Source organism: Akebia trifoliata, chromosome 6, assembly GCF_017979445.1.
Source record: "Akebia trifoliata isolate Shusen 1 chromosome 6, ASM1797944v1, whole genome shotgun sequence".
Classification (NCBI taxonomy): domain Eukaryota; kingdom Viridiplantae; phylum Streptophyta; class Magnoliopsida; order Ranunculales; family Lardizabalaceae; genus Akebia; species Akebia trifoliata.
The window spans coordinates 25,457,722-25,529,810 of NC_141380.1; the positions used below are offsets into that span (position 1 = coordinate 25,457,722).

Sequence of the window (72,089 nt, forward strand, 5' to 3'; positions counted from 1 at the left end):
TGTGGATGAATGTGGTGATTATGAAAACAATGATAGTGATGAGATGAAGATGATGGTTGTGATAGTAATAATTATGACGATAATGATGATGGTGATAGGCCTTCATGGTCTTTTTTTAGTAGTCCGACTAGCCTAATGAAAGGGTCGTTGATCACACTTCGTAGCATCAAAAAACATGATCCGTTGCCGTAGGGTTGTAGAGGACACAATTATATGAACTTTGAAAAATAGAATTCAATTTTATTTTTTATTTTTCACCATTGAATTTTAATTTTAAATTTGAGAGTATAGTGGAAATTCGATAGCCATCCATTTTCAAAACCCTAGATCAAGCCAATTTTTCCCATGAAATCTACTGAGCCGTGGCGTTGGATTGCTAATCTGATAATCCATTGAGTTCAACTAGCCTTACTAAGTTAGTAAGGATTTCACCCTTACTAAGGGTCCTTGTGCTTAACTTGTAGCATCCAAAACCATGATCCAATGCTTCGAGTTTGTAAAGGACAAAACTCTATGAACTTTGGAATTTTTTTTCCCAAAAAAAGATATTTTTTACCATTGAATTTTAATTTTAAATTTGAGACTTAGATGGAAGTTCAGTAGCCATCCATTTTCAAAACACTAGATCAAGTCCAAAAGAATTTTTGTTTGGATATGACTTTTCCCATGAAATCTGGATGGCTTTGGTGTTGGATTGCCAATGTAATCCATTTGAGCAAAACTACACTTACTAAGGCTTAAAATCTTAATAAGTTAGTAAGCAAGGCATTGGTGTAATCCATTTGAGCTGAAGGACGGTAAGAGTTAAAATCTTACTAAGTTGTTAAGGAAAGTATTTTTCATTTTGAAAATTTTTGAAGCAATCTTCAAATTACAAATGTGTGTTAGTCAGTTTAAAATAAAGGAGGCTATCTCTAATATCAAACAAAATACGTGGGAAAATCAATATATTTTTTTTTAAATTGTTAATTTGACTTTAAAAAATGCAGACTACCTCTAACATAGATTAAAAGGTTGGGTATGCATATGGCGCTAACTCTAATATCGATCAAAATATAAGGGGTACTTGTCCCCACATAACTCTACCCCTACAAATAGGAATCTAGAAAAATATAGACAAGGAGTTTCTATTAACACCTCAACTTTTACTTATTCTTAATCATTGGCTTATTATTATTTTTTTAATTGGAGTGTAATAAGTAAAAGTTTGGGGGTGCTAACAATAGATATCAAAATAATCAAATATTTTATCCTATTGCCACACCCATTTTACTAAGTTAGAAGAATTATTGGAGGTGCTTTTAGTAAAAGTTGGTGTGGCAATAAATGCTTTCTTAGAAAATTTTGGTGAAAGGAGTATGTTAATAGTTTGAAAATTCAGGGTATTTAAAATCTATATAATAAAACATAACTGTGGGGATCACTTTTGTGGAGTCAAACTTCAATCTAATTTTCTATTATCCTATAACTTTATCATATTTCATCTTTTACTCCTTTAACCCATTATATTATTTTTCATCTTTTATTTTTTAACATAATTTTTTTTAATAATATCCTTAACTTTTTTCTTACTTTTTCCGCCTTAATTCCAAAAAGGATGCATGTGTCGTTGGCGTGAGCGAATTCTAGCGTATATAATAAGACACAATGATTGATAAGAACCGGAACGGAGACCTTATTTAGGATCCAAACTCGACCTACAAATACTTGATGCCCATTGGGTACCCAGTAAGATAAATAATATTTTCTAATGAGAAATTTTTTTTTTAAATGTAACAATTGTAATTCCTCAATTTAAAGTTAAGATTAAAAATGAATTCTTCAAGCAAATCAAAATTTTGAGAATAAATTGTGAAAATTTATGATACGGACCATTTATTTGTTGTTGAAATTGCATAAAAATGCAAAATGAATGGACATTCACATGGAAAAAGAGTAAAAAAAAATAAATTAAAAAAAAAAAATTAGATTATTAATTTTATAATCAATATTATAAATAAAATACCCATTAGATACCAGTCGGATACTTGAAGGAGACCCAAGTCTCATCGGAACCTTGAGATAGCTACCTAGAATCAAACTTGAAAAAAAATGATCGGATCCATAGTAAAAGAAAATCGACTAATCAGGTTCGAGTACATCTGGTAATCTAGTAATTGGATACCCATTGACACCCTTAATTGTGGGGAATAGACATCCCACTCTAGCTGCAAAGTAATAAAATTCGCATTATCCCACTTTATTGTCTTCCATTTTTTCACTTCCTTAATGTTTATTATCTTTCCTCTACACTGTTTTTTAAATTAGACCTTGTACTTCATGTTTTACACTTTGAACCCCTGGGAAGGTCTCCGTGCCAGCATGCCGTATGCAGGGCAAACTCTATTATTAACCAAAACCGTGAACAATATGTCTAAATTTGTAAAAAACAGAAACAAAAGAAAAAAAGAAAAAAAAGAAAAGAAAAAACATCGACTAATCCACACCTGCGGCCTTAAAACTCAGCCGCGCCGCACAGTAACGTCTCTCTCTCTCTCTCTCAAGGTAGCAGCAATGGAGGGAGGAAAGACCAACAAGAAAGTCCCTGCAATTTCTCTGCAAGAATTTGTCTCGATAATGGCTCCCTTAATTGATATGGAAAAGGTCCTTTCTCTCTCTTCCCTGATGTGGATTCCAACGATTCGTTTGCAAAAACAGTCATAAGGATTTGTATATTTTTAATGAGAAAAAAGACATTTTTTAATAAAAAAATGCATTTTGGTTGATTTGATCGTTGGAAGTCGGAAGAACACGCACAAACACACTGATTTATACTTTGTCACTGTTACTAGGAAGCTGAGATATCGACCTCCATTAATTCAGGCTCATCGAGAAACCTCGATTCTGCTCAAAAGAGAGGCTCCACCATTCTTAATCTGAAGTGTGTAGATGCTCAGGTCTGTTTATCTATTTTGAATTTTGGTTCTTTTTAGTTTTTTAATTGACATCTGATAAGCACACTGAATTGATTGTTATTCTTACGGTTGGTTTGTTGTTTCTTCACTTCGGAAAATTAGACGGGACTAATGGGGAAAACCCTTCTTGAGTTTCAATCTACTAAAGGAGATGTCCTTCCTGCTCATAAGGTATCTGACTCAATGCCCCTATCCTATGCTAACCATAGTTCCAATTATTGGAATGTATGGCCGTTATAGTATCAATTTCTTTCTTGATTGAAACATTCTTCCAAATAGACATTTTAGAAGTGGATGCTAAGAGCATCTCCAATGGTAATGCTATATTTGCCTCTCTCCATTTCAAATTTTGAGACAAGAAAGTGCGAAAATGCCATATTTGGAACATGCCTCTCTAATGCTTTATCTCAAAAAAATGTTGTTGATATGCTTTGGATGGCAATTTGGTAAGAAAATAATAATAATCCGAAAGGTACTTCTTTATTTGTTTGGATGACAATTGGTTAAAACATAATCCAAAGGACACCTTTTATAATTAAAAGACACTTTAATTTTTTTTGAGATATGCTAAAATCAATGCCAAATATAGCATCGATTTTTGTTGTTGTTGGTCCGTAACGAAATTTAAGTGGGCCAAGAAGACCAACAAAGCTATAGTAACAACTAAGGTAAGGAAATAAAACAAATCCAATACCACCGAGCGACAAAGTCCTCGAAGAACACTCCCCTAAACTCGATAAACACCTTACACCAAAAATAGGTACAAGAAAGGACCAACAAAGAAACCTTTGAAGTATCCACACCCTTGTCTTCAAAGCATCTTATGTTTAACTCCTTCCAAATCTCCTAGCAGATAGCAAACGGAATAACCCTCAGACGTGCGTTGGAGCGCATTTATGGGAGGCCGTTTCAAAATTTGGAATTACCATCTCAATTTGAGACGCCGTTGGAGATGCTCTAACTACCTAGTTCAAATTTATCTATTACCAATTTCTATTTAGATAGCCCTTTTGTTGTTTAGCTGTCTTGAGTTTGTGAAAATCAATATTTGGAATAAGGAATAGTCGATGATGATAACAATGATGTAGGTTATGGCTGTTTCTTGTATTTTGTTCAATTCACGTGCTCTTGGATGTAACGATGAACCACATAAAATACTTTGCGTACCTCTATGCATGGTTGTTTTTGGTGTTCTCATTGTTCTTTGTTGCTAGTGAACCTAGTAGAATCTAGGTTAATATGAAATAATTTCTACTTAACTTAACTATGACGAGGTGCTAAACTTTTGACCAATAATGAAATACTGTAATTAACATGTCAAAAAAGAAGAAAAAAGATATTAATTCAACACAACATAGATTATTGATCACAATAGAAGAGTTTTGTCTTAGATTCTCTGTGCAATGGAGTGAGAAGAAACTCTTATTACTGTTTTACTCTTGATTTGGTTAAAACTGTTACAACGGGTAATCATCAATTACTTTTGTACTTCAACAACCAAAAAGCTGAGATTGTTACAAATTGTTTTATTAATTGCTTTATCAGAGGACATATCATTTTTCTATTTTTTGCACGAGTTTAAATCTTTTCTTAAGAGGACTTCTGAGTTATTGGGATTTTTCTTGGTTCCAGTTTGGCACTCATGATGTGGTTGTTCTAAAACCTAACAAGGCTGATTTAGGTTCTCCTTCCATAGGACAAGGTGTAGTTTATCGTCTAAAGGTATTCTCTGTTCTAACAGACTGATGATATTAATATTAATTGTTGTATCCTTTTTTTTTTGTTTCATAGTGACGAAGAAACTCCTTATTTATCCTGGTCTTGTAATTTGTTCTCCATATGATACAGGACTCTTCAATCACTGTTGCTTTTGATGATATCCCAGAAGAGGGTTTAAACAGTCCTCTACGTCTTGAGAAAGTCGCAAATGAGGTATATCTTTTGTTAGCGTATTTTAATACCCTACTATTTCCTATCATTCTGTTGTTTTCAATTTCTAGTAATTTACTTGAAAACCATCTATCACCTTCTTAGTGCAAGTGTTTTAAACATTAGAGTGAACTTTTCACTGATGGATAAGTCATGGTAGTTTGGTATTTCATCATGTGTTGAAAGGTTCGTTCAGTTGGAGATGAGGGCTTCATTTCAAATTCAAATAACAATTCTCCATTCATTTCCCCTTGAAGTTCTGAAGGTCAAAGTGTATAATGATGTGTGTGGATGCCATACAGTATATGTTGACACACAAAACCAAACATCCTCATGGGACTCACTCACATGGTGTAGTCGGGTACTGACTTTTGGTGAAGATGATCTTCTCACCATGGAGATTTTCTTCACACACACACACAAAGAACCCTTTCTGGAACTTCTAACTACATCAATCTGGAGGAGTTGAAGTTAATGGTAAAAATGAGGGTCCAGAGTTTTTCAATTTGCAATCCTCTTTTGGCAGGCCTAGAAATGTCAGAATGAGTTCACTGTTTTTTTTTGGGTGAGGATCATCTCCATGGTGAAGTGATCATCCTTGCCAAAAATCAGCCTATTCATCACCGTGTAGACTCTATGAGCATGCTTTTTTTTTTTGCAGGTAACGTACCGGAGGTTGAAGGACACCTTGATACAACTGAGCAAAGGTGTGCAAAGGGGACCTGCTGCTGATTTAGTTCCTGTATTATATGGAGAGAAACCACCAACCATGGCAAAGAAGGATGTTCCGTTCAACCCGTTTAACTCCAACCTTGATCACTCACAGGTGTTTAAGGCTTTGCTTTCCATAATTCCTTTTATATTGGGTAAACTGTTGCAATTATACAATCTGTTACCACTTGTGCTAGTTCTACTCAATAGACCTTCAATTTAGGATCTGACTAAAACTTTTCCGTGAATTAAGTCATAATGTTTATGTTTTGCTAAGCTCTTTAAACAATTGGATCGCTTCCAAAGAAGGAAAAAAAATGATCTTCAAGAGCACGCGTTCTATATGCTTTTTATAACTTGTCATTGTTAATTTTTAGTAGGAAACTAATCCTTGTCCCGCCATGCTGACCCTTAATTCAGAAAGGTGATGTACACAATTCTTGTTTAGTGGTTCCATTCCATCCATGGATTTCGAATAGCTCACTAATACCTTGGTCCATTTGGTTTCCACAATTCCCCTCTGTTTTGAACTGCACCATTATGGTTGATACAGAATAGGCAGTTCTTTCCCACAAATAATGCTACAGAGAAATGTGCTGAAGCTTCTTAAACAGTAGATGGAGGAGACATTCATATTGACCCCAAAGTTTTTGGGTGTATATGCTTTGTTCAGGATTTTCGTCCCGAACATAGATTAGATAACAAAGCTGTCAGTTGTATTTTTATTGGATGTTCTAATTGCTCCAAGTTCTTTGATCCCACGTCACACAAGTTTTTTACATCGGTGGATGTTACTTTTTGAGGAATTACCATACTTTTCATGATTCCAACCTCACTTTTAGTGGCTCATCAATCTATTGTTCTCCCTACTCTTGTTGATCTTCCTATTTCCGTTGAGCTTTCAATGAATTTCACATTCTCACATCTTCCTCAAAAGAAATTAGTCATGTGCTTGTGACAGACAGCCAAGAATCACCACTCTCAGTTTTGTTGCCAAAAGTCCCCTTGCAGTCAGCTCCCCAAGGCAATTCCATCCTTGAGTCATCTTTACTCACTTACAAATCTGATTTACCCATTGTTCTTTACAAGGTTCCATGTTGTTGTGCCACTGCTTACCCCATCTCTAGTTTTTTTTTTCTCATTGGGCCCTTTCTACTGCTTATCATGGTCCTAGACTCATAGTCACAAAAAACTCCATTTTTATTGTTGAAAAAGTCTAGTTTAACATGTGTTTCGTAACTCTAATGATTAAAATAATAAAAAAACTCGTCTTTTATTTGGAGTGAAAAGATCCCTTAGACAAAGAATAGAAGACTTTCAAATAAATACATAATAATAATAAAGGTTAAATGACTATTCTACAACAGTCCCCCTTAGCCTCATGCCTCAAGTTTGTGCATAAATGTTCACCTTGCCCAACTTGCTCAGAAAACCATGAAGTTGAATATTTATCTCCTTTTGAGAGTATTGGAAATAATCTAGTGTTATTTTATTCCTAGTTGTTTAGTAATAACTTTTATTCTTTTATTCCTTGTAAGAGCTTTTTTGTCTTTTAACTCTTTTATTATTATAAATTCCTGCTAAGCTCTTAGATTGAGACTTGACAATTATTCTTCTCAATTCTTCTTGGTATCAGAGTCAAGGAATTTTGTCCCCTCTCCTTGCTTCCTCTCCTTGTTTTTCACCCATATTTCTTTCTTGTTTTTCTTCTCCCATTTATTCCCTAGACCTTTATACCCAACCTAGAGTAGCTTCGTTAGATCTTCTCTCCTTCGGGGGCCTTTTTTGTTTCTTTTTGTTTATTATTCCCTTTATCCCATGTTGCGATAGGGATTTGATCACATGCTGCATTTCTGCATTGTGTCTTTTACCTTACGATAGTGTTTCTGCCTTTAATAGACTTTCTTAATGTTCTTTGCCCTCCGTTAGGGTTTTTCTCAATCGTTTTTGTCTTTGGTTAGTTGCAGCAACAACTACAGGGTCTATAAGATCTTGGAACAGCACCTAGGGTGCCTTTGGGAACCTACTACAACAGCTACAAAGTCTGTGGAGGCTTGCGGCATCAGCAGCCACCTATAGCAGCCATGTTGTTCCCTTTAAAAGCCTACGACAACACTTACAAAGCTTGAGGAGGCTTGCAACAGGAGTAGTTATGTTCAACAGAACCTGTAGGTGCCTTTGGAGGCCAGCGACAGCAATAACATAGCCTAGGGAGGCCTGCGAGAGTAGCACCTATAGGTGCCTTTGAAGGCTAGCGGCAACAAGAGCACAACTTAGGGAGGCTTGCGACAACACCTAGGGTGCCCGTGAAGTTGTGTGTTTCTTGGTATTGCAAGTTTCTTCTTTTGACTTCCCTTCAAACCAAAGCAATGACTTTGGAACAAGCAATTACGACGTCCTCTACAATTCTTGGGTCTAATTCTTCAGTCCAACGTATTACTACTGCCCTTCTTGATGGTCGGAACTTTCAGTCATGATTTCGATTTGTGCGCCTTTATCTAGGTAGTAGAGGAAAATCTGGATGGCTCTCTGGCACTGTTACTAAATCACCCCTTACTGATCTCAAATTTGAATCATGGGAAATCGACAACTGCACTATTCTTGCGTGACTATTTAACTCCATGGAGCAGTGCATCTATACCATATTCATGTAACCATGAGTTTGTCTCATCCTTGTGGTTCGCATTTACTCAGACATATGCACATTCCATAACTGACTCAAGGATTTATGAGATCTATCGAGACATTGCCCAGACTAACCAAGGGACTCAGAATGTAGTGGATTACTTCAGATTTCTTCAGTCACATTGGGAAGAACTTTCTCATTATGAGTCTATGGCTAAATTGTCTTCAGATGCAGTCGATTATGTGGTTAAGATGATTGCTTGATATCATACCTACCATTTTCTTATGGGTCTACGACTTGAGTTTGAGGCCCTTTAGACACAAATCCTCAACACCATTCCTTTACCTTCTTTATTTGAGGTCTTTGCGACTATTGACAGTGATGAGTGTCGTCGTCATATTGTTCCTTCTTAGACTCAGGTCCTCAGCAGTCTTTCTACTCTTAACTACAGATTAGATGGTCTTAGCTATCAATTCGAGTTTCTCTAACTCTCGTACCCTTGGATCAGGGAGTCATGACCGTGGCAGTCGTGGTCATGGTAAAGGGAGTGACCTTACTTGCAGTCATTGTGGGAAGACTGGCCATGAGAAGGCCCGTTGCTTTTAGCTCCATCCTCATCTGATACCACGATTTCCTTCCACTCCATCTTTGGGATAGTTTGCTCCTCATGCTGTTATAGTGGAGTCATCATCCACTCATCTCACTGATCCTCCTTTTTCACTTGGCATGATTGACTTGCAACAGCTATAGACTCAGATTGCCACTATTGTTTGGGATCAGATTCATGCCCACAATCACTCTTCTTCGACTATGGCCTCAGTTACTATGCTTTTAGGTACATCATCTGCTTTTCATGTCACTCAGTCTGACTCTGCTCCTCTGACATAGGTTATTGATTCTGGTGCCTATGATTACATGATCAGTGAGTCTAGTCATTTTACCTTTTATACTTTTTCTACAACTCATAGGGAGGTTCGCCTTGCTGATGGATTTCTTACACCTATCCAGAACAAGGGCATCATCCCCTTATCTTTTAGGATTTCACTAGTCCCTCACCTATCCCTTAATCTTTTGTCTATAAGTAGTATTATTAAATCTCTAAATTGTTTAGTTACCTTTTTCCTACTTACTGTATTTTTTAGGACCTAACTTTGAGGATGATTTTTAGCAAGGGGTATGAGAGGGATGGACTGTACTTGTTTGGATCTTAGCCTATTGCTGTTCTAGCTTTTGTGCTTCCTTCCTCTGGCAGTCACATGTTTTTGTTTCAGACTCTAGATTTATGGCATGCTTGTTTAGGACATGCCAATTTTTAGCTCTTATGTTCTTTATTTCTTGCTTTAAAATTTGCTTGTAGTAGACAAATTTCATGGCTCTATGTGTGAACTTTCTAAACACACATGTACTTATATTCCTCTTATGTATCAATTTAATGCAATATTTGATTTAGTTCATTCTAATGGGGGGAGGGGGGACTTCTCCTATTACTACTTTTAATGGTCATAGATATTTTGTTACATTTACTGATGACTATTCTCGCTGTATTTGGGTTTATCTGATGCGTTATCGTTCTAAGGTGCCTAATATTTTTGTCAATTTTCTTAAAATGATTCAAACTCAGTTCAATACCATTGCTAATTTCTTCGATCTGATAATGAGGGAGAATATATATCTGATGGGATTCATTCTCATCTTCATGAGCATGGTATGCTTCACCAGTTGACTTGTCCTTATACTCCTGAACAGAATAGGGTGGCAGAATGTAAGAATCACCATCTCATGAACACTGTTCAGTGTCTTCTCTGAGGAATGTATGTTCTTAAGGCATATTGAAATATGGCAATCCTCACTGCGGCTTTTTTTATTAACCGCGTCCTGAGCCGCACCTTCAAGGGACAGGTGCCTCTTCATGTCCTTCAACTTGATAGTATATTTTTTCCCATTACACCTCGAGTCTTTGTGTGCACGTGATTTGTTCAGGACAAAACTCCTAATCACACCAAATTGGATGACAAATCTATTCGGTGTGTTTTGTTAGGTTATTCCTTTATGTCAAAAGGGTATCGGTGTTATGATCCAGTTTCTTACTGTGTAATACATTCTCTTGATATTACTTTCTTTGAAAATGTTCCCTACTTTAGTGCCACATCTACTTTGCAGGACCTGCCTCTTATAGTGTTGCCTTCTCTAATTTTTTCTCCATCTTCGTTGATGCTTAAGGTCTACACTCATCACCCTCGCCCTCCTCCTCCTATGCCATCCTCTTCCTTGGATTCAGGTATATCCTTTCCTACTTCTACACATATGCCTGTCTTTATCCCTTCTATTTCTGATTCTCACTTGCCTATTGCTATTCGCAAAGGTAAGCGGGGGTGTGTGACTGATCATCCTATTGTCCAATTTGTTTCTTATCAAGGTCTTTCTTCTTCTTATCAGGCCTACCTTGTGGCCACTGATTATATTTGGATTCCTCGGTCTGTATCAGAGGCTTTGTGAGACCCTCAGTAGAGTAGATCTATGACTATCGAGATGGATGTTTTGCAAAAAAATAATACCTGGGAACTTGTTACCCTTTCATCTGGGGAGCGTATCGTTTGGTGTAAGTGGGTCTTCATTATAAAATATCTCGTCAATGTGACTGTTGATCGGTATAAGGCACGGTTCGTTGCTAAGGGATTTACATAGACTCCTGGAAAAGATTTTGGTGTCACGTTTGCTCCGGTTGCCAAACTTTCCACTGTTCGACTTCTTATCTCTTTAGTAGCATGTCACTTCTGACCACTTCACCAACTTGATGTGAAGAACGCATTTCTGAATGGTGGTTTGATTGAGGCTATTTATGTGGACCTCCCTCCTGGGTTTCGTTTTCAGAGGGAGTATTTTGGGAAAGTATGCCACCTTCTTAAATCTCTGTATAGCCTGAAACAGTCCCCGCGAGTGTAGTTTCAGCGTTTTTCTAAGGTTATTTTATTTGTGGAGTTTTTTACATGCCACTCAGATCATACCTGCTTTGTTCGTCGAGGAGTAGATGGTCGTTGTACCATTGTCTTGATTTTTATGGATGATATTATTGTGACTAGGGATGATGCATAATGAATTGACAAAGTTAAGATGCTATTTGGTCGTGTTTTTGAGTTTAAGGACTTGGGTCTTCTTAAGTACTTCTTGGCCCGTTCTCGCTGTGGTTTTCTATCTCCGCATAAATACACATTGGATTTTCTTCAAGACATGAGGATGCTTGGTTGTCGTCCTGCTTCCTCCTTTATGGATCAGAATCACCGATTTTATGCTAACTTTGATAATCTTTTATCGGATCTTTCTTCTTATTAGAACTTGTAAGTCGTCTGATTTATCTGACTAACACTATATCGGACTTGTCCTTTGTGGTTAGTGTGGTCAGTCAATTCATGTATACTCTGCGTACTTCTCATCTTGATGCCGTTTATCGTATTCTTCACTACTTGAAGTTGCATTATAGTCTCTGACTACTCTTCCACTGCTCAGCCGCATTTGTTGTGTTTTACAGATGCTGATTATGCTGGTTCTATTACAGATAGGAGACTTACCTCTAGTTTATGTACTTTTTATGGTGATAATCTTATCTCGTGGAAAAGTAAGAAACAAAATGTGGTTTCTCGTTCTTCTACTGAAGCTGAATATCATACTATGGCCTTTGGCACATGTGAACTGATTTTTCTTTGGTCTTTTCTAACAAAATTTCCTATTTCCGGTTCTTCTACTTTGTTTTGTGACAACAAGTCTGTGATCATGCTTGCTTCTAACTCAGTTATTCAAGAAAGAACTAAGCATATTAATGTTGATGTTCACTTTCTCAGGGAGAAATCTGGTGATCTTTAGACAGTCTTTGTACCATCTTCAGATCAGCTTGTCGACATGCTTACGAAGTTTGTTGGTCCTTTTATTACTAATTCTCACATTGTCAAGCTGGGTTTAGTTGATATATGTGCCCCAGCTTAAGGGGGAGTATTGAAAATAATCTAGAGTTAATTTAGTCCTAGTTGTTTAGTAATAGTTTTATTATTTTATTTTTTGTAACGGCTTTTTTGTCTTTTAACTCTTTTATTATTATAAATTCCCGCCAAGCCCTCAGATTGAGACTTGACAATTATTCTTCTCAATACTTTTGAGAGAATCTCTGCAAGCTAATCACCCATCTTTAAAGGATTTTTGCTTTGTCCACAGCTTCCTAAAAGGATTTTCGAACCTTCCTAGCTGCTCTATCTTTGCTGTGGTCTTATGGAATTTCCACCATTATTTAAGTTGCTTATCTTGTCAACTTCCACAATACAAGCATAATTTAGGGTCTTATTAGTTCTTACGTGGCAAACAATTTTAGTGCATAAAACACTTCAAGTAGTTCTTGGGTTTCTTAGTTTCAATGTGATTTTCCTTTCCATTTAGCCTGCGTGAAGTAGTAGCCCGAGCATCATGCAACAAATGTTGATCATATAATCAAGGATTTACAAATAAAGATAATATGCTTCTTTGGTTGACACTACATTGCATGAACCTCCATCGGAATATTGTCTCAAGAGTGAAAGAGAAGAGACGTCTACCTTTGAGTTAACCTAATTTTTGATTGTTGTTTACTTGATCAACTATGGTACACTAGTTGTTTCCAAACTTAAGTTTGATGATAGACATTGTGGTGCTTTAGTCATCCTTGTCATTTGTTACCATTGGATTCCAACACCCTTTAGGGGCATTTCCCTTAGTACCAAGGGAATTAATTCTTTGTGGCCACTTACAATACTTTGGCTTAACTTGAAGAGGAAGACCAACCTTATCTTACCTGATTCATGGGTTTGCTCAGTTTGAATTCGGTTTTGTGGTTTGTCGTTCGTAGGGGTAGAGACAGACATGAATGTATTTGAATGTTGAAGTGATGAGAGGGTAAAATAGATATCGAAGATAGATTTTGGGAAGAAAAAATCAGGTTTTTTATTTACAAGTTGAAGGTGAGTTGGTCATTTTCTATTAGTCTACAATAAAGACAAAGATCCAAGGGCCATGCTACCAATTTGAAAACTCAAATATTGTCAATGTGTGGAGGGGGATGTGAAAAATTAGCATAAACAAAAACATAATAATAAACTGACTAAAAGAGATACTCAAATACACTCAGACACGTCAGTTGAGTGGATTTGAGTGTTTTCTTTTTTGAGTCAGTTTAGCATGGCTCTAACAAAATAATCAATTCGTTTTGTTACGTGGATTTGAGTATCTTATTTTTGAGTCAGTTTAGCACGGCTTTAACATAAAATAATTTACTCGTTTGGTTCGCTGTTTATCACAAATCAAGAGCGAACCATACCGCTAACTGGTTCGTGGTTCGGTAACTTAGTAATGAATTAGTTAACCCTGGACCAACCCATTCATGTGGATACACTAGCTGAGTTTCTGAAGGGACTTGAGTTACTTGTTCAATGTTTTGGGTTTAATATTTCATTCTGTTCTCGGCTGAAACCAGTATGAAACTTTAATCTATGATGGGGTAACCTGGCTGAAATTTGCAACTTTCACGAAGTATATGGGTCCCTCCCCCTCATTGCATTATTCTCAATAAAGGTGGTTTTCATGACCGAGTTTTCAATGGCATGAATACAAAACTATTTGTTACTGTGTGCTTATGTCCTTGCATGCATGCATACTGACTTTTGAACAACAATTCTTTTAAAGTTTTAATAGTGTTACAATCTCCTTTATTTTTCCAGAGGGATGCCATTTCAAAGGCTCTTTCGTCCAAGAATGTATTTTTGTTGCATGGGCCACCGGGAACTGGAAAAACAACTACTGTGGTGGAAATTATCTTACAAGAAGTGAAACGTGGATCAAAGATACTTGCTTGTGCTGCTTCTAATATTGCTGTTGACAACATTGTTGAGCGACTTGTTCCTCATAGGTACCATGGCCTCATATATAATAGCATAAACTTTTAAAAAAATCGGTGCCTTACGTGTATCCTTTAGTGCAGTTATCATAATATGTAAATATAACTCTATTGCAGTGTTTTTCATTATGTCAATTTTGTCATACATAGGATCTTATTGCAGCTAAAGAGTTCTTGTGTCAAAGAAGTGTTCGATTTTGAGTGTTAGGGAAGTTATGCTGTTTGTTTGTTTTTTTTTCTTCACATTTTTATCATGTTTTGTGGTTGTCAAATTATCGGCTCTAGAAAAAATGACTACTAGGGAACTTATGTTCTTTGTTCTTTTTCATTATTCTGTGATTCTGTCGCATCATCAGCTATAGACAAAATGAGGTGTTTTTGTGTTCTAATGTGGAGGGAATTGATTTTTCGAGAAAATGTTTTACCTACCATTCCTTTTTTGTTTTACTGGATGAAGTATAATGTGCAGTGGAGGAAGTAAAAATGGAGTGAAAAAATTATTATTCGCCAAAGTATTCTCAGACGATGATGCATCACAGATTTTGACTTATTGTTTGCTATAGAACCTGAAGCTTTAGCACTTGTTTCATTTACTTTACCTTACATGGAATTATTTCCCCAAACAGTTTATTACTTTACTTACCCCATTAACCAGTCATACACAATTTAATGTCAGACCTTACCTGATGCAATGTGAACGTCTTATTGCAAACAATTCAGTGTTAGGGTTGCTATTTGTTGGCGTAAACTCCTTTTTGAGTTTAAAGGAGTTTTTTTTTTCCTGAAGAAATTTCTTTAGGTGGGAGTCTGTATGTTTGAGTTAGTTCTTTCTCTCTTCTTTCTTCTCTTTTGGTTTGGTTACCTCGACTGCCTTCTGTACATTTTCTTCTACTTTTTTGAAATAAAATATACTTATAAAAAAGGGAATGTGCAGTATAATATTTTACAAATTTGAAACACTCGCTATTTTTTTCCTATTTTATTTTTTTCTCAAAAAGTAATCCTGGCGTTGTATTACTCAAATGCTTTACTCGTTTCATTCTTTTAGAGTGAAGTTGGTGAGATTGGGACATCCTGCACGTTTGCTACCTCAAGTATTGGAAAGTGCACTAGATGCGCAGGTATTGAATTCTTCATTTTCCTTCCAAATGAGAGCATATGAAATAACTATTTTCATCATAGCAATAATTTTGATCTACACTTCATATTCTAGTTTTTTTTTTTTTTTTTTTTTTGATAAATAAAATTTTATTAAAAAAGGACAAGGAATCCTAAGAGAAAGGAACAAGGGAACAAGAAAAAAATAAGCAAAAAAAAAAAAAAAAAAACAAAGCGACTACTCCCTGATTACATTTTCCCATTTGAACAAAAAATCTTCAAAAAACAAGCCTCTAACTTCTTTAAAGTGCTTGCATCAGTAAAACAACAAACCAGGGATACTAAAAATTATCTCTTGAGACGTGCTTTCCTTCCCATTGAACGTGTGCATATTCCTCTCTTTCCACAATCCCCAATGAATTGCAAAGGGCGTTAATTTCCACAAAATCTTTTGCTTGCCAGAGAGGGAAGAAAACTTCCAAACAAACAAAAGAGACACAACCGAACAAGGATGGCACCAAAAGACCTTAAACCAAGAGAAGAAAAAGGACCACACCCCCCAAGCCACATTGCAATGAATGAGAATATGCTCCACAAACTCGAATCAATCAATACAGTATCTCTTGCAGGTGTGTGCAAATGCACTTTTGAAGGCTATTCATGCTTGTCTTTAGTATATTAAGATGCACACATGGTGACAAAACCGGGGTTTTGGAATAATTCGGCAAGAGAAAGCTTCATAAAAAGTTGGGAAAACATCAGATAAATTAAAAAGTAAAAATAAGTGTTTTAAGTATAAAAAATTTTAAAAAAATATGTATTTTATATATTAAATGAAAAAATAATACTTAAAAATGCTAAAAACAATAATCTCGGAATTTGTAAAAAAATTGCCAATTAATCGTGGATTTTTTTTCAAAAATTTCGTGATTTTTTGAAAAAATTGTGATTTAATTTACAACTATTAAAATCGTGATTTAATCACAATTTTTTTTTTCAGATTTTTATCTCTATGGATGCACGTAGTCTGTGTTCATAGCCTCATTTTTAAATTGGATTAATTCACAGTTCCTTTTCTTGTTTCTTCACCAATATTTTTTCAGATAAGTTATCAGGTTAGAGTAATGGGGTACTTCCTGTGTCTGAGTATATGCATGTGTGGTCACTCCATAATTATGCCTCACATAGGAAAATCTGTTGTACAAGTTTTAACATGCTTTTTCTTCTTCTTCAATGAATTCTTGAGGGCTCTCTCTTCCTCTACTTTTCTTGTATTATCTACATTGATTATGCACATCTAGATATGACTATTTTCTTTGGGATTTTCAAATATAAGCTTCAGTTTTTTATGATGCTCGTCACTGGATCCTGTCATAATTAATAGATTCTCCAAATCATTCTTGTTTTATGCCTCACTTCCTTTTTTTTTTTTTTTCCTTATATGTTCAGTTGTTTCTGTTTAGGTTTTACGAGGTGATAACAGTGGTCTTGCAAATGACATTCGTAAGGAAATGAAGGTACATCTTAAAAAAAGAATTTCTTAGATGGATATACTTGAAGTGATCTGTTGACCCAACTTTTAAAAGTAATCTATCGAAATTATATTATGTTTTCAGTTTCTAATATTCGACATTGCGTTTAATATGTCAAAGCACCACCCCCCCCCCCCCCCCCCCCCCCCCGTCCCTCCCTTCTGAACAAAGAATTGCTGTTTCGAAATTTATGTGCTAAGCTGATGAGCCAATGACATGATGCCACATTTATTAGAAAAAGCAAGAGTGATTGATTAGTGGAGAGAAAATTTTGGAAGAAAATTTCAGAGCAGTTTATTAACTTTCTTTTTCAATACACAGGGCGTCATGCCATTGGTTCATCAGCTTACCACATAAATTTTAAAACAGCAAATCTCTGTTCCCGCCTTTTACTCTCTCTCTCTCTCTCTCTCAATATACATCAGTTTTGTTTTTAATTTTTGTTGTTTGAGAGATCACATATATAATCATGCGTAGTTTAGTTCCGTTAATGCAATAAGGGTAAAATCATCTTTTAGTGTTGTTTTTAAGAGGATATAAAAGTGATGGTTCCTATATTATCTCTCTAGCAATTGAAATTGGCCCCCCTCTCCTTCCTCTTTCTCTGTAGATTTTCAAATGCTAATTTCTTTGACTCCATAAGTTGGTTTTCTAGGAATATCTTGCCAAGATCTTTCCAATTGTACACATTTACTATTTTTATCTGACAATAAATTGGGTAACACTGAGATAATAACATAAATTTATCCATCACTTTTTTCAAAACTTCCTACAACACTCTTCAAATTTTGCTTTTATGACTAACAATGCGATCAAAAGAGTAATATAATTGCTTTACCATTTCAGCAAACTCTCTGTCTAATTTCTGATCAAAAAGTAGCTCTCCATTTGTTATTTGATTACTTGAGCGTCAATTGCCCCTACTCATAAAGAAAAGGAACCTTCCTGACTGTTATTTGATATGTTGAAGCTGTCCTTACCCCACTCCCCCTTTGTAAAAGAAAGTTACTATATTCCTTAAAAAAAAGTTACTCGTATCTAGCTATGTTTTCAAAGGTGTTGGAGGCATATGTCCAGAGGTGAATCTCAAGGCAAGGGGTCCAGAAATTGCTCTGAGCCACTGAAAAATGTGTTTTCTCCTCAGGGGAGTGCACCTCAGAAGGAAGCATCAATGAGGCATGTGCCTCTTTGGAAGCGTGTGCCTTTTTAACACTTCAATAATTCTCCCCCATCTTCATTTCATTTCATCTTGGTAATTCTATAGGAATTTTCTGATTTATTCTTTTTTTAATTTTTTTAATTTTTATAGTTGATATTTTTCCTCAATTGCCCCCTCTTTTTGAAAGGTTTGCTATTTATTTAATTATTTGTAAAAATGCTTGCTTGTGAGGCTTATGCCTCAATTCTTTGGCTATTGAAGCGCTTTGCCTCATGCCTAAGCGCGTTTAAAACCTTTGGCCCCTACAGATTGAATAAAATTCATTTTTGAAAATAGAAAATTCATTTTTTTCATAATCAGTGGGAAGAGTTCCTGGTGACTGGAACTCAAATGATGTTGGCAACACAAAATTCAATTTTTTGAATCATGCCATCTGAAGGCCTTTCTCAGTTTACATTTTCCATTAAAAAAATGTTTCTGCTGCATATTTTATCAGGCCTTGAATGGGAAGCTATTGAAAACCAAAGATAGAAATACAAGGAGGGATATCAAGAAGGAACTCAAAACTCTTTCAAAGGAAGAGCGGAAGAGGCAGCAGTTAGCGGTCACAGATGTAATAAAGAATGCAGATGTCGTATTGACAACTTTGACAGGTGCATCCTCTCACAAGCTTGACAGCACTTCTTTTGATTTGGTGATAATCGATGAAGCTGCTCAGGCACTTGAGGTAGCATGTTGGATAGCTTTGCTAAAGGTAAGTTGACTTTCTGTGGTATATCATACACATACCTGCTCATACATATATTGGGTTGGGATATGCCAACACAAACCTAAACTGGGATAGACGACATGATTGTTATTTTGCAATAAAAGATTGACCTTTAAACATGGACCTTAGAATATTCTTCTTCATCTTTTTTTTTCCCCAACATGAACCTTGGATTACTCTACTTTTTGGGATTCCACAATCCACTTCCCAATTATTGATTGCAATATGTAGCCTAAAAAAATAGAAAATTTAAAACGAAAAAAGAAAAATCAAGATTAATGATGTGATAAAGAGTCCTGAATCCTAAGAGCAGTCCAAATGTATCTACTCAATGCATGGTCTTCCTGATGCTATGAAAATAGGGTCTTCAGCCTTCAAATCTTGAAATCTTAAAGGTGAAACTTGGATGTCCTCATCCATATCCTAGTAATGTGGATTTCTAGATTTATTTCAGTGACAAATCAATTTTTAGAGGTGTTCTTGGTTTCTTTCTTTCCTATGCAATAATAGTATCGATGATAATTTTACAAGGGTATTTTTTGGGGTTTGTGGACCAGCAATAGAAGGGGATTGCCAAGAGGCTTAAGGATTTTGGTGGATTTGTTAAACCGTCGTATAAGACATCCCCTTGAATGACAGATTTTTTACCTAGTCCAATAACCAAGAAGATCCTATCCTGTCTAGATTGATAGATTCTTGATTTCACCAAGCTGGGAGGATCACTTCAGCTTTGTATCGCATCCCAGTTAGATTACAAGCGGGATTGGTTACCAATTGACTAATTCCGTTCAGATTAGAGAACATGTGGATTCTTAACCAAAGTTCGAAGGAAATGGATGGTGGAATTCTTATTCATTTTCAAGAAGAATGGGGATTGATTTTATATGTACATCAGATTGGAGAACATGTGGATTATTAACCAAATTTTCAAGGTAATGTTCAAATCGTGGTGGAATTCTTATTCATTTTCAAGAACGGGGATTCATTTCAGATGTAAACTCAAGATTCAAAAAAAATAAAAATAAAATAAAATCTCAATGTTTGGAGTAAGACGACTTTTGGAAAGATGGAGGAGAAGAAAAAGGGGTTCCTGATGAATATGCTAGGTGGAATAGGAAGGAATAAAGGACCGGTTTGTCCATGGAGGAAAGGAGGATGAGATACAGTCTCAAAATTGAATTCCAAATATTGTTAGCCATGGAAAAAGAGATTAGCCGGATACAAAAGTCAAGGGTGAGATAGTGAATGTGACAACACTAAATTCTTCCACAGATTTTATCCAAGTTAGTGTGAATGAGGTAGTTTTGGAAGATGAGGAGAAGATAAGGGAAGCGTTGTGGGTTTTTAAAAGAATTTGTATTTGGAGCCCCATATGATTCGTCCAACACTGAACAACCTTGCTTTTGACTGCATATCAGAGGACCAAGGAGCATGGTTGCAGAGTCCTACTGAGGAGGATGACATGTATCAGACTATTGTTGGAGTGAGTGGGGACAAGGCAATAGGGCCTGGAGGTTTTTTGTTTCTATTTTTATTTTTTATGGAGTTTCTTAAAGAATGCTGGGATATCATAGGTGGTGACATTATGATAGTAAACAAGGAATTCTAGGATGGAGGCCTTCTTGATTACAACTTGAATGCCACTTTTATTGCATTAATTCCAAAGCAGGTCAGGGCTGAAGATTTCTCTGATCTCTGGTCAAATAGTCTTGTTGGAGTTACATATAAAATCATTTAAATTTTTTTGGACTTTTACTAAGGGACGACAAATTTTGAATGGAGTGCTAATTGTCTATGAATGTATTGGTTGAAGGATATCAGAGGAGGTGGGGGGTCCCAAGGATTGTGTGACTTAGATCTGGAAAAAGCTTACGACCATATCAATTTGTTTTTTTTTTTTTTTTTTGTGGAGATACAGGATGATGATAATGAAGTTTGGGCAAAAGTGGCTAGGATGAATTATGAAACATGTGACACATCTCTCTAATTGAGAATCCAATTGGATTTTTCAGAATATCAAGAGGCCCTTGATAGGGTGACGCACTCTCACCATTCCTTTTAAACATAGTCGTTCTATTGTTTGGGATACTTACGGTGAAGGAGTATTGAATGGGGACTTAACATGTTTCAGGATATGGGTGGAGGGTCCAATGACATTTCTCTTCTAGTTTTTGAATGATACACTGGCTTCCTTGATGTGTTCATAGACACATCAGATAGTTTATAGGTCTGTTATGTTGCTTTGAACTAGTTTCAAATCTTCCTAATTCTGATATCTTGGCAAGGATATTGGATTTCAATTGGATTCTTTATCTACTTCCTATTTGGGTCCTTCCTTTGGGGGCACCATATATGAGTAAAAGTATATTCGGGATCTCGTCTTTGAAAGTATGACTCAACAACTACGCTCTTGGAAAGGAAGGTACCTTTCCAAAGGGGGAAAACTGACCTTGATAAGTACCCTTGCTAGTATTCTGATCTACTTTCAGTCTAAATTAGCAATTCTTAGGTGTGTGGAGATGAGATTGAATAAGTTGATCCGAGACTTTCTTTGGTACAATAAGTCTAGTAAGGCGTAAGTTCTACTTGGTTAAGGAGAAAGCCATATGTAAACCCAAAGAACAAGGGTGTTTGGATGTTCGTAAGTTAAAAGAAATGAATAGTTTTTTTTGTTGGGTAAATGGTTATGAATGTTTGGAATAAAACGCCTGTGTTTGAGAAGATTAATCAAGGGAAAATTTTGGGTGAGAAATTGGATAAGTGGGGTAGCAAGATGATCATTTGGACATGGAGTATAGAAAGACATTATTGCAATCTTTCCCAAATTTTAAATGAGGATATCTTTCAGGGTTGGAAAGGGGAATAAAATTTGCTTTTGGGATGATTGATGAATGCGGAATGTCACCTCTCTAGGAGTACTGGAGTAGTTTCCCAGGTTGTATTTCATTTTAGAAACAGTGACATATTGAAAGATTTATGAGGCAAATCGAGGATGAACTATCATGAGATGTTGACTTTATACGAAATTTTAATGACTGAAACACCTTTGGTTGCTCACTTCATTGATCAAATGTACAGTATACCCATATCTCCAAGGAATGATGACTGTAATTTTTGCTAACACTAGTGACAAAGCCTTCTCGGTGAAATCTTTCTATAAATCCATATTTGCAGGGTTCTGATCAATCAAAGTCTCTAGTATTTGCTATTTGGAATAAAAAAATCCCATCCAAGGTTGCTTTTTTTCATTTGATCCACAGTCTTGACAAAATTCTAACTATTACGGTTTGTTGTATGATATTAATCAACTTTTATTCCATTTGTAAATCCTTCAGGGAGTTATTTAATTATGTACAAAATTCATTGTAATGTTGCATGCATTATGTGATCTCATTTCCCATTCGTTATTTCATTTTTATGGTTTACTCCTGTTAGAGACTGGATAAAATCATATTATGATGCATGAGATACATTGTATCATTATCAATGTATCTCATCATAAAAGGAAGGTAGTGATGGAGGGTAATATATGTAGTAATATCAATTAGGATATTCTACATTAGGAAGTATTAATAAATTAGAATATTTATGTTAGGTTAGTTTTTATATCTTGGTTGATGTAATCTTTATAAATACCCTATTGGGATTTATGTAATAATCATCCAATAAGTCTCAATATATTTAGATTTCTACAACTCCCTTCTTCAGTTCATTTGTTGTTTGAGAGTTGGCAATCTCGGGCTTCTTGAGGGAAAGAAAGGTTCCAATTACTCCCTCTTGCTGTCTATTGAGGAATTTGGAAGGAGATGAATAATCAAGTTTTTTAAGGGAATTGGCAATCGGTTCAAGAACTTATCATTAGCATTTTGGGTATTGTATGTGTTTTGAGGAATCTGGGGAAGTATTCTTCAAAGAACTATAATGAGATGGGAATCATTACATAAGCTAGAAGCTAAACTGGTGTAACTTTGTGTCGTGATGGTTAGCTTGACAATCGCTTCATTTCATTTATAAATACATCTGAACTTTCAAAAAATGAAAATGAAGCAAAAAATAATTTTTTTAGTGATTGGAATGGCCTTCGATTTTATTGCTTAATAGTTATAGCATGCACTTAGTTATATTATAGCCAGAGATCACCCGTGCCAACGGCACGAGCATCCTTTTTAAGGTTAAGCGAGGTAAAAACGAAAAAGTAATAAAGTTGGAGGGGTATTATTAAAATTTTGTGAGGTTGAGGGGGTAATAGGGGAAAAATAATAAAACTGGAGAGGTATTATTAAGAAAGGGGATATGAGGAAAGACAATTAATCGGGTTAAAAGGGTAAAAGAGGAAAGTTAGGTTAGGGGGGTATTATTAAAAAGGGGGTAAAAAAGGAAAGATTGTCAAATTGGTGGGATATTATTGAAAAAAGGGAAGGGGGAGGATAGGAAAGAAATAAAGTTGAAAGGGTGAAATGAAAAGTCAATAAAGTGAGTAGGGTGGGTCCCACAAAACTGTAGCAAAGTGGGCCTTACAGTTATGTTTTATTGCATAGATATTTTACTACTTATATTATGCTATATATATATATATATATATATATAACCCAACCTAAATTTTTGAATGAGGCTTCAGTGATGATGATTATGATGAGATGATTATTTTGGGGTTGAGAAGGCTCAATCCAAAATTTATCCATGGGGGTTAAAAATTATCTCAATTTTCACCTGAAAAAACAAGGCGGGTTAGTTGTCAAGAATTGCTATCAATATTTACAATTAGTTATTTAGTTTTCATAGAGTGCTGCTACCATTCTCATATTTTCTTATATTTAATGACTTTATGAGTAAAAGAAAACCAAGTTAAATTTTTTTTGATAGATTAAAGATTTATTTACAATAAATAAACAAAGGAAACAAAAGGAGGAGGTCAGGAGGCCTACTGATGTAGGACAATGAGAGGAGATAACAAAAATGTGAGGGTTTAGGGAATTTGGTTTAGGATTTTAGGTAAGGATTAAGGGTTTGAAATTGGGTTAGAATAGGATAAACCCAAAAGGTAAAATAAAAATTTTATTTCAATTATTGTAGGATAGCTAAAATGGTTAAATGTTTGTAAGGTAAGGAAAGGATTAAGAGTTAAAGATTTGGAAAATAGATTGATAAAATAAGGGTTAAAGAAAATGGGAAAAAGATTAAGGGTTGATGTTTGTAAGTTTCAAGAATCAATAATCAAGAAAATCAAGAACAAGGAAGTAAAAGAAAATCAAGAAAAACAAAACAATAGAAAAGAAAAATAAAGATTAGAAGAAAAGAATGTTATATTGGATGCACTCCAAAATGGTCACACACCACGCCCATTGTTGGGAAGGTTAAGCTCAAGCTTTCTTTATTCATCATATTCATTGAAAAAAATTACAACAAGAAACAAGTATTTATAATGTTCTCTAAACCTTAAATCTAATCTCAATTATCAAATTAAATTAATGAGATCCAATGGTTGTAAATAAAACTTAAAACAACTTAAATAAAACAAACGCAGAAATAACTTTATTTCCCATGAATTTTTAGCCTATGAAAACTCATTATAAAGTTATCAAATTGAACTTAAAGCCCTAAAATAGAAAACTAAATCTACTCTTCAATAGTTGATGTCCCCATCACATACCTACAAGCAAAGCAAATAAAAACAAAAACAAAAAGGCAGATGACAAACAAAACCCAACACACTACACGCCGATTCCCATCTAAAAGGAAATTCTTTAAGAAAGACTCCTGTAAACTCTTTGAATGCCTCAAACAAAAAAAAAAAAAAAAAAAAATAGTAATCTGAGTACTAAATTTATGACCTTCTGAATCAAGTGCTATAAGTGCTACATGTTTGGGATCGGCTTTGAGCCCTTATTTGTTTTCTCTAACTATAAATGAAGCAAGTGCTCCTATTGAATAGTAGAGCAAATTCTTCATATTTTTTTTTGTGGCATGAATTGGATTTTCCCCAATCTATATTGTCCTTATTTCTCGCTAGTGGAAGGATTAGGTGTTGACTGAAGATTATTACAATTTTCTATTACCGGGGTATTTCGAAGGAGTAGAACATAAGGATTTTCAAGTAAAGAAAAGTGTTCTGTAGGAGATCATCATTAATGTAAATCTTTTGTCCAAAATATATCAAGCATTTCTGGGTTCAATTTTTTAGGCTTTTGTGTTTGGCTGGGAGGCCATACTTCACTGAGATAATTTGGGCATTATAAGCTGTTAAGTGGTAGTTTTCTTGTGTTTGGTGCGATGTATTTGGTTGATTTCCTCAACTAACTCTCCTTTTATTTTTTTTGCTTTGATTTTTGAGAAATGTCATATATTTAAAAAAAATCCTAGTGTTAGTTGGTGAGACTAGTGAGGGAGTTGATAACAAAACTAGAAATCTGGTGAGCTGATCTGCAGACCAAGGGCTTTATCGTAAGTAGGATGAAGAAAGAATACATGGAGTGAAACTTAGAAATGAAGCCCATAGAATTAAAACCCCGAAGTGATGTTTCCTTTATCTTGGTTCTATTATCCATAAGGGTGGAGAGTATTGGAAATATTAGGATAGATTATTAGTTCTTGTTTAGTTTATATGTATTTATTTCTATTATTCTTTCTGTGTAAGGGCATTTATGTCCATTCCCCTATTATGGGCTATAAATACTTTCCAAGCTCTCATTATGAGATTTGAGATTTCTATTTTAAAATTCTTCTTGGTATCAGAGCTTAAAGTTCCTTCTTTGAATCTTGTCTTCTTAATCGCATATTGCGATAGAGACTTTAATAATCCTTCACACGCTGCAATAGAGTTTTGCGCTGTGATTAAAATATATATATATTTTTTTTATACCCTACGTTAGGGTTTTTCCTTGGAAATTAGCCCTAAAAGTATCTTGTGATCAGTCAACAAGCCAACTATAGATCTGATTCTGACTAGCGATCTAACTTTTGCCAACCTCCTCGTTGGACTCAGGTATATCCCCTTCTACTTTTCCACCTATTCCCTCTATTTCTGACTCTCACTTACCTATTGCACTTCGCAAAGGTAAGCGAGGGTGTGTTACTAATCACCCTATCGCCCAGTTTGTTTCTTATCAGGGTCTTTCTCCTTCCTATCGAGCCTACCTTGCCACCACAGATTCTATTCGGATTCCTCGGTCTGTATCTGAGGCTCTACGTGATCCTATGTGGACTAGAGCCATGACTGTTGAAATGGATGCCTTGCAGAAGAATCACACATGGGATCTTGTTTCTCTTCCTTCTGGGGAGCGAACTGTTGGTTGTAAATGGGTTTTCACAGTCAAGTATCTTGCAGATGGTACGGTTGATCGCTATAAGGCTCGACTCGTCGCTAAGGGGTTTACGCAGACTCCGGGAAAGGACTTTGGAGCCACTTTTGCCCCGGTAGCCAAATTATCTACTGTCCGTTTACTTATCTCTTTAGCGGCCTGTCATTCTTGGTCTCTTCACCAGCTTGATGTGAAGAATGCCTTTCTCAATGGTGATCTGACGGAGGTCATTTATATGGACCCCCCTCCTGGATTTCGTCTTCAGGGGGAGTATTCTGGGAAAGTATGTCGCCTTCTTAAATCTCTGTATGGTTTAAAGCAATCTCCGCGAGCCTGGTTCCAGCGTTTCTCTGACGTCATTTTATCTATGGGATTTTCCAGATGCCACTCTGACCATACTTGCTTTATTCGACGAGGAGTAGATGGCCGCAATACCATTGTCTTAGTTTATGTGGATGATATTATAGTAACTGGAGATGATGTACAATGGATTGACAGGGTTAAGAGGCAGTTGGGTAGTGCTTTTGAGGTTAAGGACTTAGGTCCTCTCAAGTATTTTTTGGGGTTAGAGATAGCCCGCTCACGTCGTGGTATTTCGTTATCTCAACGAAAGTACACATTGGATCTTCTTCAGGACACTGGTATGCTTGGTTGTCGTCCTGCCTCGTCCCCAATGGATCAGAATCACCGCCTTCACGCTGAATCTGGGGAACTTTTATCTGATCCTTCATCTTACCAGAGACTCGTAGGCCGTTTGATTTATTTGACTAACACTAGACCGGATTTGACATTTGCAGTTAGTGTAATTAGTCAGTTTATGCATGCTCCGCGCACCTCTCATCTTGATGCCGTGTATCGTATTCTTCGCTACTTGAAGTCTCGTCCTGGCCTAGGCTTATTTTATTCGTCTACTACTCAGCCACATCTGTCATGTTTCACTGATGCTGATTATGCGGGTTCTCTTACAGATAGGAGATCTACATCTGGTTTCTGTACTTTCTATTGTGGTAATCTTATCTCGTGGAAGAGTAAGAAACAAAGTGTGGTTTCTCGTTCTTCTGCTGAAGCTGAGTATCGTGCTATGGCCCTTGGTACATGTGAGCTACTTTGGCTTAGATCCTTGCTAACAGAGTTGGGATTTCCTACTGTTGGTTCCTCCTCTTTGTTCTGTGACAACAAGTCTGCCATAATGCTTGCATCTGACTCAGTCCTTCACGAAAGGACTAAGCACATCGAGGTTGATGTTCACTTTCTCAGGGAGAAAGTTAGATCTGGTGCACTTAAGATAATCTTTGTCTCTTCTTCAGATCAATTAGCAGATATGCTTACAAAGTCTGTTGGACCTTCTGTCATAAACTCTCATCTCGTCAAGCTGGGCCTAGTTGATATATTTGCCCCAGCTTGAGGGGGAGTATTGGAAATATTAGGATAGATTATTAGTTCTTGTTTAGTTTATATGTATTTATTTCTATTATTCTTTCTGTGTAAGGGCATTTATGTCCATTCCCCTATTATGGGCTATAAATACTTTCCAAGCTCTCATTATGAGATTTGAGATTTCTATTTTAAAATTCTTCTGAGAGATTAAGGACGACGTTGTCCATAAAATTAGAGATAAATGATTAAAAGGGAGGTTTGCTTTGTGATTGGCACAGCCCAATCAAACTAAAAGGAGAATTTTGTAAGCCGACGATATGACTTGCTATGTTTTATGGAGCTGAATGTGGGGCAAACAAAGTCGACCATACAACTTGTTCTAGTTTGTCATGTGCATGGAAGACCAGAATAAATGGACTTGCCCTTCAATGGGAAAATTGAAGGTTTTTAATTACCGGGATGAAGACCAAAACGAATGTGGATAGTCGTAGAGAGTGGTATGAAAACACTAGAATTGACAAAAGGTACGGACTTTAGATAAAATTGAATGGAGGAATAGGACTTGTTCAGCCGACCCCAGTTTTTTGGGATAGGTCTTTGATGATGATGATGACGGTGACTAGTAAAATCAATAGAGAGCTGTTATTGGCACCCCAACTTTTACTTCTTACACCCTAATTTCTTAAATTATTTATCACACCCTAATTAAAGATTAAAACATACCATTCAAACACTACAAAAGCTTGAATCAAGTTATTACCTCAGCATTACAAAGCATTATAACACATTGAAACAACTTCAATAGTTTACAATTAGGATTAGGTTCATATAAAATCCTGAACCTCACAAATAGATCTCTAGACAAAAAAAAAGGAAAAGATGTGATGATCTCATTAATAAAAAGTTCGCTGGTAGGTATTCTCATTTAAAGTGATGATCTCATTAATAAAAAGTGACAATCTCGCTAACAATTACCAACGATCTCGCCGTTAAAAAATAAGGATATCTGTCTTTAAATTTATAGGCGAGATCGTCACTTTAAAATCAAGGATATTTTGTTCTTTAAATGTACCAGCAAGTTTGTCAATTTTTTATCTGCGAGGTCATCACTTTAAATTAGAATACCTATCAACGAGGTCACTTGAAAACATGTTTTGGAAATTAAAATGAATAGTGTATCGGAATTTTTGCAAAAGTTGAGCATGTTTTGGGAAAAATCTCTATTATTTTTTTTAATTGGCGTGTAATAAATAAAAGTTGGGGTGCCAAGAGCAGCTCTCAAGAAATACACGATAATTAGAGTGGAGCGTTTCTCTTTGACAAGAAAGGTTTGCCATTAATAGGGAGGTTCTTTTACTTTGGATGTATATATCAGAAGGATATGATCGCACGGTAATGATTACTAACTCATCAAGCTATATATTTGTGCACAATTTCAGGGTTCAAGATGTATACTTGCAGGAGACCATCTTCAACTTCCTCCAACTATACAGAGTGTTGAAGCGGAGAAGAAAGGTTTGGGAAGAACTCTCTTTGAACGTCTTGCAGGCTTATTCGGGGATGATTCCATGGCTATGCTCACTGTTCAGTACCGCATGCATGAGCTTATCATGAACTGGTCATCTAAAGAGCTGTATCATGGCAAGGTGTGCTCACAGCATTCACAAATGTTTGCTCATGAAGCAATGCTGTGTCTTAGAATTATGATTGATGAATTTTCCATTTAAAATATGTAGAATAAGAGTTTGAGAAGAAAAGATAAGAACGGAGAAAACATGCGAGGAGTCAAAGTGACTCCAACCCTAACCATCGGCCCACTCTAGCATAAAATGAAATTACATATATACCCCTACTGCTAAAAACTTATTACTCCTAACAGAAGACTATAGAGGTGACACTGCCTTGTTTTTATGTGCTTGATATGGTCCAGTTCTTTGTTCCTTACAGATCAAAGCTCATCCAAGTGTTGCTTCACATATGCTGTATGATCTCGACGGTGTAGTGAGGTCAACTTCAACGGAACCTACCCTTCTTCTTGTTGATACAGCTGGGTATGTAGGTTTTTTTTTTTTGGCTTGTGTGAAGTAGTCTAGATTCTTCGTTGCAACAACTTAATCAAATGTGTCGGAATATATGAGAGAGGGACTCCCTCTTCTTACTCCCATTTGTGTGGTCCATGTGGATAACATTTTAGACAATGCAACCATAGAGTGAATTGTCCATGCATTGAAGACCATCCTAACAAAATTTCAATCCATTTTAACAAACTTCACTAAAGAGAGCTGCTATTAGCACCCCAACTTTTACTTATCAGACCCCAGTTATAGATTAAAACACTCTTCAAACATTACAAAGGTTTGGCTCAAATTATAATATTTACATTACAAAACATTATAACACTCATTCAAACAATTTCAGTACTTGTTTACAATTATGATTACGCTCATGTAAAATCCTTTACCTAAAAATAGAAAGCTAGCAAAACAAAAATAAAAATGAGAGAGCTTCTATTGGCACCCCAACTTTTACTTATTTTCAACCATTCACTTATTTTCTTTATATTTAATTGGGATGTAATAAGCAAAAGTTGAGGTGCGAATAGTCGCTCTCTTCACTAAAATTTCAATTTTTTTTTGAAGAACCTAGACTATTCATTTAACAGTTAATTTAAGACAACTTTTAAATATAGTTAGTAATATAGTAATCTAATGATTTTTAGTGACGATAATCTTCATGATGGGGATGAATTATTGTATTGTTGGTTCATCTAATATGTTAACAAATGGGCCACACAAGTGGGAGTACGAACAAAGAATATGGGCTTGGTGGGGGAGGGGCATGGGTTGTGTGTGTTGCAATACTTATGTAGTTGGACTTATAATTTGATCATTTCGATTCGTTTCAGGTGTGATATGGAGGAAAAAAAGGACGAAGAAGACAGCACAATGAATGAGGGTGAGGCCGAGGTCGCTATAGCCCATGCAAGGAGACTTATTCAGAGTGGGGTCCGGTCATCTGATATCGGAATTATTACTCCATATGCTGCACAGGTTTAAGTTATGCCCTTACTTAGTTTATATTTAGTATGTAGTATTATGTGCTGTAATATTACGCTATGTTTGGATTGAGAGAAATGGAGAGAAGAGAAGAGAAAATAAATGAATTTCTCTCCATTTCTCTTGTTTGGATTGTTAAGTGGGGAGAGAAGAGAAAAGAATTGGAGAGAAAAAAACGGTGAGTTTTCTTTCTCTCCAAAAGTGGAGGAGGAGACCTTTTAAAATAGTTTATAATTCCAACTCTGCCCCTAGATCACTTTTAAGATATTTTAAAATTCCAAAGTTGTCCCAGTTCTCTCCTTCAATCCAAACATGATGGAGAGAAATTGAGTTTCTCTTCTCTTCTCTTTTTTAATGAGTTTCTCTTCTCTCCACTTCTCTCAATCCAAACATGGTTAAAGACAGAATATGTAGAGAGCTTCCACAGTTAAATAAATTTAGAGAAGAAAGGCCGTGATTGCAAAAGATAATGGAGCCATTCAATTGAGTAAAATTTGGAATGAAAGTGATCAACAAATTTCTTACCTTGTTTTCACTATCAAGTTTTAAAATCTTGTTTCTGTCAAGAAATAAAACCAAAATTTTTTGAGACAGGTTCAATGTTTCATTCCAGTCTCGACCAAAACAAGAATGCCTCATACATAACATTTTCAAGTGGTTTGTTTACTATAGAACCCCCCCTCCCTCTTCCCTCCACCACCACCAAACAAAAAATAAACCATCATCACTTTTTTTTCCTTGGAATTTATCTTATTTTCAACCATTAAATTCTCAACTGAAAGTAACGAGAATGGTGCAAATTAGTTGTGTAGGTTGTCTTGCTGAAAATGATTAGAAGCAAAGAAGATAAGCTAAAAGAGCTAGAGATATCTACAGTCGATGGCTTTCAAGGTCGGGAAAAAGAAGCTATTATCATTTCCATGGTCCGATCGAACTCAAAGAAAGAGGTACACCTCATTATATTAAATCGTTTACGTATAGATGCTTAGGCCCTGCTTGGTACACTACAAATCATTTGCAGTGCAAATGTTTTGAGATGAAAGATTTACTATTGTTTAGTAGCCAATGGAAAATCTCTCATGAAATCATATTTTATGTTTGGTTGATTACTAAATATTTGTAATGCAAATTTTTTTGCACCGATTTATTGTTAACATAAAACATGAAAGTAACTTTAACTTATTCTATCTCATCGAATAAATTATTTAAATTACAAAAGTATCCTCAGTACTTGTTACATTAACATACATATGAATTTACAAAAATGTTTCTATACCTACATATTGCAATTACAAAGTATCTATCATTAAAAAAACTATTCAAACTACAAAAATACTTCGGTACTTGTTACAATAACATGCATATGAATTTATAAAAATACCCTTAGATGAGGGATATTTTTGTAGAAACGTTGATGGAGGGTACTTCTATAATTTTCATATGCAAGTAAATGTATCTGTGATGAAATGTATTTTTCTGAATTCATATGTATGTTATTGTAGCAAGTACCAAAGATTATTTTTGTAATTTAAAAATTTCTTTGATGAGGGGTGTTTTTGTATTTTCAATATGTAATTGACTGTGTCTTTGATGAAGGGTATTTTCATAAATTTTTGTGTATATTGCAGTAACAAGTACTGAGATTATTTTTGTAATTTGATTATTTTTAATAAAGGATATTTTAGTAATTTCAATATGCATAGTTTGGTGTCGAATCTTGCAAATCATTTACTGAAATTTCTTAAGAATTTAGGTGATGCATGCAAATTTTTCACAATGCAAATAATTGGCATTGTGTAACCAAGCACAGCAAATAATTTGCAGCATACGAAGCAGGGCCTAATCTCAATTGGTTCAGAATATTGGAAAAAGGACCTTGTTTCCTTGTGTATTTTTACTTGATTTTTTAGGTGGGGTTTCTAACCGATCGGAGGCGAATGAATGTGGCTGTGACACGTTCGAGGAGACAATGCTGTCTAATCTGCGATACAGAAACCGTAAGTAATGATGGGTTCTTGAAGCGGTTGATTGAGTGTTTTGAGGAGCACGGTGAGTATTTGAGTGCGTCAGAATACGGGAATGAGTAAGCCATTATGAAAACTATGTCCTGCGGAGAATTTTAATGCAGTAGAGTGCATGGGATTGAGTCGGCCATGATCAAAATACTTCTAATTTGGTGAAGAAAGCTATATCTCGGATGGGACCGTCAACGTATGCCCGTCTTACTCGTATTCATATTGAAGTTTGTTAGTTAGAGAAAATTTACATTCCATATACTTATCTGAGTTATCAATGCTTCATTTTGAATCAAATGTGAAATAAAAGCCTATTAAGTAAATAGAGTAGTCAAATAACTAAGTTGGCTTTGCTGCTCCTCAATTTTAGAGTTCTTGATACTCATTTAATCTGATAGCTAGGTTAATTTTCTGAATACAATCTGAATCAACCAGTTGGTGGTGGGTACATTATCACAAAATTCTGCTAATTTTTCTGAAATTTCGGAGTACGGCCTCACACCATAAATGATTGCATGGAAAGAGAGGACACAGCCTATACACCATATATGATTCAATGGAAAGAGAGCATGCAACCTCATTCCCCCTTTTTTTTTTTTTTTTTAAACTTCAAAGCCTTTGATTTGAAAAAAAAAAAAAAAAAATTCTTTTATGAACGAAAAAAGAAAAAACCTAATCTAGCTCATAAACGCTAAGGGTTGAGGTGTTATTTGAGTCAATGTGGCCGTCCATGTTGGCCTGAACTTATTGAAAATATATTGAATGCTTAGAAAAAAAAAAGGGCATTTTGATTTTTTAGATGTTAAATATTTGTACAAAAATATCATTACAATTTTAAATAAAGAAAAACATTTAATATACAAAATAACTTTACCTTTAACACTAAAAAAGATAAAACTAGGGGTAAAGGGTATCATGGGAGAAGAATAGTAAGGGAGGTTGTGAATGAGCCAATAAAGAATTGGATGTGTATATTAGTTGGATATTAGTGGAGATCGGTTGTTATTTCTTGAGTCAATGGAACCCTATATATACCCTTTCTTGGGTCGTATAGGTTTTTTTGTTTATTTATTTATCCTGAGTAAGTCATATCTTCCTAACTTGGTAAGATTTCAAATCTTACCGTCGGTTGTTGATTTCAAATCCTATATCGCTATTATGTATGAATATATTATTAACCTTTTTATAAAGAAAGGTCAAATCACTTTTGAAAAAATTATTTTAAATGAAATTTCTATTGATGGTACTTGGAGCCTTGACCTCTTTTTTTTTTTTTAAACTTTATCCCCTTTAGTGCAGGTTGCTCTTTAACTTATCTCTTTTGGTGTAGTTGGTTCTTTAAAATCATTCTTCTTTTAGTTGCATATTGAAAAATTACAAGAGTGAATACCTTCTCATAAGTAATGTTGAGTAATACTCTTGTTAGAAGTATTCAAGAGTCTCTTCAAAATATGACGCGTGCACGTCATGTTGGGGGCTGTGGGCATTTCTTATATCTTTTTGTTAAAATTTTCTTTTAATCATTTTATTTAACTCCTTTCTTTTTTATTTGACTTATTCTTCTTTTACACGTGTCTTTGTTTTGCTACTCGTTGAGGTAGTCTTTCGGAGTTAGGGTAAGTTCTTAAGTGAGAACAGAACTCTTCTGAGTTCTAAGTTCTATTTAAGCTAGGTTTCAATAGGATTTTAAACACGCTAAAAAAATCTCTCTATTCTAATTTCTTTTGTTCTATTGTTTGGTCTGTAACTGGAGTACATCTAAGAGTTTTGGCATCTTCATTATTTTGCTTATAATCGAAGATCTACTTGTTGAATCCTAGGAGGAAAGTTGAACAATCCTGAAACAATGAGCATGTCGATTATTTCCTTTAGGTCAATGTGCATAGCATGTGCCTCGGGGTTTTATTACATCTCTATTTTTGTTTTGGATATTTTCTTCAGCGAAGATCAACGTATTTGCAAGTTACTATTGTTTTACTAGATATATTTCTGCAAAATTATCAAATCCGAGTTAGTTTATTATTTTTTTGGTTTGGTTGCCTCTGATTAATTAGAATTAATTGTTTCCTTATCCTGATTAATTTTTAATAATTATGAGTGCAATTAACCATTTTGAGAAATCCGAACAATTAGATGGCAAAAACTTCAAACCTTGGCGGCATCTGAGCAAAATCCAAGATAACCCTTGGCAGCAACTGAGCAAAATCCAAGATAACCTTTGGCGGAAACTGAGCAAAATCCAAGATAACCCTTGGCGGCAACTGAGCAAAATCCAAGTTAACCCTTGGCGGAAACTGAGCAAAATCCAAGATAACCCTTGGCGGCAACTGAGCAAAATCCAAGTTAACCCTTGGCGGAAACTGAGCAAAACTGGCAGAGGAATGAATGAATTTTGGGAAAGAATGAACGAATTTGGAGAAAACTGATTAGAACGAACCGGAGAACGAATAAATCTGGAAGATAATGAATCTGGAAGAGAAATGATCGATTCCAAGACTGATCGGATCTGAAGAGAACGAAAGAATGCCAGAGATCCAAAATGCTTTTGTTTGAACCTCAAGGATTTATCAAAAAGTTTTAAGACCTGAGTTTTTATTTCTTTTGAACCTCAAGAGTTTTTTTTGAAGAACTGTTATCAAGAGGGTAACCTTAAGTTTGAGGTTTTTAGGATTAACATTGCTCCAAAAACAAAATGTGCCTAGTTTGACAATAAACATGGCATTGAAAATAATTGAACACATCATTAAAAAATGCCCCTGGTATAAGGAGGGAAATTACATAATTTAGAGAAAAAGAAAAATGCCCCTTGTATGAAGGTTTGAAATATTTGATTACCACAAGCGCAATAAAGATCCAACTTTTAATTTTGATTAATTTTATTGAAGATTTTGAGTCAGGCTCAAGAGAACAAAATATTTCCTTTTGAGACTCATCCTAGAATTCACCATTCTCTCCATTGGTTCACTTGGGGAAGTAAGAATTTTCAGATCGATCGTAGATAAGATACTTGTGGCTTCTGAATCTATGCCTGGTTTAAGTTGAGTATTGAACTTGATTATTAGGACTTCTGATATTTCAGCTCGAACCGCTCTCAGCTTGGGATTTTCTTATGTTTTTCTTTGTCGCTCTAACTTTTGCCTAGATCGCCTTTTCAGGTTTTCAATCTATCGAGCTTGCTCTAACTTTTGCCTAGATCGCCTTTTCAGGTTTTCGATCTAGCGAGCTTTTTCTTTTTTCTTGGCTCTGATTGTTGCCAAAGTTGTCCTTTTAGATTTTCAACTTTACGAGCTTGCCTTAATTTTTGCCTAAGTCGCCCTTTTCGGATTTTCAACTTAGCAGGCCTCATCATTTTTTTATCTTTTTCTTTTCATCTGACCTTCTAGAATCGCTGTCTGATCATGTTCTACTACCCTCCTTGACCTTTTCACACGGTACTTAGGAGGACTTTTATAGGTAGGCTTGGGACTAGACATAAAATGAAAGGGATTTTGAGGCTCAAAAACCCAAATGCCCCTTGTGTGGCATTTCTTTTATTTTGCTTTGAATTTTCTTACCTATTTTGAAGATATTTCTTTTTCTTTTTTTCTTTTTAGATTTTTTCTTGTCAGGGAATCTATTTTTTTATTTTGATGTGGTCAGGCCTGATATAACTTCTCAGGTTGCCTACGTACCCCAAATTTTTGGGATCAGACCAAAACGTAGTTCGGATTTTTCCCTCCCTTGGGTTAGGTAATCAGGCTAAGAAATAAAAGGCACAATTTTTCTCTTTTTGAACAGGCTGCAAAGGGGTTGAGAAAGGAGAATAAAGAACTAGGTAATAGGAAAATTGATTCGGCCAAAAATGGCCTCCTTAAATGTAGTACCGTTTGATTTGGTCAAGGTTGGTTGGTTCTGGTAACTCGATTCCGTCATGATCTTGAAGCCTGACAGCTTTTCCTGGTAATATCTCCTTGATGATGTACGGACCTCCCCAATTTGGTTTGAACTTCCCTCTAGGGTCAAAGATAGGTGCCCGATTCTCTTTAAGTACTAAATCCCCGACTTGTAAGTGACGAACCTTGATCTTTTTATCAAATGCACGGGCAACTCTTCTTTGATAAGCTTGCACATGATACAAAGCTCTTAGTCGTTTTTCTTCAATCAAATTCAATTCTTCATACCGCTGGCGAACTCAATCTGTTTCTGACAACTGACTTTCCAACAAGACCCTCAGAGATGGAATTTCCATTTCAACTGGCAAGACTGCTTCCATGCCATACACTAAGGAGTAGGGAGTAGCTCCAGTAGAGGATCGAATTGAAGTTCGATATGCCTATAGTGCAAATGGCAGTTTTTCAGACCAATCTCGATGTGATTGACACATTTTCCTGATGATAGTCTTAAGATTCTTATTAGCTGCTTCGACTGCTCCATTAGTCTGAGGGCGGTAAGGAGATGATTTGTGGTGTGAGATTTTAAACTTTGAACACAAAGTAATAACTTCCGCTTTGAAATGTGACCCGTTATCAGAAATCAGTTCCGAAGGTACCCCATACCGGCTGATGATGTTCGTTTGGATAAATTTTGCAACTCGAGACGCAGTGAGAACATCATAAGAGGCAGCTTCGACCCACTTAGTAAAATAATGGATAGCAACCAAAATGTATTCATGCCCATTTGATGCTTTAGGTGATATTTTACCAATAATGTCAATACCCCAGACTGAGAATGGCCATGGTGAAGTTAGACCAACTAATCGAGAAGGTGGCACATGTATGAGATTTGCATGTATTTGGCATTTGTGGCAGGTCTTGACCATGTGATGACAATCTGTTTCCATCGTAGGCCAGTAGTACCCTTGTCTCATAATTTTCTTAGCTAACATTTTCTCACTCATGTGAGGGCCGCATTCTCCTGAATGTAGTTCAACCATTATCTGTTCAGCTTGATCTTCATCGACGCATGACAAATGAATCCCATCATAAGACCTTTTGTATAAACTTCCTACACACATGATGAATTGAGATGCTAATCTTAGCAAAGCTTGTCGTTCCTTCCTCGATGCTTCTTTTGGGAATTCTTGTTTTTCCAACACCTTTTTAATATCTGTGTACCACGGCTTTCCATCGGGTAGTCGAGTTGTAATATTGATCTGACAACAATATGCAGGTTTGTCTTTGACTTCAACAGTGATCGGCCTCAATTCCATGTCAGGGGGTAAATGGATCATTGAAGATAGAGTGGCTAACGAGTCAGCAAATCTATTATCTTCCCTTGACACGTGTTGGAACAGAATAGCTTCAAACTTACTCACTAAGTTTAACAAATATTCATGATAAGGCTTCAGCTTTTCGTCCCTAGTCTTCCATTCTTCCAATGACTGGTGTATGACCAAGGCTGAATCCCCAAAGACTTCGATTTCTATAATGTCCAGATTCAACGCAGCTTCAAGTCCAGCGATGCATGCCTCATATTCGGCTGTGTTATTGGTGTTAGAGAAGGCTAACTTAATAGCGATCGGAATGTTGCATCCTTCTGGAGAAAATAGGACTGCCCCTATTCCATATCCATTCTGATTGGCGGCTCCATCAAAATACAATTGCCATGTTTGGTTCTGAGGCTCTTCTTCAACATGCAAGATGTTCTCATCTGGGAACTGATCAACGGGCCTTATTCCTTCTGCTACGGGGTGATCTGCCAAGTATTCTACTATAGCTCTCCCCTTGATAGATTTCTGCGTAACGTGCGTGATGTCAAACTCTGATAACAACAATAACCATCGTGCAGTTCTCCCTGTTAGTGCCGGTTTCTCGAAAAGATACTTGAGAGGATCCATCCGAGATAACAAGACAATTGAGTGAGATAGCATATAGTGTCGAAGTCTCTGAGTGGCCCATACTAGTGCCAAGCAAGTTTTTTCCAGGGCGGAATACTTTCGTTCATACTCTAACATCTTCTTACTGATGTAATAGATAACCCTTTCTTTGCGAGTATCCTTGTCATATTGTGCCAGCATGCATCCCATAGCTTCTTCTGTGACTGACAGATAAAGAAGAAGTGGTTCACCCGGTGTGGGTGGAACCAAAATAGGCGGGTTCAATAGATACTCCTTGACTTGGTCGAAGGCCTTTTGACATTGCTCATTCCAAACTGTTGGTTCATTCTTCTTGAGGAGCTTGAAAATAGGTTCGCAGACGTTGGTGAGTTGAGCGATGAATCTACTGACATACTGGATTCTGCCTAAAAAACCTCGAATTTGCTTTTCAGTTTCCGGCGGTGGCATATCTTGGATAGCTTTAATCTTCACAGGGTCTACTTCGATCCCTCTTTGACTGACCACAAATCCCAACAATTTTCCAGAAGTTACTCCAAACACACATTTCTGCGGGTTGAGGCGGAGTTTGTACTTTTGAATTCTTGTGAGAAAATTTTCTAACGCGGCAACGTGCCCCAGTCGTTCTTTGGATTTAACTATCATATCATCTACATAGACTTCGACTTCTTTATGTATCATGTCATGTAGTAACGTCGTGGCTGCTCTTTGATAGGTGGCTCCGACATTCTTCAAACCAAAAGGCATAACCTTGTAGCAAAAGGTTCCCCACTGTGTGATAAATGACGTCTTTTGCATATCCCGAGGATCCATTTTTATCTGATTGTACCCCGAAAAGCTGTCCATAAAGGACAATAAAGCGTGCCCTGCTGTACTATCTACTAGAACATCTATGTGTGGTAAAGGAAAACTATCCTTTGGGCTTGCTTTGTTTAGATCTCTAAAGTCCACACACATCCTGACTTTTCCATCCTTCTTCGGCACTGGGACGACATTGGCAATCCACTCAGGGTATTCTACTACTTCCAAGAATCCAGCGTTAATCTGCTTCGTAACTTCTTCTTTTATTTTCAGAGTCCATTCCGGTTTCATACGTCGAAGTTTCTGTTTAATGGGTCGAGCATCTGGATATAACGGAATCCGATGTTGAACAATGTCTGTGCTTATTCCCGGCATATCCTCATAAGACCACGCGAACACGTCTTTGAACTTTCTGAGCAACTCTACTATCCCTTTGCGTTCATCGGGGGATAATGTGATCCCAATCCGAATCTCTTGAGGATTTTCTTTTGTTCCGAGATTGATAACCTCTACTTCCTCCATTGGAGGTTGAGCCCGACGTTCATTTTCTTGTTCAAGTAATTTAATTATTTCAGAGGGAGGTTCTTCATCAGAAGATTCTCCATCCGAAGTCAGATTATTAGTTAAATTATTATTGCGCTCGGGGTAATCAAGAATTTCTTTCATTTCATTAAAAGAAGATGGGGTAATAGGACTCATTGCCAACTTGACAAACTCACTTAACTTAGCAGCGATAGTGGACTTACTTGACTCAATAGAAACAAATGACTCATCTGGCATATCAGACTGAACAGGACTAAGAGGACTGACAGACCCAGTCTTGACATGCAATACATGACTAATTACATGATAGCTAGAGAGACACCCTACGGCGGGTTTGATTGCAGACTGAGGATTTAGGATCCCTTTCTCAGTTGACAACACCAAGACACTGTGATTTTCAATGAATAACTGGTCGATGTTGAGGGAGTCTAGATTGAACTGCCAGTCTTCAATTTTCTTCTCTTCAGCTTCTGTGCTTGCTTCCTCTTCAGGCCAATCCATACCAAAGAAGATCTCAAACCCCGGCAGACGAGTACCTGTGATGTGGTCAATGAATGACTCGGGGAACCCACAGTAACAGAAATCTTCCCCTTCCTTCACAAAATAGCCATTAAGGGTCTTACGATAAGGTTTCATCTTGATGAGATCCATGGTTCGTCTTTGCCTTTTCGCCATTGCCTTGTCTCGCTTTGTCTTCCAGTATTGGGCCCAATCTTCATTAGTAGGCTTATATCCTAGCCCAAATGTGCCAATGACCTCTTTAATCACTGGTGCCTCTTTAATACCTTGCTGCTTGCGGCCTAAGCCCATACCAGGGAAAAATCTCATTTTCTTGAATATATTGGCCATATTGCAGTTAGAAGTATTTTCCATTGGAAAATATTCTTTCATGGCTTGATCCCATTGGACTGAGCATATTTTCTCAAACTCGAACCCACTGAGTTCTACTCCTTGTTGTTCTGGCTGAATCTCAAGCAGCGGTTCATCCTTAGCTTTAGTACTATTTATGATCCCTACGATTTCAGCATCTCCATGGAGAGTGATCACTAGCCCATCTTTGATAAACTTGACCTTCTGGTGCAGCGTGGAAGGTATGGCTTTGATTTGGTGTAGCCACGGTCTTCCTAATAACAGATTAAAGGAGGACTGGATGTTTATGACCTGAAATTCTACCAGAAATTCAGCTATGCCAGTGGACAATCGAATGTGCAGAATTCCCAGTACGTCCCTTTTAGTGTTATCATAAGCCCCAACCCCTTGATTAGTGGGCTTGAGATTTTCAGTTTTAAACCCAAGGCAAGTGGCGGTCTTCAAAGGGCAAACATTCAATGCACTCCCATTATCGATCAATACCAGAGGTACCCTCATCCCGTTATAGTCAACTGTGATGTGCAATGGCTTAGTGTGGTTTGCTCCTTCCTTTGGGAGATCGGAGTCGGAGAAGGATAAGATATTCTCTACATAAGTCGCCCCTACTATGTTGGCCAGCTAATCTGGAGAAGTGTCAAGGGAGACTTGGACGGTATTTAATGCTTTGAGAACAGCCTCCCTATGGGCAGTGGAAGCCATAAGTAAACCCCAGACTGAGATGTTAGCTCCTGATTTCTTCAGTTGCTTGATCACAGAGTTATCTTCTTCAATATTTTCTGTGATAGGATCTTCTTTTTCTTTTCTTGCCAAGGCTGCCGGATTGTCAACACAAAGTTCTTGTGGCTTAAAAACTCTTCCCCCTCGAGTCATATGTCTAACTTCATCACAGGAGAGAGGATAAGGTTCATCTTCTTCAGTCAGCACGTATGGATCTTCATCTGTTAAAGGTACATGGCTTTTTAAGTTCATCTGGGCCAACAGGTAACTGGTGAATGTGGGGCTACTGTATCGAGGCGGGGATAAACAATACGTATCATCTGAGGTTAAATCGAATGGTTCGTAGTTTGTGGTGAAAACCTCATCAGTGAAGGCTATCCCGGCAAGGGGGTAACTAGGCGATTTGACTTGAATAGGATGGATGAGAGAGACTGGATCGAATGGCAATGGTGCGTGAGAAACCATGTTCAGAGTTGGTGGAGGTTGATAGGTAGGTAGTGGATTAGTGGTGACATTTGGTGGACTAGGGATTGTGACCTTTTTGTTATCAATCAGGTTTTGAATGGCATGGCGCAATGTGATACATCGATCTGTGTGATGGCCAGGATTTTGATGAAATTCATAGAATAAGTTGGGATTGTGTCCGGCTGGCAAGGGATTTGGTAGAGGTCGGGGTTGAATCGGGGTAAGCAACCCTTTTTTCAATAGTTTTTGCAAAGCTACGGTAAGGTCATCCCTAAATTGGTAAATTGACGTGGAGTTCGAGGTTGACTTGGGTGAACCTGGTTATTAGTCCGGGCTGGGGGTTGAGCTGGGGTAGATGATGTGTTGGCTATGTAGACATGGTTAGTACTAGGTTTAGAAATATAGGGTTTCTTAAGCTTGTTATCCGAGGGGTTAGAAAGAACCCCAGAGGCAAAAGCGTCCTCAAGTTGGCTCCCGGCTTGTAACAAAGACTCGAAAGTAGGGAGATATTGGGCCACTAGGTGTTGAGCATATCCTTGTGAGAGGTTCTTTAAGATAATTGCTACTTGTTCCTTCTCTGAAGGTCTATCCCACATTTGGGCAGCCTTGGCCCTCCAGCGACCAATAAAATCAGTGAATGTCTCCCCATTCTTCTGCTTAGTTGCTTCCAACTCTCTTCTTGAAGTCTCAATCTCGGTACTGTACTTATATTGATGCCAGAAAGCCTTTGACATATTCTCCCAGGTGCCCACAGTAACTGGATCCTGAGACATTAGCCAACGTAGTGCTGACCCTGATAAAGTCCTCTGAAACAACAACGTCATATGTTCGTCACTAAGCCCCATAGTGCGCATGTTAGTAACATATACCTTAAGATGTGTTTTTGCACACCCTATACCACTAAACTTGTCCATTTCTGGCATCACGAACTTCTCGGGTAGATGGATTCTAGGGATGCGGTTCAGAGCTTCAATACCTGCTGCAATTTCATCGATGCCCTTTATACTTTTCATAGCCGACTCTAACTGAGACATTCTGTTAGCTAACATCGGATTTTCATTGACATATTCTTCATCTCCGTCGAGTTCGAAGACTTCATGTGGACGTCTCTCTTCTACTTTCTTTCCTTTTGGATCATTTAAGGGATTGCCTGTTGATTCCGAGGTCTGTTCTAGCACTTCCACTTTGCCCTTTATACTGGTGATATCATTGGCAAAGGCTGCCAAGATCTTACGGATCTCTGTAAGTTCAGATTCTAAAGCCATCTCTGCTTGTTGACTTGGTACCGTAGCTCGTTCTAACCGACTGGACTTACGACTCCAACTAGGAGGTGGACGCTTGAGTTTGGGCGCAATGATAATCCTATATGACCCCATCAAAGGTAAATTTAGTCAATTTCAGTATTACCCTCTTGACAACATTTTAAGGAATCTTTTCATTGAGGTTTGTGCACCAATCCATTAATTAATCCATTCACATAATGAACATTCAAAGAAGAAATCAATATTTATTTGAAAGAAAAAATAGCTTTATTGAAAACGATTGACAAATAAATGTTTTCATTAAAAACATCTTTCAACAAATTTGACTTGAACTACTTTTACATGGACGCTTGGCTTTGTCTTGACGGTCATCAGGATTGCTGTCAGGCTTGACCCTCTTGGCTCTAACAACTGGCTCTTTGAATTCTGCTGGTCTGTCTGGATACCCTAACGTGCGCTTGTTCCAGGCTTTCTCAATGAGGTGTACTAACCTTTCAATCAATGGCTCGGGGGGAAAGAAAGCTTTGTGCTGAGGTAAAGATAACTCTGTAGGCACGTCGTATTGTTCTGGGATCAGATTAGGATGGTAAAAAGATGTTTCTTCTAAACCAATCAGACGGACATAGTATGATCCTTTGGTTCCTAGAACAGGGGGATCAGTCATCAACCAAGGGCACCTAAAACCAATATGACAGGCAAGGCGAGAGTCTAACCATTTGCTCTGACGCACTAACAGGTTTCTCTTGAAAAAATGATCTGGCCCATATTCGAGGTTTGAAGGAACCTCTACGATTTTGAGACGGTCACAAAGCCACATATAGAGTAGGTAGGGGCTTCCTTTGAAGCTTTCCCGCTCACCATTTTTTATGGCATCTAAGCCTGAGAAGGTTTCAGCTAGGATGAGAGGTACTGGGTTGGCTTTCCTTGAGAGCTGAGAGGCTATATCTATGAAGGACTCAGGGATAGTTTGGCCATCACTATTGGAGGTCAGTATGTATTGAGCTAGGATTCCTAAGCATAATCGATAATCTCTAGTGGCTCGTCAGGCTTCGGGTTTTACATTGATAGGGTGACTACGGGAGCGATACGGGCCCAGTAAAGGTACTAAGTTCAATCTCCCGTCATTGACTAAGACCTTGACTTCTTCCTTGGAAATGTTTAGCCCTGTGACGAGTTCACCAGAATATCCGGTCTTCAATGAGGGCCTGACTAGAGGTCCTGAAGTGGATATCCTCATGATGCCGCAATAATCCTCGTGAGTGGGGCACAAATGCATATACCCCATATGGAATATATGAAGGTGGGGGTTCCATCGCTTAGCCATAGCATGTAAGAGGTTCCAGTCTATCTCAAACTCATGGAAGTAAAGAGCACTCCTCAACATAAATCTCCCAAAATTGATCTTCTCTACAGGGTGCATTCCTATGACGGTTGTTTTGACTAACTGTTCGATTGGGTTGTCGCCTGCGACTAGCATCCTGATTTGACACAAAAGGGTATTTTAGTACTCTTCCAATGGTCCATGTAAAAGATCAATTTTTTTTATTTTCTTTTGAAAAATCTTATTCTTATGGAAAATATTTTCTGGAAAATATTTTTTTTTTTGAAAACATTTCTTCTAAAGAACATTTCTTTTTTGGAAAATAATCTTTTCTGAAAAATATTTTTTCTGGAAAATATTTCTTCTAAAGAACATTTCTTTTTGGAAAATAATCTTTTCTGGAAAATATTCTTTTTGTAAACTATTTGTCTTCTTTTGCAAATTTGATTTCCATTTTCAATTTAAATGGCTCGGCCCACCATGATTGTTGGATCGGGATGGACTAGGTCATTATTGTAAAAGAATGGATTCTTTATTGGGTCGGTGCATCCATTTTAATTTTCAAAAACAACATTTGATCCTTGAGGACAATCATACACTCTGATCTACACCATTCACAACACTCACATACATTCATCAATCAACAGGTTCCAATCAATAAACAACCCGGGAACACCCACGATAAGTTCGAGTCGTGACCTACTGGAAAGGTTTCTAGACTCTAAGCTTACTACGTGCAATGCATTTTTATCTGGCCACCCTTGCCCAAGCACACCTATATACCTTTCGATACGTGGTGACTTGGTTTGATATACCGTATAGGTGATAATCTAAAACCTCAATTCACTTCTCTGAAGCCAAAAACAGCTAGTTTGATCTCTAGTTGAGAGGTGACGCACAATGCTGAGCAAGGGCCCACTTAAATACCTCTCGTCTAGAATAGACGTAGTCTATCCCCCTCGTACAGTAGGGTACAACGGGGCAATATCTGCTTAGGCACCGGTTTTGACCAAGAAGTGCAATTGATATACTTAGATTATCTTTTATACCTATGGGTACGAGTCAAGAGTTGTAGCTTTCATAAATGGTTTGGCATCCCACGAGGGGACCGACCACGTACTAGTACTACGTTGGCAATCGGGACATGTGACTGTGTGGCTCACAATAGGTCAAAGGCTCAGGTCGCTCCAGCCTGGGTGCATCAATATATCTCTCAGAATCACCTGATCAGACGGTATTAATGCCCCCAGTTTGATATACCCTAAGGTACGTGACTGGAGTTGTGGGTTTCATGAATGACGTCGCATCTCCGAAGAGACCGGGCCACGCACTAGTGCCACGTAGGCTAAATGAGACGTGTAAGTGAGTAAAACAGTAAACGTGCATGTGGTGTATGCAAAGCAGGGTGGGGTGTGCCTGGGATTTTTTAAAAAAATGGGCCCATGGGCCTGATCATACCATCATACATCAGATTACGTGAACATTTAATCAAGATCGACACCATTCAACTCATATGAACATTTAATCAAGGTCGGCATCATTCCAATCACATGAATATTTAATCACGATCAACATTATGATCAATATCAAACGTATATTTCAAGCAAGATCATGGCATGTTAGAAGGGCGATTAACATAAACTAATAATATGGTCCGATTTAAGATCCAAACATGCACATCACCTTCATATATCAATCATGGTAAATTAATAAATATGGTATGTGGCAATCAATTAAACCCGATCATTGCAATAGGTACAATTTGATAATTTTTATAGCCCAGTCAAGAGTATTTTAGGGCGACCTTAGACAAATTAGGATTACAAAAGGATATTGATTTGAGAATGAGATGATAATTATCGAGATGAGAAATTGTGATGATCTTTAGCAAATCGAAAAAGAGGACAAGAAAAGAAAATAAATAACTAAAACAAAATGTTTTAGAAAACAAACCAACTTTTATCAAGTAATGAACGTCATTTTTTTTTTTAATTTTTTATATAAAAAAAACTTAAAAGAACACATTTTTTTTTTAAATGACACAAAACCACCAATATTTGCCATGCCAAATAAATCTCGATGATGTATTGGTGTGACAAAGAAAAATCCCCTAGTGGCCACATATAAGTTGTTAGTAGTCTTTCCCTTGCCTGTTATTATTATTATTATTTTTTTTTAAATATATATATATTTTTTTAAAAATTTTGGAACCAGTGAACAACTCAAGGGGCAATTTGTTCTGCTCTGTCTAGACTGGATGAACTCAAAGTCCCAAACTGAATCGTTGAAAAGTCATTGAGTTCTCTCTTTCGATCTGCTTCTTAGTTTCCAATTCAAAATCTCGAATTGTTCTATCCATTTTTCTGACTCAGTTTACTAAGAGGAGATTACAAAACCGGAATTAAAACAGAGAAATAAGAATTTTAATTTTCTCTCTAAAAGGTTTGGCGAATGTGGTAACTATGAAGTTTGCCATTTTCCATTCTTTCTCTATCTCTTTAAGAGTTTTAAGGATCACGATCAGATCGAGATGAAACCTTAATTGGGCCGGGCTGGTCCTGAATTTTGTTTTTTTTTTTTTTTTTCTTCGGCCGTTCCCAAAGGCTCCCTACCGATTGAATCAGCAAAACTCTGCACTCAAAACAGCCCCAAAAGGCATGGATTCTCACGAAAATAAACCATCAAGGTTGATTAGGTTCAACGCTACAGGTTTCGCGCCTCTAAATCAGATGAGATCGGAAGCTTTCTTCGAGTATTAACGGCCTTGAAATCGATTAGAAGGAAGGTTCGATCGGCTTGAAAGAGCAGGCCGATTGGGTTCTGTTCAAGACGCCATAAACATAGCTGAAAACCGTTAAAAATGGAAGGTTCGACTGAGCTAAGCCGATCGGCCTCTGTTGAAACAGCGAAGAACACGATTGGAAACCGATTAAGAAGAGGGTGCGAGGTCGAGAGCAAGATCAAACGTCCAAGCTTCGCAAAACGAAAATATGGGTTTGGGGAGGATTGAAATTCGCAAGTTTTGACAGCGCTTTGGAGAAGAAGATGGGTTTTTTTTTTTAAAAACTATTTAAAAAAGGGTGAAAAAATAAATAAGCAAAAGGTTTTTCCTACTAACAGCACCCCAAAATCATTAGTGGATTTACTAAACACACACCATCAAGAGTTTCTGCCGGCAGAAATTCCAAAAAAAAAAAAAAAATTTAAATTTTTTTGAAATCCTATATGCTGTCAATGGACAGCATGTCTTGGTCACTAAAGAAAATTGAACACCTATGGAATAAATGAAAAATAACCAACTAATCAAAACAAAATTTCTTTTAAAAAAAAAAAAACGTCATCAAATAACACATCAAACACGTTTCCTTAAAAAAAACAATCTTTTGTTATCCAAAAACGGGTCGACATCCCCCCAAGAGGAAGAATAAAAAAAAAATCATTTTTCATTTCATCATTCTATCCTCAATGATCATCATTCCACCCTCAACACAATTATCCGTTAACATTTGATATCATTATTTAAAGTCACCCTAAATGACTCTCGATTGAACTATGCTAGAATGACATATTCAAAGTTGAACCGAAATTAATGATTAAACCCACCAATATAAAAAAAATGATAAACGAGCAATAAAAAACAAACTAACTAAAAATTAAATAGAATCAACTAAAAATAAAAACTAGGTCATTGGCAATGTTCCCATACTCGGGGTTTTTCAAGTTTGATCCTCAATGTCCCCAGTGGAGTCGCCACTGAAAGCGCCCTCTATCCGCGGGGTGCGCGTATCCGCTTTTGACCCTTGAGGTTTGGGAGTTGCCACCTAGTTATTACGGTCTAGGAACCAAATTGACCCTACAATGGATAAAAAGAACTAATCTACTATAGAAATCTGAATCCGGAGATCATGTTACGGGGTTGGAAGGTGTTAGGCACCAACCCCGCCCGGCCAATGCCGGTCTCTACTTATCCCAAATAGATCTACATTGCTAATGATAAACCTAGATTAAAAAAAAATTTACCTTTGATATGCAAAAGTGTTATTCCCTCAGATCTGGTGAGAATGGCTCCTTGTACCGTATTCCTTACTTCGTTCTATCTCCGGATCTGATTCCTGATCTCCGAGGTAAGGTATCTCCTTCTTGGATCTGGGTGCTTCGAATTTATTATGGATTTTTGGGATGTTTTTGGGTGTTTTTTAGGCTAAAATCGGAGTAGGGGTGTTAGGGAAGGAGTTGGGGCTCCAAAATTAGGGTTTTGGGGAGGCTATGGAGGCTTCTTTACCTACTTTTCCTAGGGTTTTTTCTTTGATACGAAAATAGGGTGTGGAGGCTCCTATTTATAAAGTTTTTAGAAGCATTAGGGTTTGATTAGGGTTTTTCTTTTAGGGTTTCAATTAGGATTTTGACTTAGTCTTTAGGGTTTTAAGGTTTTGACTTTAGTCTTATGAGATTGACTTGATTAGTTTAGATTAGGGTTTTGATTTAGGGTTTTGACCTTAGTCTTATGAGATTGACTTGATTAGTTTAGATTAGGGTTTTGATTTAGGGTTTTGACCTTAGTCTTATTTGATTGACTTTAATATCTTGACTTTAGTCTTTCTTGATTGACTTTAAATTTTTGGAGAACCCCCCTCTATTATATCTTTGATTCTTTGGACCCCCAAATGGAGGGGTCCTTAAAGAAATATCTTGCGAACCATCAACAATTTTTCTTGAAAGCCTGATTAATCAATTTTTTGGTTTAAATTTTATAATTAATTTTATTAATGTTTCACTTTACATTATTTAATGATTTATTTATTAATTTTGAAAATTTTAATTATTAAAATTATGAAATTACCATTTTGCCCTCGGAGAGGATTTTTTTTACATTTTAAGTCGTTTTTCAATGTTCCAAGATGTTTTGGAATCAGTTTTTCGTAAGGAATTCAATGAGAATGTTGGGTTTTGTCATTTATGAATTTTTTTGTATGAAATGGTCGTGAACTTTATGAGGGGTATTTTCGTAATTTTGTCAAATTTTGTGAAAATTGGCGAAGTGGTTTACTTGGTTTCGATTTGTTGTTTTATGTGTTTGAGTGGATTTTCCTAAGCGTAATGCAGGCTCTAGGGTTGTTTTGACGTTAGGGGTATTTTGGTAATTTAGTTATTTTTAGTGATTTTTATCGTGAAGCTTCTTTTTGGTTTGCAAGATGATGATTTCTATGTTTCTAGGGTCGTATTTTCCTAGTGTAGCGTGGTTTCTAAGTTTTGTCAGTTCGAGATACCTCATCCGGATTTCTGAAACATATCTGGTAATAAAATGAAGCATTGGAATAAACATCCATCATTGGGAACCTTTGCGATCGGGTTGACGATTTGATTAATCAGGCGGATGCAAAAATGGGGTGTCTACACCCAAGTCCATGAACAAAGTCCATATCCTAATCAAGCCAAATCACCCTAAGACCTTAATCCAAAGTCCATAACCCTAGTGCCCATTATCCATAAACCAAGTCCATCCTTTAACCCAATGTCCATAGCCCAAATCTATCTCCTAAGCCCATTTTCTCACACCCCCTAAAGGATGACACATGTGGATCTTTCATAAGCCCCCAATACCTAATGCTTAATCTAATTGGAGAGTCAACTCCCCCTTATGAAAATCCAAGAATACATTTATTAAAAAGTATAGTTAAACCAAAAAGGTTATTTTGTCTTTTGTAATAATCCATAAAGTTGAAAGACCTTCCAATCATACCCTCAAAAAGTGAAAATCTTCAAGTACATACATGGAGCTCTCTCATTAGCCCATTTGAAAAACATACATCCACTCTTACTTTATGAATTATTTACAAATGAACTAATGTCTATTTTTCACCTGCCACTTCACCTTTACACATGTCACTCTCCTATTCATCCTTCCAAAATTATTTTTTGTTCTCTCACTTCTATTTACCAAAAAATCAAAGATCAAATAATGAATTTTAGGTTTTTTCACAAATGTCAATTTTACCTTCATACAATGAAAAATTCAAAAGAAATAACCTAAACATCATGTCCATTTTTTTCATTTTTAGAGTTGGACCACTTTATTCTCAAAAGTTCTTTAAAAATTCTATAAATAACCCCACTTCTATGAACAATTCATGCTCTCAAGCCCCCATTTCACTATCCCAACATCTATCCAAATTTTTACACACTTGAGCTTTTTCTTAACCCAAACTTATACTCAAGAACTTTTATCCACCTCTCAACCTTCAATCAACAAACTCCCCCCTCTCTAACCATCTACTCTTAACCCATGCACTCAACTCTCAAGGCCCCTCAAGACTCGGGTTCAATTGAGAAAACTCAAGAGACAAGGTGGGTGTAGTTTAGGTTTATTTTTCAAATTGCATCTTCTACTTCTAACACTCCCCTTATTTTTATTTTAGAGATCCCTTATGATGTAATGTACACCATCTCCCATCTCTGATTGGTTGGACTAAGGTTCGATCGAAAGGATGAGGGTTGAAACATTCTTTCTCATTTTACTATATATCCCATGTATCATGTTGTACACAATGTACACACTCGTATATGCATGACAATGATGAAGAAATGTGTTACCTTCTTGATGAGGTGAAACACTAAGTTTCTAGGCATGCATACATGCATCAAGGTTGTGGCCTCAAGGGAACTCTATCATGGAGTCTCTCTAATAGTTCAAAACCAACATTCATATCCATAAAAACAATGTGACTACATGGGTCATCCTTTTCCATAGGATGCCCCTAATGTCACATAAAACTCAAAACCCTTTGTTTAAGGGAACATTTCACTCAATGCACAAACCATCCCTAGCATGCATTCTCATGCATTTTTATTTACTGTGTTAAGTTTTACAAAAAGAATAGCCAAGCAAGACAATCACCTTTTGTGAAGAGGATGGAGTGCCTAATACCTACCCCATCTTCTAATCAGACCTCCTTACCTATATCTTAGGTAAATCTTGTCCTTTCCAACAAATGAGAATCACTATAATGTCACAAATCAATTTTAAAAATTATTTCGGGTGCCCATTCACACCTATTTCTAAAAAAGAATGGTGACGACTCCAAATATCGTAGCATTGAGATTCCATGATGAACATCTCATGTCTACACTTATAATCTAAAATCTACTTGTTGAATCTTAGGAGGAACGTTGAACAACCCTGAAGTACTCGAGCGGGGCAATTATTTCCTTTAGGTTAACGTGCACAGCACGTGTCTCGGGGTATTACTACATTTCTATTTTTGTTTTGGTATTTTCTTCAGTAAAGATCAATGTATTTATAGCTTACTATTGTTTTACTGGATATATTTCTGTGAACTCTTCAAATCCGCATCACTTTATTATTTTTCTGATTTGGTTAATCAATTTTGGTTGACTCTGATTAATACGAATTAATTGTTTCCTTATCCGGATTCTAACATATATATTATATTTGAATGAATGTTGGCAGGAAAGGTCTTGACACATAATTGTAGCTCTATTATGTTTGTACGCATTATCTTACGAATTTTCCATCTTATGAACCTAGTTATAAAGGATCTTAGTGTCATATTATATGGATGGGAATATATTCGAGTATTGACGTATAATAGCTATGACTTGCATTAATGGTTTTAGACTTCGTATTATGATGATCATTTTTTATAGGATTTGTAGGAACCAAACAAATCGCTCATTGCTCATTGGGATTAGTAAAGTTTTAAAATCAAGGCATTTAGATCCAATTCAACTCGATCCAAACCCATATATCTATAAGGTTCAAATACCTATCGGGTCCGACCCAACAAAAACTCATACCTCAACTAGTTCGGCTACAAAGGGATCCAACCCTTTCAATCTTTTTTTATAAGGTGGTTCAGCCTCCTAAGGATTTGACCCTTTCAATCATTATATAAGGTGGTTTGACCTCTTTAGGAGCAAACCCCTTCACTCAATATAAGGTGGTTTAGCCTCTTTTAGGAGTTAACCCCTTCACTCGTTGCATAAGGTGGTACGGCCTCCCTTATGAGCCAACCCCTTCACTCATACCATAAGGTGGTTTGGCCTCCCTTAGGAGCCAACCCCTTCACTTATTAACATAAGATCTTTACTCGTTACCTCATAAGGTGATAAGGTCTCCTTAAGGAGTCGATGCCTTAACCACTTCGTTATAAGATGGTTCGACCTTCTCAAAGAGCCAAACCCATATTAATTCATCATAAGGTGGTTTAGTCTTCTTGAGGAGTCAACCCTTTAATATAATATCCACACAAGGATCAATCCCTTTAGGAGAGGCAATATCTTTATCAAATATTATACCTTACAACTACTGAAGTAGTATCAAAGGGAAGATTATAATCAATAGAAACGTTGGCACGAAAAACATCAGGTACATAATATGACTGAGTCAACTTGAGAAACTAAATAACCACCAAGTTGAAGCAGTTATAGAGTAAAGGCTATTCTTCTTATCAGTTATGAAAAATCGATAGGAGTGGAGCTTTAAGGCCATTATGAGCTTAGAAAGTGGGTCTTTAAGTTCATAATGACATCATGAGTCATTAATACTAAACAACATTAGAAGTGGTTACATGCTCTGGATTAATGAGCCAACTCTATAAATAAGGAGACTTCTCCCACTGAAATTAGAGACAAAACACCTCATAATTCTCTACTTCTAAATTTCTTCTTTTTTGCTTTGTATTTTCTCTCAAGTACCAACTTGATCATCATATGTTCTTTGGCTAATACTACACTGATGTTTTTTCAAGTGAGATCAACTGAGAAGACGATCGAAAAATTAAAGTTCACACAAAGAAGACTGAAGAAAGAGAAAATTAATATAAAAATCAAGGATCAAAACATCATCTACAATATGAATTTGGAGGAGTGGAAGACCTAAAATTTCTATAAAATATTGTAACTTACAACTACTCAAGTAGTATCAAAGGGAAAAATGTACTCTATAACTAAATTTTTTCTCTTTATAGTATACTTGGTATGATCCATCAAAGTACCTCGATTTTGGAGATACCACGTAAAAATCTTTGTGTATTATCTATTTGTTTTGCATCTTAATTTATTTTTTTGGATACCATTAGTATTGAAGGCATCCCCAAATTACAAATTCCAATGTTAGAGAAGCCTTTAATACATGCGACGTCTTGTGATTGGTCAATTTGGATTTTATGAAATATTATATTCACTTTTCTATACACAAATAAATATCTCTAACCCCTACTCAATACCAATCTTAGGGGCCGTTTATTAAACTAAACAAATCAGTGTTGAAAGATAATAATTGTTGAAACTATGCAAGTTTTGAATTTAAGTCCTGAAGAAGTTGTCTATTTATTTATCTGAATTGTGTCGAACTGATTCAAATTATGAACGATAATCGCATAATCATATTTGTTACATACTACTGAATGTTGGCAAATTGATTATATGGCCCTTTAATCACAGTATACCTTGTTTGGTTGTTTCGAGTACTAATTCACATCACACATTACAAAAAAATATAAATGTAAAAGATAATATAGTTTGGTAATCTAAATTATAAACACAATTTATCGTACCTAAATTTTAAATTACATAATATTCTATTCATATTTTTTTTAAATCTAATTTTTTTTTTCAAAATCTTGTATAAATATACAATATTGGTCAAAATTTTCTCAATCTTTCTTTTTTTGCACTCAATTTGTTCATCATCTTTCTTCACATTTGTTGATGAAACAACATTCGATTTTTCGTGTCACATGAACAAGTTGCACTCATTTTTTACTAACTATAATAAAATTAATGTAAAAAATAAATGTATTAATTCATAAGATGATATTAAATTATATGATTTGTGTGACATATCTTCTTTAATTAATATCTTATGTTGATTTAAGATAACAATAAAAATTTTGTCATTCGTTTCCATTTTTGTTGGATATAGTTGTTGATAACTTGCATGATCCACATTTACACCATCTCAATTCATCCATTCAAATCCAAAATTCACATCTTTTTGAATCCAAATTTTCTCAATCTCTCTATTTTTGCACTCAGTTTATTCATGTTTCTTCAAGTTTGTTGATGAAACAACATTCGGTTTCTCATACTACATGAATAAATCACACTTATTTTTAATAATTATATAAAATTAACGTTAAAAAAATGTATTAATCCATAATATGATATTAAATTATGTGATTTGTGTGTTGTACCTCATTTAATTAAATATCTTATATTGATTTAGGACAATAATAAAATTTTTGTCATTTGTTTCCATTTTTGTTGGATATAATTATTAATAAGTTGCATGATTTACATCCACATTTACACTATCTCAATTCATTAAATCAAATTCAAAATCCACATCCTTTTATTATTTTCAGCTTGGAATAAACAAACAAATAAACATTGCATTTTAGATATTGACATATGATTTCAAATCATTTTGTGAAATAAAATAAAAATATTTTAAAGTTATCGTATTTGAACTTCTAAAGTACAAACAGTCTAGATTTCTTAAAATTTCAGATGTACAAATTTGACAAGTGACTTTGTCCTATATATATGAAATTTTTACTTCATCTAGATAGACAACATAATATTACAAATAAAACAAGTAATAAGCAAAAAAAAAAATAATACATGCAATTAATAAAAAAATACTTCATTTGAGTAACAAAGAAAGTACTTTCACTCATTACAAATGACTTACAAACAACCTATATATGCATCCATATGTTTTAATAACAAAGAAACAAAAAAATAAATATGCATCCACATCATACTTCCTTAATAATCTACATTGACCACTACCAACCTAACACACATGAACATATTGTCAAAAATAATATATAATATCTAAATCATAATACCAAAACATAATATTGTTTAAACATAAATTTACTTGTTTGTATTGGTAAGTCTATTCGAAATTTGATCTCGTAAATCAATCATGAACGCTTATTCAGACTGTACAAATAATTGATCCATCTTGTACGGGTCATCTCTATCACTAATCATATTTAGAGAAACTTCATCATTTTTATATCGTTCAAATAGCTCATTTGTCATCAAAATCTTACAAAAAAAATGTGAATTTCTTGGATGTAATCATTATACTCTTTTGGATTGAAAATGTAAATAACGCTATCCTTTTTAAAATTAGAAAATATATCTTTAGAATTATAAAAGTCTTTTCTATTACATTCTTCAACTTGGCATGTGAATCTCTTCTTTATCCCTAGTTCTACCACGACAAAAATGAAACAACCAAGATCGAATATTATGGTATGGTGTAATGAATTCTCGTGTGTGCGTATAAACAACATCAACGAGATAATATTTATCTACAAAACAAAATAATATCACATATACCTACTAATAGACTATTTATAATATAATATAAGATTATTTTTACTAGGTAGAGGTCGTGGAAATCTATTAGTAAGGTTACAAATGATTTTCATTAGGATCCGTGAATCATGTGCTACTCTTTCCCATCCAACTTGGACGTGTGAAAGTCATTTTAAAATTATAAATGGCTATGACATTTTGATGATAATCAAATCTCCCTCTTCCTCTATAAAGTATTTATTTGTTTGTTGAAATACACGCATGGATAAGCATTTCATATATTGCACAAATAGCCTCATTCATAATTTAATAATAATAATATTTATGTTAACTTTTTTGTGGTATGTATATAATAATTATATACCTCCTAATGTAAATAAAAAATATACCTTGGATATCTAAGACATATTACTTCTAATTTCTTCCATCGATCTTTCAAAAGATGGAAATATAATCATTTTTTTTTTTTGACAAATTCAATATTGCTATTAGCACGATATGAAAATACTTGTGTATGATTTACAATGAATGTTGGAATAAATTTTTAATCAATTGATACCAACAATTATGACCTATAGTCATAAGAAATGCTGCAATCATCATGTCGACTATCTTGAAGTCATTATCGATCTTGAAATAAATAATAAAAACTAATGACTGCACTATTCTCTATCCTCAATAATTCGTAACAACTTCTTGTGTAATGGATAATTGTTTAATTCTTTCTAATAATAACTTCAATATTATTAGTAATAATATTTTTCTTTCTTGTGGTATCTTAAGTACTGAATGCATAGTTATTTTCATAAATATTAGGATAATTCACAATCAAATATGTACCAAACCATAATATAATAAAAATTAACTCAAACATTCAAGTAGTTTAAAACCAATAAAAGTTCTAATAAAAGTTTATCATCCAACAAGATGAACATAGCATGAAAAATGACCAAATAGTTTATACCATAAATTTTTTTTTAATAAAAGTAACATAATTTACTATGTAATATTCTCTAACCAGGACAACCACTTTTGTTTATCATCTAACAAAATTCATGTTTCACAATACTATCTTATTTTGATAAATGTGGTCAAAGAAATATTGTAAAGTCAATTTCCCTTCTTCAAACTCGTTATTCCTTTCAATATTTTAATATAATTATGAACAAATGGGCCATTATCGAGTTCTTTTCTAAATATAGTGATGAGTGACTGTACACTACTCTTAAAATCATCATGATCATTCTTTTGTGACACTTATTGGTCTATGAAACTTCAACAATTTATGTATGATCTTAGATATTTTCAAGATTGGGTATTAATAGTTTTTCGACTTCGTTAAATGTTTCTAAATTTGGCGCAATGTCATCTGATAAATTTGTGGATGCAACAAAATTCATGTGCAATCCATTTCAATGTGGACCCCATCCAGTATTTACGTCTATCAATGTACACTCAAATAAAATACAAGATTTCTTTGCATCTGTTAATGACTTTTGACAAAGTTGTCTCACATTTGGGTATTGTTTAGTACAAATTATCAACAAAATAAATAACAAAATTTAAATCTTAACCAACAAGGATCAGTCTACAGGGAGAATGCTAATTCGATATTCCTTTCAATTCAAAATCGATTCAAATTTACGTAACCAAATTAAAAATAGTTTTCAAAAATAAATTTATTTAAAAAGTTAATAAAATAATAATTTAGATTGATATGAAAAAGTTTAGATCGGTTTAATCCACCCTTGCAAGTTCTCATAATATCTTAACAATCTTTTATTTATCTCGATCCACTAAAAAAAATTAATGTTTATGAATTAAAAGATTGATCAATTATATTAAAATGAGATTTCAAATTATGCGATTAACTTGTTAAGTTGAAATTACAAGATAAATATTAAGTGTTCTCTATGAAGTATAGTTTGTCTTGATCTCATCAATGTATAAACCATCAAGACAATGGAACAATCAATATTATTTTCGATAATTTTTTACTTAAGAGTTCTCACAATAGAACAATGAAGCACAATCATATAAACAGTAAAAATAAGTTAAAAGAAACTTGCTCAAGCTTTCTTGATCAATCTAACATAGAATTTAGCTGACGGTCATTACAAGAACAAATAAAATAAAAATAAAAAAAAGGGTTAAGGAGAGAAGATTATTTATTAATCCTTGATTCCGAACACCAGTTGATGTCTCCTTGACTACAAAGCTTCGAAATTATGAAAGAAAGAAAATAAAAAACTAAGAGAATAAAAGAAAAATAAAAAATAAAAACCTAATTCTCTTAACAGACTATAGAGATTTCTAGATATTCTTAATGTAAAATCTTGAATTTTCGATTCGTATCTCGAAAAAAAAATTGAATTTTAAGAAAAATCCTAAAAGTGTGACTTAGGGGTAAAACTTTAATGTTTCTGATCATTTTTAATGGAATCTGACCTCACCATTAGATTCAAAATGATCGAAAAATATATTTCAACCTGTAAGCACGCTAAAATGCAAGTCTGAATAGAAAAATTATAAAATTCTCGATTATCGAGTTGAATCAAATCAGGCTAAAATAATGACTTTGTGCTAGAGTAAGAATTTTTAAAATTCGATCATACCATTGGGTTCATAGTGAAAAATTATTAAACATAGACTATTTATTTATCATTTTTAGAGCATAGAAAGTCAAATTATCGTCAAAAATAAAAATGACGTCAATTTTAATGGTCACCTCAGGGCAAAAATGTAAATTTTTGTTAGAGACAATTTATAGAAATTGACCATACCATTAGATTCGGAATAAAAACTTAGATAAAATAGATTATCCATTTATCAGGTTTGGAGTCTGGATGGTCTAGTTATCATCGATTGAAATAATAGGTAAAATACTGATTTTGTCCCAAGATATATATAAATAAATGTTTAAATTTTTTTACTATTCACTTTTATTTTAAACGACCCAAAACCAGTCAATCCATTTAAAAAAAATTCATTTTTTCTTCAATTTTCAAACTCGGATTCGTCGCAAACTGCTCATCATCGACTTCCAACGCAGAAGGGAGAAAGATCTGCAGTCTCAACATCTACAAAACCCACCCAAGATCTCTTCGTATCAACTTCTCTTTCATCCTATATCGTCAAAAATCAATCGTATATATATACAGGAGTTTCGAAACTTTGACCTCGAATTTCGTCTATTTCGGGGTCAAACCGTCTTCCGTCGCAGAAAGGAGAAATGACGACAGCTCGAGATCTTCAAAATCACTGGGTCGGATTCAAAAATCAATCGTTTCAAAATCTGATCTGTCTCGATTTTCATGTTGATCTTCTCAATTTTCATGTACGTACTTTGATCCTTTCGCACAGAGAATTGTAAGGAACTCTCAATTTATATTAGTAATCGTAGATTGTGAAAATTATATTTAGGATTTTATTAAAATTTTGTGGTAAGTTTCAAAAAATATAGAATTCAATTAGTTATTTCAAATTCACATCAAAACTTGCATATTTAATATATTTAATTGTATTTTATGAAAAATTATACGTGGGTAAGATATTTCAATGGGTTATTTATTTCAGTTGGGTTTTGTACACCGTTCGGACCTCGTTTTGATATAAGTTTTGTACTTTTTCAATGTTATTGATAAAAATAAATTTCATAATTAGAAAAATAATTTAATATTCAATTAACTCACATTGAGTTGATGAATATCAGAAAGTGGATATTTTATTTGAGAGATTGAAAATTGTAAAATTCAGAAAAAAAAGAAAAAGGGTATGAAAACGGTAAAATGTCATAATCACACCCGAGGGGTGATGTCTGCATTTTACATTGTTGTGTTGTCTGTATGCTGGTGAACGGGTATCCAGGGATAATATTATTAGTTATATGTTTATTTACTTTCTGTTAGCGCGAGACGTTGTTTACTTTTCTGTTCTGCTATTTATTTTAGGCCGGATGGCTACATTTGCATGGTAGGAAACATGATATCCATTCTCAATCTTGTATTGTTAATTTCTTTTGTTTTCAAATGAAAATAATATATATATATATATATATATGTAACTATTTTGTAAGCTGTTAAAGAGTATGTAAATGCTTGAAGGGATAGTACGTCATATCATCCGGAGTGGTGTACTATCTTAGGATGTACAGTAGGAACCACCAAGCTTATACGTGGTATGAGACGCGTATGAGAGTGGAGTCACAATTGGAATTCGAATTTATTTCTCTCTATCTTTACTAGTGAACTTGTAATGTAAAGGTGGTCATATACGAATGGTTTGTATATTTGGGAATCACATGCACACCTGATAGGTATAGACGAAGATGATTAGTCAGTGATCACTAACAATCTATAATAGTCGAACGTTTTGACACATCGAAAAAAGACTCATTGCTTACGATCACGTCAAACGGTCAGCCTGAGCCGGATAAATGATCCTGCAAGTGTGGTAAACAGCGACCAACCACAAAATCAGGAATTAATACTTTATTATGAAACATCATGTTCCAATTAGGAGCAATCCAATCGTGAATCCCAACTCTCTAATTCTATTACTCCACCATTGTGTATTATGTATCTGTTATCTTATTTTGACACATAACATAAAATGTATGTTTAATATTTCCATTTGATCAATTAGATTTGTATAAAAAAAAGATAATGTTATAGTGAGTACTGCTGATCGATGTAATGTGAGTTTTAAAATGTTTAGTTACTCATCCCTGACTATATGTACTAGTTAATCGTAGTTTCTTTTATAAAATTTTGTAGATTTTAAAATGATTTAGTATGCTTATTCATTCATGTTAGATAATGTTATTGGCAGAAATTGTGTTTTTCCTTATTGGGTAACCATTGTACTCACTATTTCTTTCTCCATTTTTTTTAGTTTTAGATCTGAAACTTGGCGAGGCAGGTGTAGAAAATGAGTGAGAATCATATGGTAAGTCAGATAAACAGCTAGAGTCCGTCACTTGGTGAGTATTGAGGTTATAGCCCCTAGTGGTGTCGATTTGTCCAAAAGTATTATAGATATTGTTCTGAGCGTTAGGACTTTTATTAGAGTGAGGAATATTTGTATAATACTGTATTCTGATTATTCTTTCGTACGTTATAAGATGTATATAGGCTTCCGCTAGTATTATATTTTATATGTATATATGCAGGATTGTATGTCGTTTATCAGGTGCAGGTTGAACAACTTGGAATGGTAACATAAATAGAGGTGACCATGCCAAAATTTCGAGATCCCACCTAGTACCTCGAGATCTAACATAGGGATTTGTGTTAGCATTTGGCGGGGTGCTAGAGATGGTATCAGAGCATAGTATTAGATCTGTATGGGATACAGATCTACTATGTTTTATAGAGTTGGCTGGTACCACAGCTATTAGAGCAATAATCATAAAGTGTTATTAAGAATTCGTTATCTGAGCTCATTAGTAGTTCCGTATTGAAATTACAAGTTCTTCCGTGTCTAGAAGTCTATAGAGCCTAATAAGCCTAGGATATGATTCTAGGTTTGTTCTGTTGGTAATAAAAATGGAGTCTATTACAAAGTTCCAGGCTATGATAGAAATTCATAGTTACGTAGAAGCAGTTTTGGCCTTATTCTCATAAGTGCCTTGTTACGGATAAACACAAGTGAGAGGAGTTGATGAGGCAATGGTCAAAACACAACAGAGACAAGGTAAATTCTAGATCAGACCACTGACCCGATAACACAATTAATACAATCATTATAAGATAGATGGTTAAGTCTCATGTCAAGTTCAGTGAGGAAATATGAATAATACAACCACCACTACCTCGAAGCCAAATAGAAAGAAGAATATTAGTATCTAATAAGAGATAAATAATTACGAAACTAACAAATTCATAGGAAAAATAATCATACGTGAGGAGTGAGATTATAGACATACCAACTTAATGGATGGAAGAATTTTATAAGAAACAACAACATATACTACTAAATCAGTCGAAAAAAAGAGTTGTAAAATATTATGAATGTGACAAGTTGGGACATAAAGGAGAAAATGTTCGGGTTGACATCAATCGATTAAGGATGTGTGGCTCAAAAAGATGCTAGACAAACCAATTCAGGGAACAATAAGGTCACCAGATTTTAATAAAGTTAATAACGTACTCGTGCCACCCCGAACAGATAAGATTAGTGATTGGAAGCGTGAAATGGTACAAGACTTATCACAATTGTAAGGTGCACCATTAAATCCAAGAAATGAGGGAGTTCTGAACTTCTTCACAAGAGGTAAATATTATTCCACCTCCGGGACCACTACCATAGGTCGTGCCTTTGAAGAATGAGAGAATTCCCTAGCTCAAATGATAGATAAATCTAAGGATGTAGTTGTAGAATTTTCAACGATTATGTCTACCGAGATTTGGGATTTTTTTTCGATCCAATTGAGGTCAATGAATGGATTTTAAAGACTTGAAAGATTTTGAATGCCATGTAGTGCCCGAGAGATCAATGGGTGACAGTGACTACATTCCATTTGGACGGAGATGCCTATCAATTGTAACGTTTTGAGAAGAATGTATTGGGAGATGAATCGTTTGAGTGGATAGACTTCGAGAGGATGTTTGTTGATAGATTTATGATATGATATTCATTAGGTTGTCACGATATGCGCCCGAGTTTATCCTGATATATCTGTAAAAGGCCCGTAAATTCTTTAAAGGACTATGACCATACCTAAAGGTTAGGAGGTCAATGATTGAGACTACCAATTATAGAGATACGATGAGTCGAGTTTAGAGGGTAGATCAAAGGGAGATGGAGTTACAGACCTCCAAGGGGCAAATTAGTCGACCTTAGACTTCTATTCCTCACAAATCAAATTCGGACAAAAGGCCAATGTATTCGAGGTCAATCTCCATTGGATCAGTGTATCTACAATATAGAACTCATCCACTATCAAGTTGTAAAGTTCCCCAATCTCCGAGTTATAGAGCAGTTGAAGCTCCAATGATGCCAACAAGGCCAAAGGAATCAACAAGGCAGGTTCAGAGCCTACAGACCCCAGTCTACCAACTGCCTACCCCACAGAGATCTATGAAGACAAGATCGTTGACATTGTTACGTGTGTGATCAGGTGGAGCATATCAAGAGAGAATGTCCTTTATCACAGACACGAGCAAGGGTTATTAAAAGCGTCCTTGATCCGTGGGATGCGCGGATCCACTTTTAACCTTTGAGGTCTGGAAGTCGCCACCTAGTTATTACGGTATAGGAATCGAATATCAACTTAAAACGGATAAAAGAAACAACTAATTTACTACAAAAAATACTGAGTCCGGGGATCACATTATGGGGTTAGAAGGTGTTAGGCACCAATCCCGCCTGGCAAACGCCGGTCTCTACTAATTCCCAAATAAGACTACATTGTTAAAAAGACCTAATCGTTAAAAAAAAGAAATATATACCTTTATGAAAGCAGCGGTCTTGTTCCCTCAGATCTGGTGGAATAGTTTTTCGTACAACACTCCTCGCTTCATTCTATCACCGGATTTGTTTCAGATCTCCAAGACGAGGTACTTTTTCTTATATTTGAATCTTTTGACATTTTTTTTAGAGATTTCCAGGTGTTTTTGAAGAGTTTCTAGGTGTTTTTTGAACTAAAGTTGGGGTATGGATGTTAGGTAAGGAGTTGGGACTTCAAAATTAGGGTTTATAAGAGACTAGGGAAGCTTTTTAACCTATTTTTTCTAGGGTTTATTTTTTGATACGAAAATAGGTTGTAGAGACCCCTATTTATAGATTTTTTAAGTGCTTATTTTGATAGAATTAGTGTTTAATTAGAATTGTTTTAAGTAGAGTTAGTGTTTAATTAGAATTATTTTAAATAGAGTTATAGTTTAATTAGAATTGTTTTAAATAGAGTTATTATTTAATTAGAATTCTATTAGGGTTTTGACTTTTAATCTTACTTGATTGACTTTAAGATTTTGACTTTAGTCTTACTTGATTGACTTTAAGATTTTGACATTAGTCTTGCTTGATTGACTTTAATGTTAATTAGGATTTCACTTTTACATTAATTAATGTTTTAATTATTAATTTCGAAATTTTTAATTATTAAAATTATAAAATTACTGTTTTACCCTTGGAGATTACTTTTTGCGTTTTAAGTCATTTTTCAATGTTTCAGGATGTTTTGGAATCGATTTTTCATAAGGAATTCAATGGGAATATTGGTTTGTATTATTTATGAAATTTTTCGTATGAAATGGTCGTGAACTTTATGATAGGCATTTTCATAATTTTGTCGAATTTGTGAAAATTGGCGAAATGATTTATTTGATTTCGATTTATTATTTTATGTGTTTGAAAGGATTTTCCTAAGTATAATGTGGGCTCTAGGGATGTTTTAATGTTAGGGGTATTTTGATAATTTGATCATTTTTTAGTAATTTTTACCGTGAAACTTCTTTTTGTCTGAAAAATGACGATTTTTATATTTTTGGGATCATATTTTCTTAGTGTAGCTGGTTTCTAGGATTTTGTTAGTTTGAGATACCTCATCTAAATTTCTGAAATATATCTAGTAACAAAATAAAGTATTGGAATAATCATCCATCATTGGAAATCATTGCGATCGGGTTGACGAGTTGATTAATCGAGTAAGTGCAAAAATGGGGTGTCTACAGATGCCCCTCTTTGGCATAGGGTTGAAGCAGACTAGATAACAAATCTATTTTGGTAGATAGTACGATATCTGAATGTCAAAGCTAGTGACAGTTCATTTTACAGCCTGATTTAGGAATTCGTCGGTGCGTTCGGATCCTTGAAGATAAAACTCTTCCCGAACTAAGAAGTTGTCAGGTCCTTGAGCGCGAACCCTCACTGATGGTGTCAAATCCTTGAATTTTAGAAAAATTTTCTTGACTAATGAAACAAATGTGCAAGTGTGTGCATTTAAAATATAAGATAAATCTAAGAGGGTCTAAGTGAAAATTGAGTAAAATCTGATAAAACCCTCGACGACAACTGGCTAAGCATAATCCGAACGAACCCTCGGCGGCAACTAGCTGAGCATAATTCGAGCAAACCCTCGGCAGTAACTGGCTGAGCATAATCTTAGCTGAGCATAATCCAAGCAAACCCTCGACGGCATCTGGCTGAGCATAATCCGAGCAAACCCTCGGTGGCAACATAATTCTAGAAAAAATGGAAAATTCTAAGAAAGAATGACTGGATCTAGGAGCTCTACTCTACCTACTCGGGGCGAAAGAGTACTGAACTATTTTTTTAAGCAAAATCAAATATGAGATCAGAAATACTTTTGTCTGAACTTCAAGATTTTTCCCAAAAGTTATATGAATTTAAAACCTAAGTTTTTATTTCTTTTGAACCTCAAGGGTTTTCGAAAAATTGTTATCAAGAGGGTAACCTTAAGTTTGAGATTCTTTTTATCTTTTACGATTAACATTGGTCAAAAATAAAATGCCCCTAGTTTGGCAATAAACATGGCATTGGAGATAATTGAATATATCATTAAAAAAATGCCCCTAGTATAAGGGGGAAACTACATATTTAGAGGAAAAAGAAAATGCCCCTTGTATGAAGGTTTGAAATATCTGATTACCACAAATGCAATAAAGATCCAATTTTTAATTAATTTTATTAAAGATTTTGAGTCTGTCTCAAGAGAACAAAATATTTTCTTTTAAGACTCATCATAGAATTCACCCTTCTCCTCCTTGGTTCACTTGGAGAAGTAGAAAATTTTCAGATCAATTGTAGACAAGTTGTGGCTTCTGAGTCTCTGCCTGGTTTAAACTAAGTGTTGAACTTGATTAGTCTGACTTCAAATGTCTCAGCTTGAAGCTCTTGAGATTTTCTTCTATTTTTCTTTGTTGCTCTAACTTTTGCCTAGATTGCTTTTTCAGGTTTTCGATCTAGCGAGCATGCTGTAACTTTTGCCTAGATCGTCTTTTCAAGTTTTTGATCTAACGAATTTTTTTTCTTTTTTCTTTGCTCTAATTATTGCCAAAGTCGTCCTTTTAGATTTTCAACCTCGTGAGTTTGCCTTAATTGTGCCTAAGTCGCCTTTGTCGGGTTTTCAACTTAACAGGCTTCATTTCATTTCTTTTTTATTTTTTTTTCTTCCCTTCTAAACTCCTGGAGTTACTATCTGATCATGCTTTACTACCTTCCTTAACTTTTCCACACGATACTTAGGAGGACTTTCATTAAGCTTAGGACTAGGTATAAAAGAAAGGAATTTTGAGGCTCAAAAACCCGATTGCCCTTTGTGTGGCATTTTTTTCTTCTTTGAATTTTCTTCCCTATTTGATGATATTTTTTTTATTTTGATGTGGTTGAGCCTGAAGTAACTTCTCAGGTTGCCTTCGTACCCTAAATTTTTGGGATCAGACCAAAACGTAGTTCGGATTCTTCCCTCCCTTAGGTTAGGTGATCGGGCTGAGAAATAAAAAGGCATAATATTTTTTGAAAAGGCTGCAAATGGGTCGAGAAAGGATATATTAAATTGGGTAATATGAGAATTGATTCGGTCAAAGATGGCCTCCTTAAATGTAGTATCGTTTGATTTGGTTAAGGTTGGTTGGTTCTAGTAATTCGATTCCATCATGATCTTGAAGTCTAACAGCTTTTCCTAGTAATATTTCCTTGATGATGAACGGACCACCCCAATTTGGTTTGAACTTCCCTCTAGGGTCAAAGATAGGTGCCTGATTTTCTTTGAGTATCAAATCCCTGACTTGTAAGTAACGGGCCTTGATCTTTTTGTCAAACGCACAGATGACTCTTCTTTGATAAGCATGCACGTGGTACAAAGCTCTTAGTCATTTTTCTTCAATCAAATTTAATTATTCATACCGTTGACAAACCCAATCTACTTCTGACAATTGACTTTTCAACAAAATCTTAAGGGACGAAATTTCCATTTCGACTGGCAAGATTGCTTCCATGCCATACATTAAAGAGTATGGAGTAGTTCCAGTAAAGGATCGAATTGAAGTTCGGTATGCCCATAGTGCAAATGGTAATTTTTCTGACCAATCTCGATGTGATTGACACATTTTTCTGATGATTGTCTTTAGATTCTTATTGGCCGCTTTAACTGCTCCATTGGTCTAAGGACAGTAAGGAAATGATTTGTGGTGCGAGATTTTGAACTTCGAACATAGTGTAATAACTTCGACTTTGAAGTGTGATCCATTATCAGAAATCAGTTCCGAAGGTACTCCATACTGACTGATGATGTTCATTTGGATAAACTTTGTAACTCGAGACGCAGTGAGGACAACATAAGAGGTAGCTTCGACCCACTTAGTAAAATAATCGATAGCAATTAGAATGTATTCATACCCGTTTGATGCTTTAGACGATATTTTACCAATAATGTCAATTCCCAAAACTGATAATGGCTACAGTGAAGTCAGACCAACTAATTGAGAAGGTGGCACATGTATGAGATTTACATGTATTTGGCATTTGTGACAGGTCTTGACCATGTGATGACAATCTATTTCCATCGTGGGCTAGTAGTACCCTTGTAACATAATTTTCTTAGCTAACATTTTTCTACTCATGTGGGGTCCACATTCTCCTGAATGTAGTTCAACCATTATCTGTTCAGCTTGATTTTCATCAACACACGACAAATGAATCCCATCATAAGACCTTTTGTATAAACTTCCTGCGCACAGGATGAATTGAGATGCTAATCTTAGTAGGGTTTTTCATTCATTCCTCCATATTTCTTCCGGGAATTCTCGTTTTTCCAACACTCTTTTAATGTCTGTGTACCACGGCTTCATCAGGTAGTCGAGTAGCAATATTGATCTGATGGCAATATGTAGGTTTGTCTTTAACTTCGACAGTGATTGGCCTCAATTCCATGCCAGGGGACAAATGAATCATTGAAGATAGAGTGGCTAAAGAGTCAGTAAATCTATTATTTTCCCTTTACAAGTGTTGGAACAAGATAACTTTAAACTTACTCACTAAGTTTAACAGACACTCATGATAAGGCTTCAACTTTTCATCCCTAGTCTTCCATTCTTCCAATGACTGATGTATGACCAAAGCGAATCCCTAAAAACTTCAATTTCTGTAATGCCCAGGTTCAAAGTAGCTTCGAGCCCAGCGATACACACTTCATATTTCGTTGTATTATTGGTGTTAGAAAATGCTAACTTAATGGCGATCGGAATGTGACATCCTTTAGGAGAAAATAGGACTGCCCATATTCCATACCCATTCTGATTGGCGACTCCATCAAAGTACAGCTGCCATCTTTGGTTCTCCGGTTCTTCTTCAACATGCAAGATATTCTCTTCTGGGAACTGATCAACATGCCTTTTTTCTTATAGTACTGGATGATCTGTCAAGTATTCTACCACAGCTCCCCCCTTGATAGATTTTTGCATAATATGCGTGATGTCAAATTCTGATAACAACAACAACCATCGTGCGGTTCTCCCTGTCAGTATCGATTTCTTGAAGAGATATTTGAGAGGATCCATCCGAGATAACAAGATAACTGAATAAGATAACATATAGTGTTGAAGTCTTTGAGCAGCCCATATCAGTGCCAAACAAGTTTTTTCTAGGGCTGAATACTTTCGTTCGTATTCTAACATCTTTTTCCTGATATAGCAGATAACCCTTTCTTTGCGAGTATCTTTGTCATACTGTGCAAGCATGCATCCCATAACTTCTTCTGTGACTGACAGATAAAGAAGAAGTGCTTCACTCGGTGTAGGTGGAACCAAAATAGGTGGGTTCAAGAGATACTCCTTGACTTGGTCGAAAACCTTTTGACATTGCTCATTCCAAACTGTTAGTTCATTTTTCTTGAGAAATTAGAAAATAGGTTCGCAGACGTTGGTGAATTGAGCGATAAATCTGCTGACATATTGGATTCTGCCCAAAAAACCTGGGATCTGCTTTTCAGTATTTGGCGGTGGCATCTCTTGGATAACTTTAATCTTCACAGGGTCCACTTCGATCCCTCTTTGACTGACTACAAATCCCAATAATTTTCCAGAAGTTACTCCAAATACACATTTCTACGGGTTGAAACGGAGTTGGTATTTTTGAATTCTTGTAAGAAATTTCTCTAATGCAATAACGTGCCCCAATCGTTCATTAGATTTGACTATCATATCATCTACGTAGACTTCGACTTCCTTATGTAGCATGTCATGCAGTAAAGTCGTGGCTGCTCTTTGATGAGTAACTCCAGCGTTCTTCAAACCAAAAAGCACAACTTTATAGCAAAAGGTTCCCCACTGCGTGATAAACGACGTTTTTTGCATATCATGAGGATTCATTTTTATCTGATTGTAATTTGAAAACCCATCCATGAAGGACAACAAAGCGTGTCCTACCGTACTATCTACTAAAATATCTATATGTGGTAAAGGAAAACTGTCTTTTGGACTTACTTTGTTTAAGTCTCTGAAATCCACACACATTATGACTTTTCCATCCTTTTTAGGTACCGGGACGACATTAACAATCCATTCAAGGTACTCCACTACTTCCAAAAATCCAGCGTTAATCTACTTTATAACTTCTTCTTTAATCGTTAGAGTCCATTTCGACTTCATACGTTGAAGTTTCTATTTGATTAGTCGAGCATCAGGATATAATGGAATCCGATATTGAACAATATATGTACTTACTCTTGATATGTCCTCATAAGACCACACGAACACGTTTTTGAACTTTCTAAGCAAGTCTACTATCCCTTTACGTTCATCGGGAGATAAAATGATCCCAATCCGAATATCTTGAAGACTTTCTTTTATTCCGAGGTTGATAACCTCTACTTCCTCTATGAGAGGTTGAGCTCGACGTTCATTTTCTTGTTTAAGTAATTTGATTATTTCAAGGGAAGGTTCTTCGTCAAAAGACTTTTCCTCCGACGCCAGATTATTAGTTAAATTATTATTGTGCTCAGAATAATCAATTTTTTTTCATTTCATTAAAAAGAGATGGGGTAACAGGACTCATTGCAGACTTAATAGACTCACTTGACTCAGCAGGAAAAACAGACTTACTTAAAATAACATACTCACTTGACTCAATAGAAACAACTAACTTGACTCAATAGAAATAAAGGACTTTCCAGACATGTCGGACTGAACATGACTAATAGGACTGACAGAACCAGTCTCGACATGTAGCATATGACTTATTACATGATAATTAGAAAGAAACCTAACCGCGAGTTTGATTACAGACTGAGGATTTGGGATCCCCTTCTCAACTGACTATAATAGGACACTGTGATCTTCAATGAATAACTGATCAATATTGAGAAAGTCCAGATTAAGTTGTCAGTCTTCATTTTTCTTTTCTTCAGTTTCTGTGCTTGCTTCCTTTTCAGGCCAATCCATACCAAAGAAGATTTCAAACTCTGACAGACGAGTACCTATGATGTGATCAATGAACGACTCTAGGAACCCACAATAACGGAAATTTTCTCATTCTTTCACCAAATAGTCATTAAGGATTTTATGATAAAGCTTAATTTTAATCAGATCCATGGTACGCCCTTGCATTTTGCAATTGCCTTGTTCCGTTTTGTCTTCCAATATTGGGTACAATCTTCCTTAGTAGGTTTATATCCTAATCCGAATGTGCCGATGACTTCTTTAATTGCTGGTGCCTTTTTAATACCTTGTTGCTTGCGACTTAGGCCATACTAGGAAAAAATCTCATTTTTTTGAACATATTGGGTATGTAGCAGTTAGATGTATTCTCAATAGGAAAATATTCTTTCACCGAGTGATCCCATTAGACTAGGCATATCTTTTCAAATTCAAACACACTGAGCTTTACCCCTTGTTGTTCTGGTTGAATCTCAAGTAACGGTTTATTCTTGACTTTGATACTGTTCACAATCTCAGCATCTCCATGAAGGGTAATTACTAGTCCATCTTTGATGAACTTAACTTTCTAGTGTAGCGTGGAAGGTATGGCTTTGATCTGGTGTAACCATGATCTTCCTAACAGTAAATTGAAAGAGGATTGTATATCAATAACCTAAAATTCCACAGGAAATTCAGCTATGCCTGTAAACAATCGAAGGTGCAAAATTCATAGTACATCCCTCTTAGTGTTATCATATGCCCTAACACCCTGATTAGTGGGCTTGAGATCTTCAACTTTAAATCCAAAGCAAGTAGCCGTCTTCAGAGGGCAAACATTCAATGCACTTCCATTATCAATTAAAATCAGAGGTACTCTCATCCCATTACAATCAACTGTGATGTGCAATGGCTTAGTATGGCTTGGTCCCTCTTTTGGGAGATCTGAGTCTGAGAAGGATAGGATATTCTCTACGTAAGTTGCCCCTACTATACTGGCTAGCTGATCTAGAGAAGTATCAAGGGAGACTTGGACTGTACTTAATGCTTTGAGAACAGCCTCCCTATGGGCAGTGGAAGCCATGAGTAAACCCCAAATCGAGATATTGGCCCCTGATTTCTTCAACTGCTTGATCATAACGTCATCTTTCTCGATATTCTCTTTAATAGGATCTTCTTTTCCTTTTCTAACCAAGGCTGCAAGATCATCGACACAGAGTTCTTGTTGCTTAAAATTTCTTCCCTTCCCGAGTCACATGTTTGACTTCATCACAAGAAAGGGAGAAAGATTCATCTTCTTCAGTCAGCAAGTATGGATCTTCCTCTGTCAATGAGATGGTGCTTTTCGGATTTATTTAAGCCAAAAGATAACTAGTGAATATAGGGCTATCATAACGAGGTGGGGATAGACGGTATGCATCATTTGGGGTTAAATCGATAGGTTCACAACTTGTGGTGACGACTTCGTCGATGAAATCTATTCTGACAATGGGGCAATTGGGTAGTTTGACTTGGATGGGATGGATGAGAGAGATAGGGTCGAATGGTAACTGGGTGTTGGAAACCATGTTCAGGGTTTGTAGAGGTTGATAGGCAGGCAGTGGATTAATGGTGACATTTGGTGACGTCGGGCTAGGGATTGTGACCTTTTGTGCATCGATAAGATTCTGAATGGCATGACGGAGAGTGATACACCGATCGGTGTGATGGCCAGTGTTTTGTTGAAATTCACAGAACAAATTAGAATTATGTCTGACTGGCAGGGGGTTTGGTAATGGTCGGGTTTGTATCAGGGTAAGAAGACCTTTTTTCAACAGTTTTTGAAAGACTACTGTAAGAGTCATCCCTAAATTGGTAAATTGACGCGGAGTTCGAGGTTGACTTGGGTGAACCTGGTTATTAGTCTGGGCAGGGTGTTGAGCTAGGGTAGTTGACGTGTAGGCTATGTAAACATGGTTGGTATTAGGTTTGTGAACATAGGATTTCTTAGACTTGTTATCCTAGGGGTTAGAAAGAACCCCAGAGGCAAAAACATCATCGAGTTGGCTCTCGGTTTGTAATAGGGATTCAAAGGTAGGAAGATATTGAGCAACCAAGTGCTGAACATATCCTTGTGTAAGGTTTTTCAGGATA

At 35.7% G+C, this 72,089-nt stretch overlaps 1 protein-coding gene across 3 annotated transcripts; it reads left to right on the forward strand.

The window, feature by feature from the left end:
• The first annotated feature begins 2,437 nt into the window (after positions 1–2,437).
• On the forward strand, positions 2,438–32,799 carry LOC147400499 (DNA-binding protein). 3 transcript variants are annotated; one of them, XR_015179369.1, is made up of 15 exons: positions 2,438–2,643; positions 2,832–2,936; positions 3,057–3,125; positions 4,587–4,676; positions 4,803–4,886; positions 5,545–5,709; positions 13,956–14,143; positions 15,180–15,252; positions 16,693–16,746; positions 18,417–18,674; positions 28,804–29,010; positions 29,312–29,415; positions 30,270–30,414; positions 31,225–31,367; positions 32,331–32,469. XR_015179369.1 is itself a non-coding variant. In XM_086446199.1 (15 exons), the coding sequence occupies exons 1-15, from the start codon at positions 2,554–2,556 to the stop codon at positions 32,505–32,507; spliced, it is 1,944 nt and encodes a 647-aa protein (XP_086302325.1). In that variant the 5' UTR covers positions 2,441–2,553; the 3' UTR covers positions 32,508–32,799. The 3 variants fall into 3 exon arrangements, 2 of the variants coding, with proteins under 2 accessions (XP_086302326.1, XP_086302325.1); XM_086446199.1 differs by having other exon boundaries at positions 2,441–2,643; positions 31,233–31,367; positions 32,331–32,799; XM_086446200.1 differs by lacking the exon at positions 16,693–16,746 and having other exon boundaries at positions 2,440–2,643; positions 31,233–31,367; positions 32,331–32,799.
• The last annotated feature ends 39,290 nt before the right edge of the window (positions 32,800–72,089 follow it).

Coding starts and splice junctions, on each gene's coding strand:
- LOC147400499 (XM_086446199.1), top strand. CDS start 2,554: ATGGAGGGAGGAAAGACCAACAAGAAAGTCCCTGCAATTTCTCTGCAA. Junction 29,011..29,311: donor AAGAGCTGTATCATGGCAAG/GTGTGCTCACAG, acceptor TGTTCCTTACAG/ATCAAAGCTCATCCAAGTGT. Junction 31,368..32,330: donor GATCGAACTCAAAGAAAGAG/GTACACCTCATT, acceptor TTGATTTTTTAG/GTGGGGTTTCTAACCGATCG.